The sequence below is a fragment of the Andrographis paniculata genome, unplaced genomic scaffold (genome assembly GCF_009805555.1).
Source record: "Andrographis paniculata isolate CXL003 unplaced genomic scaffold, ASM980555v1 Contig11END, whole genome shotgun sequence".
NCBI classification, from domain to species: Eukaryota; Viridiplantae; Streptophyta; class Magnoliopsida; order Lamiales; family Acanthaceae; genus Andrographis; species Andrographis paniculata.
The window spans coordinates 6219-74977 of NW_026137391.1; the positions used below are offsets into that span (position 1 = coordinate 6219).

At 40.5% G+C, this 68759-nt stretch overlaps 10 protein-coding genes across 24 annotated transcripts in view; 3 read left to right on the forward strand and 7 right to left on the reverse strand.

The window, feature by feature from the left end:
* Positions 1–1457: 1457 nt before the first annotated feature.
* LOC127250052 (uncharacterized) lies at positions 1458–2839 on the forward strand (the record flags this gene model as incomplete). The annotated part of the gene is given in 1 exon segment (XM_051273198.1): positions 1458–2839. A coding segment is annotated over 1 exon segment (1382 nt), but the record flags the coding sequence as incomplete, so codon positions are not given.
* A 5068-nt stretch (positions 2840–7907) lies between these two features.
* LOC127247930 (uncharacterized) lies at positions 7908–10137 on the forward strand. Its single transcript, XM_051270027.1, has 3 exons — positions 7908–9060; positions 9217–9514; positions 9687–10137. The coding sequence occupies exons 1-3, from the start codon at positions 7908–7910 to the stop codon at positions 10135–10137; spliced, it is 1902 nt and encodes a 633-aa protein (XP_051125984.1).
* Positions 10138–15629: 5492 nt separating this feature from the next.
* Positions 15630–16719, reverse strand: LOC127247481 (1-Cys peroxiredoxin PER1). The gene is made up of 2 exons (XM_051269329.1): positions 16214–16719; positions 15630–16073 (listed from the first exon to the last, which is right to left on the reverse strand). Exons 1-2 carry the CDS (start codon positions 16628–16630, stop codon positions 15810–15812), a joined length of 681 nt encoding a protein of 226 aa, XP_051125286.1. The 5' UTR covers positions 16631–16719; the 3' UTR covers positions 15630–15809.
* A 1064-nt stretch (positions 16720–17783) lies between these two features.
* Positions 17784–23614, reverse strand: LOC127249053 (probable inactive DNA (cytosine-5)-methyltransferase DRM3). Of its 6 annotated transcripts, none has more exons than XM_051271655.1 (11): positions 23443–23614; positions 23154–23208; positions 22948–23070; positions 22679–22775; positions 22465–22511; positions 21733–21822; positions 21547–21646; positions 20777–20889; positions 19947–20049; positions 19433–19503; positions 17784–19336 (listed from the first exon to the last, which is right to left on the reverse strand). In XM_051271655.1, exons 2-11 carry the CDS (start codon positions 23154–23156, stop codon positions 17975–17977), a joined length of 2109 nt encoding a protein of 702 aa, XP_051127612.1. In that variant the 5' UTR covers positions 23157–23208; positions 23443–23614; the 3' UTR covers positions 17784–17974. The 6 variants fall into 6 exon arrangements, with proteins under 6 accessions (XP_051127612.1, XP_051127616.1, XP_051127602.1 ...); XM_051271659.1 differs by having other exon boundaries at positions 23154–23214; XM_051271645.1 differs by having other exon boundaries at positions 23427–23614.
* A 3147-nt stretch (positions 23615–26761) lies between these two features.
* LOC127250243 (uncharacterized) lies at positions 26762–28192 on the reverse strand. 3 transcript variants are annotated; one of them, XM_051273417.1, is made up of 2 exons: positions 27870–27990; positions 26762–27644 (listed from the first exon to the last, which is right to left on the reverse strand). In XM_051273417.1, exon 2 carries the CDS (start codon positions 27593–27595, stop codon positions 27206–27208), a length of 390 nt encoding a protein of 129 aa, XP_051129374.1. In that variant the 5' UTR covers positions 27596–27644; positions 27870–27990; the 3' UTR covers positions 26762–27205. The 3 variants fall into 3 exon arrangements, 2 of the variants coding, with proteins under 2 accessions (XP_051129374.1, XP_051129383.1); XM_051273426.1 differs by having other exon boundaries at positions 27866–27990; XR_007838594.1 differs by lacking the exon at positions 27870–27990 and adding an exon at positions 27997–28192 and having other exon boundaries at positions 27598–27644.
* Positions 28193–32725: 4533 nt separating this feature from the next.
* On the forward strand, positions 32726–36721 carry LOC127248872 (diphthamide biosynthesis protein 3-like). Of its 6 annotated transcripts, XR_007838183.1 has the most exons (4): positions 32728–33122; positions 35986–36047; positions 36142–36473; positions 36598–36721. XR_007838183.1 is itself a non-coding variant. In XM_051271435.1 (2 exons), the coding sequence occupies exon 1, from the start codon at positions 32876–32878 to the stop codon at positions 33110–33112; it is 237 nt and encodes a 78-aa protein (XP_051127392.1). In that variant the 5' UTR covers positions 32726–32875; the 3' UTR covers positions 33113–33122; positions 36142–36598. The 6 variants fall into 6 exon arrangements, 4 of the variants coding, with proteins under 4 accessions (XP_051127392.1, XP_051127405.1, XP_051127397.1 ...); XR_007838182.1 differs by having other exon boundaries at positions 36142–36598; XM_051271435.1 differs by lacking the exon at positions 35986–36047 and having other exon boundaries at positions 32726–33122; positions 36142–36598.
* A 76-nt stretch (positions 36722–36797) lies between these two features.
* LOC127248866 (uncharacterized) lies at positions 36798–43239 on the reverse strand. Its single transcript, XM_051271415.1, has 16 exons — positions 42889–43239; positions 42117–42311; positions 41451–41525; positions 41192–41359; positions 40874–41037; positions 40506–40721; positions 39416–39542; positions 39079–39267; positions 38772–38858; positions 38483–38643; positions 38220–38339; positions 37733–37958; positions 37558–37617; positions 37310–37483; positions 37123–37232; positions 36798–37034 (listed from the first exon to the last, which is right to left on the reverse strand). The coding sequence occupies exons 1-16, from the start codon at positions 43069–43071 to the stop codon at positions 36869–36871; spliced, it is 2421 nt and encodes an 806-aa protein (XP_051127372.1). The 5' UTR covers positions 43072–43239; the 3' UTR covers positions 36798–36868.
* Positions 43240–48208: 4969 nt separating this feature from the next.
* LOC127247769 (GDSL esterase/lipase At4g16230-like) lies at positions 48209–51119 on the reverse strand. The gene is made up of 4 exons (XM_051269782.1): positions 50196–51119; positions 49873–50003; positions 49468–49719; positions 48209–49243 (listed from the first exon to the last, which is right to left on the reverse strand). The coding sequence occupies exons 1-4, from the start codon at positions 50443–50445 to the stop codon at positions 48695–48697; spliced, it is 1182 nt and encodes a 393-aa protein (XP_051125739.1). The 5' UTR covers positions 50446–51119; the 3' UTR covers positions 48209–48694.
* A 1180-nt stretch (positions 51120–52299) lies between these two features.
* On the reverse strand, positions 52300–58185 carry LOC127248715 (uncharacterized). The gene is made up of 13 exons (XM_051271211.1): positions 57255–58185; positions 56536–56941; positions 55795–56461; positions 55555–55595; positions 55210–55278; positions 54561–54661; positions 54318–54396; positions 54085–54183; positions 53911–53979; positions 53748–53797; positions 53565–53646; positions 53320–53414; positions 52300–53075 (listed from the first exon to the last, which is right to left on the reverse strand). The coding sequence occupies exons 1-13, from the start codon at positions 57767–57769 to the stop codon at positions 52955–52957; spliced, it is 2394 nt and encodes a 797-aa protein (XP_051127168.1). The 5' UTR covers positions 57770–58185; the 3' UTR covers positions 52300–52954.
* A 6712-nt stretch (positions 58186–64897) lies between these two features.
* LOC127249542 (ATP-citrate synthase beta chain protein 2-like) overlaps positions 64898–68759 on the reverse strand; it is an 11361-nt gene continuing 7499 nt past the window's right edge. For 2 of the 3 annotated variants that reach the window (XM_051272397.1, XM_051272406.1), the window contains exon 9: positions 67515–68759. This exon is cut by the window's right edge and continues 3641 nt beyond it. Coding sequence is in view for 1 of the 3 variants with exons in the window: in XM_051272415.1 (XP_051128372.1) it covers positions 65213–65288; positions 65457–65741; positions 65869–65939; positions 66087–66163; positions 66359–66464; positions 66597–66724; positions 66850–66982; positions 67058–67186; positions 67330–67485 (1161 nt within the window). In the remaining 2 variants the exon portion in view is untranslated. Of the gene's footprint in view, positions 65289–65456; positions 65742–65868; positions 65940–66086; positions 66164–66358; positions 66465–66596; positions 66725–66849; positions 66983–67057; positions 67187–67329; positions 67486–67514 lie in introns of those variants that run through there. The other variant, XM_051272415.1, reaches the window with a different exon arrangement.

Genomic DNA, 68759 nt, shown 5'->3' on the forward strand with positions numbered 1-68759 from the left:
CCGACGAGAAGAATAAATGCTCGATCGTCTCAGACTCCCGACAGCACTGGCAGCAAGAGACAATAGGGAGGCCCATCTTCCGTAAGGCCTCATCGACGGGTATCCGACGGCGAAATAAACGCCATAGGAAAACCGACATTGTAGGAGTAAGAAGCGGCGACCACAAGCTGCAAGAGAGCCAGCTCCGTGCTCCAGCAGTTCGGCTCATCTCCCATGCTGAGGATGTAGAGAAAGTACCTGTGGTCGAGGCCTTCCAGATCGGCTGATCCGCAATCTGGAGATCAGAAGGAATCGCCGAGACCTGCTGAACAAGGGTTTCAGGGAGATAAGCTCGGAGGCGCGGCAAGTCCCACGTCCCGTTAACCCACATTTCTTTCACCCGTATCGGCGGAGAGCGGTCCTGGCGGTCAGCGCATAGCGGACGATCTCCACACCAATTATCATACCAGAAGAAGCAGTCCCTACGCCCCAAATTCCAAGTGATCTGAGTCTGTGCCTCGTCTCGAACCTGGCAGAGGCGCTTCCAAACCGGGCTGTCGTAGCTCCTGCAGGGTGCAAATCCTGGAAAGGAATTCCGAAAATATTTCTGTTGAAGCGCGCGAGCCCAAAGGGAGGACACGCGCTGGGCAACCGCCGACGAGAAGAATAAATGCTCGATCGTCTCAGACTCCCGACAGCACTGGCAGCAAGAGACAATAGGGAGGCCCATCTTCCGTAAGGCCTCATCGACGGGTATCCGACGGCGAAATAAACGCCATAGGAAAACCGACATTGTAGGAGTAAGAAGCGGCGACCACAAGCTGCAAGAGAGCCAGCTCCGTGCTCCAGCAGTTCGGCTCATCTCCCATGCTGAGGATGTAGAGAAAGTACCTGTGGTCGAGGCCTTCCAGATCGGCTGATCCGCAATCTGGAGATCAGAAGGAATCGCCGAGACCTGCTGAACAAGGGTTTCAGAGAGATAAGCTCGGAGGCGCGGCAAGTCCCACGTCCCGTTAACCCACATTTCTTTCACCCGTATCGGCGGAGAGCGGTCCTGGCGGTCAGCGCATAGCGGACGATCTCCACACCAATTATCATACCAGAAGAAGCAGTCCCTACGCCCCAAATTCCAAGTGATCTGAGTCTGTGCCTCGTCTCGAACCTGGCAGAGGCGCTTCCAAACCGGGTTGTCGTAGCTCCTGCAGGGTGCAAATCCTGGAAAGGAATTCCGAAAATATTTCTGTTGAAGCGCGCGAGCCCAAAGGGAGGAGCCATCTCTGAGTCGCCACCACAGTTTAAACGAGAAGGCCCGAACCGTATCGGCCAGGCGTCGAATGCCAAGCCCACCCTCCTCCTGTGGCCGTGCAATATCCGCCCAGGAGATCCAATGGCGGCGTCGGTGCCCGTGATAAGAACCCCAGAAAAAACGAGCAAAAAGTTGCTCCCAGATGAACTGTGTTGATTATGAACTGTGTTAATCTGCAAGCAGCACCGTATCCGCATTCTTATTCTTCTGGAGCCTATGGTTTTTGCGGATGTTGCTTTCTTTTGCCGGCGTTTTGGCTTCTCCCAGATGCTTACCAACGCGGTCAATTCTATCTGGATTCTTGCTGATGACTCCTATAAACTGGAGCCTATTTCGGAGATCGATCAGTGTCTTCATGTGCAGGTTTCGTCTCCGCAGCACCGCCGGCCCTTTTTCCTATCTGGGATCTATGCGCGATGTTCTGTCACCAAGCGCCGTGCCCTCTGGTCTTTCCTACAGGACACAGCGGCCTCGTCATTGGGGTCTCCTTGGCTTATCGGTGGCGACTTTAATGCCATCGCCGACATATCTGAACGGAAGGGCCCAGGTCGCCCTAAGTTGCGATCTATTCAGGATTTCTCAGCGGCTATCCTTGATGCGAATCTTATTGATGCCGGTTTTGAAGGCTCCCCCCATACATGGACAAATCGACGAGTTTGGGAGCGCCTGGACCGCATTCTCTACAACACTGCCTGGGAGGATTTCGCTGAGACGACTCGTGTCAGACACCTCCCGCGGATGCATTCGGACCACGCCCCGCTCTTGGTCCGATTCTCGCATGAAAGACACCGCCTTGCCTCTGCATTCCGGTTTCAGAACATGTGGACCAGACACCACACTTTTCAGGACCACGTCCGCCAGAGTTGGGTTGTCCCGACGGGCACCACCGGTCTCCTCAACCTGCGACTGAAACTTGGACGACTCAAACAGGCCCTGAAGTGGTGGAACAAACAGGTATTTGGAAATGTTTTTCAGGTATTGGCAGCAGCAGAAAAAGACGCAGAGGAGTGTGAAGCGGATTTCGATCGGGATCCCTCTGACGCCAACCTCCTCCGCCGTCAGCGTAGCGCTGCGGCTTTGACGCATGCGATTGCTCTTGAGGAGGCTTACTGGAAACAGAAAGCAGCCTGTCGGTGGGCGGTCGAGGGAGAACGGAACTCCCGTATGTTCCATTCCATGGTGAAGGAACGACGCCGGCGGGCGACAATCTTCTCGATGGCTGACGGTGCTCGTACCCTCACTGATCACTCAGATATTAAGCAGTCAGCCATTACCTATTTCTCTGGGATGTTAGGACAGCCTGATGATGCCGACACATCGGAAATGGATGCCTTAGCAGACCCACCGCCCCAGGTTCCACCAGCCGAGTGCACTCGGTTGCTTGCACCGCCTACACTTGCGGAGATTCGTGCTGTGGTCTTCTCGATTGATCAAGATAGTGCGGCTGGTCCCGATGGCTTCTCTGCCGCCTTCTACCAGCAATGTTGGGAGATCATCCGGGAGGATGTTTTCGATGCTGTACTGGATTTCTTTTCGGGAGCCCCCCTCCTGTAGTTTTATACAGCGACGACTCTTGTTCTTATCCCCAAGAAGGAGGGGCCACAGGCATGGGCTGATTATCGACCTATCAGCCTCTGTAATGTCAGCAGTAAGATCTTCACAAAGCTACTCACCACGCGCCTTAGCCCTCTACTGCCGCAGCTTCTATCGCCGCATCAGAGCGGCTTTGTCAAAGGCCGCGCGATTGCGGACAATATTCTGTTAGCGTCGGAGATGGTCCATGATCTTAATCTGAGAGGAGGCTCGCACAATTTATTGCTGAAATTGGACCTTAACAAGGCGTACGATCGGGTGTCATGGCGGTTCTTACGGCACGCCCTTTCCAGGTTCGGTTTCCCGGCTCACTTCATCACTTTGATTATGAACTGTGTTGAGCATGCGTGGTATTCGATCCTTGTGAATGGGGACCTGGGTGGCTTCTTCCCCTCCTCGCGAGGCCTTAGGCAGGGAGACCCTTTGTCCCCGACCCTTTTTGTCTTGGCTGCAGATCTCTTATCACGCGGCTTGGAGCGCCTCTACAGCTGTTTTCCGGATCTGTACTATCGGTGTCGTGGTCGGTTCCGGCTGACGCACCTTGCTTATGCGGATGATGTCCTCATATTCGCTAATACCTGTGGCAATCGCATCAGCCTTCTGACCGACTTTCTGACGACTTACGCACGGATTACTGGCCAGAAGGTGAACTGTCAGAAAAGCCAGCTTGTTTTCAGCCGCCAGTGCCCGGAGAATGTTCAACGACAGCTCCAATCGGTGACTGGTTTTGGCGCAGCTGAACTCCCTCTTACATATCTTGGCGCGCCCCTCTATGTGGGCAATCGGCGCAATATTCTTTATGAGGAACTCCTTGGAAAACTCCGTCGTTATCTGCAGCGCTGGGATCGCTCGGTTCTATCTCACGGGGGTCGATTACAGTTAATCAGGAGCACTTTGTTCTCGCTCCCCCTATATCTGCTGCAGGTACTTTGCCCCCCCCAGGCGGTACTTCACTCTGTGGAGCAACTTTTTGCTCGTTTTTTCTGGGGTTCTTATCACGGGCACCGACGCCGCCATTGGATCTCCTGGGCGGATATTGCACGGCCACAGGAAGAAGGTGGACTTGGCATTCGACGCCTGGCCGATACGGTTCGGGCCTTCTCGTTTAAACTGTGGTGGCGACTCAGAGATGGCTCCTCCCTTTGGGCTCGCGCGCTTCAACAGAAATATTTTCGGAATTCATTTCCAGGATTTGCACCCTGCAGGAGCTACGACAGCCCGGTTTGGAAGCGCCTCTGCCAGGTTCGAGACGAGGCACAGACTCAGATCACTTGGAATTTGGGACGTGGGGACTGCTTCTTCTGGTATGATAATTGGTGTGGAGATCGTCCGCTCTGCGCTGACCGCCAGGACCGCCCTCCGCCGATACGGGTGAAAGAGATGTGGGTTAACGGGACATGGGACTTGCCGCGTCTCCGAGCTTATCTCCCTGAAACCCTTGTTCAGCAGGTCTCGGCGATTCCTTCTGATCTCCAGATTGCGGATCAGCCGATCTGGAAGGCCTCGACCACAGGTACTTTCTCTACATCCTCAGCATGGGAGATGAGCCGAACTGCTGGAGCACGGAGCTGGCTCTCTTGCAGCTTGTGGTCGCCGCTTCTTACTCCTACAATGTCGGTTTTCCTATGGCGTTTATTTCGCCGTCGGATACCCGTCGATGAGGCCTTACGGAAGATGGGCCTCCCTATTGTCTCTTGCTGCCAGTGCTGTCGGGAGTCTGAGACGATCGAGCATTTATTCTTCTCGTCGGCGGTTGCCCAGCGCGTGTGGCGCCATCTTGCTGATCTATTTCATACCCAAATCCCGCGGACACATGTGCCCCACCTGATGGTTTCCGCTTGGCGTCTGTCCTCCCCACATGCGCGGAGTATCCGTACTTATATACCGCTCCTGGCCTTCTGGTTTCTTTGGACGGCAAGGAATGACGCCAAACACCGAGGTATCCAGATTTCATCTGACCGGATTATTTGGCGTATTCACTGTCATTTGCAGGTCTTAGGCCGTGCTGGCCTCCTTCAGCGTCAGCACTGGCCTGGGGAGGTGCACCTAGCCTCTAGTCTCGGTCTTCGCCTCCCACCTCCGGTTCTTCGGCCGCCGGTCATGGTACGCTGGGAAGCCCCGTCTCCAAGCTGGTTCAAACTCAACACTGATGGGGCATCGCTCGGGAATCCAGGCGCCGCTGGAGCCGCGGGCGTCATTCGGGATGCCACCGGCGCCGCAATTGTGGCATTCCAAGTTCCCCTTTTGAATACGACGAACACTTTGGCCGAACTGCAGGCGATTCGATCTGGAGTGGACCTGGCGGTTGCCCGCGGCCTCCTCCCTCTCTGGATCGAGACGGACTCAGCCAGCAGTATCTCTCTCATCTCCTCCTCGACGGGACACTGGACTCTCCAGCCTTGTCTCCACCACCTGCGCCTACAGCTTCGCAGCATCGAGTGGAGGATCTCTCATATTTTCCGCGAGGGCAATAAAGTGGCGGACAACTTGGCGAATACCTCTGTTGCCCTTCCTCATTTGCGGATCCTTGAGCCGGCGGACATCCCAGCGAGGACCCGTGGCCTCATCCATGCTGACGCGGCGGGCCTCCCGTGCTTTCGCTTCCGTTAGCTTTTAGTTGCTTACAATCTTTATTTACATTTACAGCACTTGTACCGAACTTTGCAGAACTACGTATGGCTTGATCCCGTTGGGGTACGTAGGCAGCTCTTTGAGCCCAGCCAAAAAAAAAAAAAAAAAAAAAAAAAAAAAAAAACCCTAAACCCTAAACCCTAAACCCTAAACCCAACATTTGAATCATCGACATGTTGTGATTCGCCTAACTACGGAGGCAGACTATACGCGTTTATGGATCAGAGGGACTTGGTTTATCAAGGGATTTCCGATGAGACTTCTTAAATGGACTCCGGATTTCAAAACTACTGAGGAACCTCCGTTTGCCCCGGTGTGGGTAACATTTCCTCTACTTCCTCTCCACATGTTCCATAAAGATATGCTTGTTTACGCAGACCTTCTTCGCAGCCGGTACCAGCATCCGTATCAGCTGCGCAGGATCCTCCTGCTGCGCCTTCTGATCGCCATGACTCGGTGCATGGCCCTTCTGAGATCTCTGCAGCCCCTGCCTCTGGTGATATCATGGAATCTCGGCCCCCCACTGCTCGACGCTGTCGTCGGCGCCGCAATCGAAATAGGGGTACGCCTTCTACTGGTATTACTAATGATTCTGGCTCCTTGCAGGCTCCTTCTCAGCTCCTCCGACGGGACCCCCAGCCTTCTACCCGGCGACCTTCCGATGACATCCCGGAGTTGAATGGCTCCAGACGTCTTCGCTCTGGTGTGCGGGTGACCTTTGGGGAGACACAGGTGGCCCCAAATCCATCACAGACGCCCGAGAAGTCACTGCAGCTCACACCGGCGCATCTCAGCGGCCCTGCGGAGGCTCATCGCCCCCACGCTCCTCCTCGGGTGACCTTTGCCCACTCACGAGGGGATGCCTCTGCGATGCTGCTTACTTCTGGTGTTCGAGTTACCTTTAGGGAATTTCTGGTGCCTTCGGAAACCTCTCCGGCCCGCCCTCTAGCTGGACAGACTACAGCTGAGCCCCCGATTGACAGCCCTGCCTCCCCGCTGGACGACTGTCGGCTCAGTCCCACTCCAGCGACTCCTGCCACCGCCCCAGCCCTTGGCCTCCTTTCGCAGCCCCCATTGGACGCTCAGGTACCCTCGCCGCCTTTGCCACCGCTTGCTGATGATATGCAGGTACCTCCGGAGCCTGTGCCGCTTCCTCCTGCTCAGTCTTTGGCAATTTGGGGACTCCCCTCTGGTCATGGCCTGGATAAAGGGAAGGCAGTGCTGCTCTCTGACCCCCCTGCATCACCTATCTGCGATCGACGTGATCTTTCAGTGGACACTTGCCTATCGGCCACTGGCTCTCCTTCCTCGGACACCCAGCCGGAAGAGGACTCTGCACTACAAGCCACTTTCGCCGAAGACTCGGATGGTGACTCGCCCCATATTAAGGATGGCCAACCGCCCCTCATCGACTCACTGTCTCTTTCCCCGAGAGGTACCACTGATCTTCATTCTGGTGAGCTACCTGCTGATGCAACTACCGGGACAGAGCTCCTCCCTGAATTTGGTCCGAACCAACCCCTCCTGCGGACTTCATCGGAACCGCTCCCTAATGTCGCTTTGTCGACGGAGTCGCATCCGAGCAGGGGGTGTGCGTTTTGAACCAGGCTGCTGAACCTCCGTCTCTCAGCGGATCTTTGGAGACAGTGTCGGATGACCGGCCACAGGCTCTGCCGCCGACCTTCTCTAGACCGATTACCCGCAGCATCTCTCGTCAGCAAGTAAGTTCCTCTCGTCGCCCTTCTGCTAGTTCTCGATGACAGACACCTATATTCTGGTCTGGAATGTGCGAGGAATTGGTAACCCCAGGGCTCAACGGGAGGTACATTGGCTTTGTAAACAACACCGTATCCGCCTTCTCATCATCCTTGAACCTATGGTTCTGGCGGACACTACTTTCTTCTGCCGGCGGTTTGGTTTCTCCCAGATGCTAACCAACACGGCTAATTCCATCTGGATTCTTGCTGATGATTCTTATACACTGGCGCCTATTTCGGAGATCGATCAGTGTCTTCATGTGCAGGTATCATCTCCACAGATTCGCCGGCCTTTCCTTTTATCTGGCATATATGCGAGGTGCTCTATCACCCAGCGCCGCGATCTTTGGTCCTTCTTACATGACACCGCGGTTTCGTCATTGGGATCCCCCTGGCTGATTGGCGGTGACTTTAATGCCATCGCCGATATATCTGAACGGAAGGGCCCAGGTCGGCCTAAATTGCGCTCCATTTAGGATTTCTCGACCGCAATCCTCGATGCGAACCTCATTGATGCTGGTTTTGAGGGCCCCCCGCACACATGGACCAATCGACGGGTTTGGGAGCGCCTTGATCGCATTCTCTACAGCTCTGCCTGGGAGGATTTTGCGGAGACAACTCGAGTCAGGCACTTACCGCGGATGCATTCGGACCACGCCCCGCTCTTGGTCCGGTTCTCGCATGAACGACACCGCCTTGCCTCTGCATTCCGGTTTCAGAACATGTGGACTAGACACCACACTTTTCAGGACCACGTCCGCCAGAGTTGGGTTGTCCCGACGGGCACCACCGGTCTCCTCAACCTGCGATTGAAACTCGGACGCCTCAAGCAGGCTCTGAAGTGGTGGAACAAACAGGTATTTCGTAATGTTTTTCAGGTGCCAGCGGCAGCAGAAAAAGACGCCGAGGAGTGCGAAGCGGACTTCGATCGGGATCCCTCTGATGCCAACCTCCTCCGTCGTCAGCGTAGTGCTGCGGCTTTGACGCATGCGATTGCACTGGAGGAGGCTTTCTGGAAACAAAAAGCCGCCTGTCGGTGGGCGGTTGAGGGAGAACGGAATTCCCGTATGTTCCACTCCATGGTGAAGGAACGACGCCGGCGGGCGACAATCTTCTCGATGGCAGATGGTGCTCGTACCCTCACTGATCACTCTGATATTAAGCAGTCAGTCATTACCTATTTCTCTGGGATGTTGGGACAGCCTGATGATGCCGACACCTCGGGAATGGATGCCTTGGCGGACCCACCGCCCCAGGTTCCGCCGGCCGAGTGCACTCGGTTGCTTGAGCCGCCTACACTTGCGGAGATTCGTGCTGTGGTCTTCTCGATTGATCAGGATAGTGTGGCTGGCCCCGATGGCTTCTCTGCCGCTTTCTACCAGAAATGTTGGGAGATTATTCGGGAGGATGTGTTTGCTGCTGTCCTGGAATTCTTTTCGGGAGCTCCCCTCCTGAAGTTCTATACAGCGACGACTCTTGTGCTTATCCCCAAGAAGGAGGGGCCACTTGCATGGGCTGATTATCGGCCTATCAGCCTCTGTAATGTCAGTAGTAAGATCTTCACAAAGCTTCTTACCACGCGCCTTAGCCCTCTACTGCCGCAGCTCCTGTCACCGCACCAGAGCGGCTTTGTCAAAGGCCGCGCGATTGCGGACAATATCCTGTTAGCATCGGAAATGGTCCATGATCTTAATCTGAGAGGGGACTCGCACAATTTATTGCTGAAATTGGACCTTAACAAGGCATATGATCGGGTGTCATGGCGGTTCTTGCGGCACGCCCTTTCCAGGTTCGGTTTCCCGGCTCATTTCATCACCTTGATTATGAACTGTGTTGAGCATGCTTGGTACTCGATCCTTGTGAATGGGGATTTGGGTGGCTTCTTCCCCTCCTCGCGAGGCCTTAGGCAGGGAGACCCCTTGTCCCCGACCCTTTTTGTCTTGGCTGCAGATCTCTTATCACGAGGCTTGGAGCGCCTCTACAGCCGTTTTCCGGATCTGTACTATCGGTGTCGTGGTCGGTTCCGGCTGATGCACCTAGCCTACGCGGATGATGTCCTCATATTCGCTAATACATGTGGCAATCGCATTAGCCTTCTGACGGACTTTCTGACGACTTACGCACGGATTACTGGTCAGAAGGTGAATTGTCAGAAGAGTCAGCTTGTTTTCAGCCGCCAGTGCCCGGAGAGTGTACAACGGCTGCTCCAATCGGTGACTGGTTTTGGCGCGGCTGAACATCCCCTCACGTATCTTGGCGCGCCCCTCTATGTGGGCAATCGGCGCAATATTCTTTACGAGGAACTCCTTGGAAAGCTCCGTCGCTATCTGCAGCGTTGGGATCGATCGGTTCTATCTCACGGGGGTCGATTACAGTTGATCAGGAGCACCTTGTTCTCGCTCCCCCTCTATCTCCTGCAGGTACTTTGCCCTCCCCAGACGGTACTTCACTCCGTGGAGCAGCTATTTGCTCGTTTTTTCTGGGGCTCTTATCACGGGCACCGTCGCCGCCATTGGATCTCCTGGGTGGATATTGCACGGCCTCAGGAGGAGGGTGGACTTGGCATTCGCCGCCTTGCCGATATGGTCCGGGCTTTCTCTTTTAAACTGTGGTGGCGACTCAGAGATGGCTCCTCCCTTTGGGCTCGCGCGCTTCAACAGAAATATTTTCGTAATTCCTTTCCAGGACTTGCACCCTGCCGAAGCTACGACAGCGCGGTTTGGAAACGCCTCTGCCAGGTTCGAGACGAGGCACAGACTCAGATCACTTGGAATTTGGGGCGTGGGGACTGCTTCTTTTGGTATGATACTTGGTGTGGAGATCGTCCTCTATGCACTGACCGCCAGGACCGCCCTCCGCCGATACGGGTGAAAGAGATGTGGGTAAACGGGACGTGGGACTTGACGCGCCTTCAAGCTTATCTTCCGGAAACCCTTGTTCAGCAGGTCTCGGCGATTCCTTCTGATCCCCAGATTGCGGATCAGCCGATTTGGAAGGCCTCGACCACAGGTACTTTCTCTACAACTTCAGCATGGGAGATGAGCCGAACAGTTGGAGCACGGAGTTGGCTCTCTTGCAGCTTGTGGTCGCCGTTTCTTACTCCTACAGTGTCAGTATTCCTATGGCGTTTATTTCGCCGTAGGATACCCGTCGATGAGGCCTTACGGAAGATGGGCCTCCCTATTGTCTCTTGCTGCCAGTGTTGTCGGGAGTCTGAGACGATCGAGCACTTATTCTTCTCGTCGGCGGTTGCCGAGCGCGTGTGGCGCCATCTCGCCGACCTATTTCGCATCCAACTTCCGCGGACACATGCGCCCCACCTCATGGTCTCTGCTTGGCGTCTGTCCTCCCCTCATGCGCGGAGTATCCGTACTTATATCCCACTTCTGGCCTTTTGGTTTCTTTGGACGGCACGGAATGACGCCAAACACCGAGGTATCCAGATTTCATCTGACCGGATTATTTGGCGTATTCACTCTCATTTGCAGGTCTTAGGCCGTGCTGGCCTCCTTCAGCGTCAACACTGGCCTGGGGAGGTGCACTTAGCCTCTTGTCTCGGCCTTCGCCTCCCACCTCCGGTTCTTCGGCCGCCGGTCATAGTGCGTTGGGAAGCTCCGTCTCCAGAATGGTTCAAACTCAATACCGATGGGGCATCGCTCGGGAATCCAGGCGCCGCTGGAGCCGCGGGCGTCATTCGGGATGCCACCGGCGCTCCACTTGTGGCATTCCAAGTTCCCCTCTTGGATACGACAAACACTTTGGCTGAATTGCAAGCGATTCGATCCGGCGTGGACCTGGCGGTAGCACGCGGCCTCCTCCCTCTCTGGATCGAGACGGACTCGGCCAGCAGTATCTCTCTCATCTCCTCCTCGACGGGACACTGGACTCTCCAGCCTTGTCTCCACCACCTGCGCCTACAGCTTCGCAGCATCGAGTGGAGGATCTCTCATATTTACCGCGAGGGCAATAAAGTGGCGGACAACTTGGCGAACACCTCTGTTGCCCTTCCTCACACGCGGATTCTTGAGCCGGCGGACATCCCTGCGAGGACTCGTGGCCTCATCCATGCTGACGCGGCGGGCCTCCCGTGCTTTCGCTTCCGTTAGCTTTTATTTCTTATATTCTCTATTTTACGTTTCCAGCACTTGTACCGAACTTTGCAAAACTACGTATGGCTTGATCCCGTTTGGGTACGTAGGCAGCTCTTTGAGCCCAGCCAAAAAAAAAAAACCCTAAACCCTAAACCCTAAACCCTAAACCCGAAACCCGAAACCCGAAACCCGAAACCCAAAACCCGAAACCCGAAACCCGAAACCCTAAACCTAAACCCCAAACCCCAAACCCCAAACCCCAAACCCCAAACCCTAAACCCTAAGTCACCGCACTACTTCCATTGTCTTCATCAGCCAAAAAAAATCCTAACCTGGTTACCCTCACCGCCGGAGATGTCGGTAATACCACCGATCAAAATTTGTCCAAAATTGCATCGTCGGAAAACTGCTTCTCCGACCGGGTTTAGTTTTTTTTTTCATTAGCATAGAAATTTTATTGAAATCAGACGGTGTAGAAATCAAACAGGAAAAACAAATTTGATCTCAGACCCACATCATCTGCTGTTACTAAACCTTAAAACGACAACTGTGGCATCTCCTCCTCCCCATGTCTACACAGCAAAAACAAAGCAGAGGTAAAACGTTAAAATCACCAGAAATGGCAATTTTGATCGAGAAAATGGCGAAGTGATGGAACAGCAATAGCAAGGTCGGGGTTAGGGTTTCCGAAGGCTGGGAAGTCGGTGAATGGTTTAGGGTTTAGCTTTTACGGTTTTTTTGGTAAAAAATTATATAGCAATGGTTGCACCCAAAGTGGGCTGCCTACGTACCCAAAATGGATCATGCCATACGTAGTTCTTCTAATATATGTTATAAAGTCCAAGTCAAACAAAACAAGCCAGATAAGCCTAGGTAGTCTAACTATCAAAGGCCAAAGGCAATATGCCTAAGGCATAAACACCAACCAAATAATACTAAGTCTATCAAATCTAAGTAATATTAACACTAAGTGTCCTAAAAAATAAGTACATGGGTGAAGACTACTACCTAAAACGGAAATTTGGGAGACCATCTGCATCCGTTCAAATGAGACTTTCAATCGACAACTAGATATCTATTGGGAGAAATATCAGCTCAATCAAAAGAAAAACCGACAAATTCGCTAAGGCATCCGTGACACGATTCTCTTCCCTATATATATGTGATATCTACCAAGTTGCATCTCTAAACCCTAAACCCGGCCGGAGGGGCAATTTTCCGGTGATGCAGTTTAGGATGAATTTTGATCGGGATTATTTTCGGCACTTCCGGCGGTGATATAGCGGTGCGAGTAACCGGGTTGAGGGGTTTTGAGGCTGATGAAGACAATGGCGGTAGTGGGTGGCCGGAAAATGGCTAGATCAACAAATAACTTAATCGCAGTTTTGATCGAAAAATAGCGAAATGGTGGAACAGCAGTGGCAAGATCGGCGTTAAGGTTTTCGGTGGCTGGGAAGTCGGTGGATGGTTTAGGTTTTAGGGTTTAGGGTATTTTTGGTAAAAACTATATAACAATGGTTGCACCCAAAGTGGGCTGCCTACGTACCCAAACGAGATCAAGTCATACGTAGTTCTGCTAATACAGGTTTTACAATCCAAGTCAAACAAAACAGACCAAACAAGCCTAGGAAGTGAAAGTATTAAAGGCCAAAGGCAACATCCCTAAGGCATCAACACCAACCAAGCAATACTAAGTCTATCAAGTCTAAATAATGTCAACACTAAATATCCCAAAAAACAAGTAAAAGAGTGAAGCCTGCTACCTAAAATGGAAGGTTGGGAGACCATCTGCATCCGCTCGAAGAAGACTTTTCATCGACTTAGGGATATTTGTCTTGAGAAGTGTCCGTTCAATTGAAAGACAATGGCGGTAGTGTGGTGGCCGAAAAATGGTTGGACCAACGGGTAGCTTAATTACGATTTTGATCATAAAATGGCGAAATGGTGAAACAGCAGTGGCGAGGTCGGGGTTAGGGTTTCCAGTGGCTTGGAAGTCGGTGAATGGTTTAGGTTTAGTGTTTAGGATTTTTTTTTTAGTAAACGCTATATGGCAATGGCTGCACCCAAAGTGGGTTGCCTACGTACCCAAATAGGATCAAGCCATACGTAGTTCTGCTGATACAGGCTATACAGTCAAAGTCAAACAAAACAGACCAGACAAGCCTAGGTAGTCTAAGTATCAAAGCTCAAAGGCAACATGCCTAAGGCATCAACACCAACCAAACAATACTAAGCCTATCAAGTCTAAGTAATATTAACACTAAATGTCTCAAAAAAACAAGTAAAAGGGTGAAGCTTGCTACAAGAAACGGAAAGTCATGAGACCATCTGCATCCGCTCGAATGAGAATTTTGATCGACGAAGGGATATCTGTCGAGAGAAGTGTCTGCTCAATCGAAAGAAAAACTTCCAGAGCACTAAGGCATCCGCAACACGATTCCCTTCCCTATATATATGAGAAATCTGTCAAATCGTACCTCTAAACCCTAAACCCGGCCAGAGGGGCAATTTTATGCAATTTTGGACGAATTTTGATTGGGGGTATTATCGACGCCTCCGACGGTGATACGACGGTGCGAGTAACCAGGTTGACGGTTTTTTGGGCTGATGAAGACGATAGCGGTAGTGCGGTGGCCGGAAAATGACTGGATCAATAGGTAGCTTAATGGCAATTTTGATCAGAAAATGGTGAAGTGGTGGAAAAACAGTGGCGAGGTCGGAGTTAGGGTTTTCGATGGTTGAAAACTCGGTGGATGGTTTATAGTTTAGAATTTTTTTGGTAAAAACTATTTAACAATGGCTGCACCTAAAGTGGGCTGCCTACGTACCCAAACAGGATCAAGCCATACGTAGTTCTGCTGATACAGGCTTTACAGTCCAAGTCAAATAAAACAGACCAGACAAGCCTAGGTAGTCTAAATATCAAAGGTCAAAGGCAACATGCCTAAGGGTGTGTTTGTTTGGAGGATTGGGAAGGATTTACACTATTCATACAAAATTGCCCCCCAAAATATCAAATCAAACACTTATTTTTCATTTTTCATATTATACTAAAAATTAATTTTACATTCAAAATATCACATCAATATTTATTTATATCACATCATACTACTATTTCAATTCAAATATTTTATTATTCAAATCCTAACTCAAAATTCAAACCTCCAAACAAACACACCCTAAGATATCAACACCAACAAAGCAATACTAAGCCTATCAAGTCTAAGAAATATCAACACTAAGTGTTCCAAAAAACAAGTAAGATGGTGAAGTCCGCTACCTGAAACGGAAAGTCGGGAGACCATCTGTATCTGCTCGAATGAGACTTTTGATCGACGAAAAAATATATGTCGGGAGAAGTATCCACTCAATTGAAAAACAATAGTGGTAGTGCGGTGGCCGAAAAATGGTTGGATAACAGATAGCTTAATTGCAGTTTTTATTAGAAAATGACGAAGTGGTGGAACAGCAGTGATGAGGTCGGCGAGGTCGGGCTTAGGGTTTCCTACTGCTGGAAACTCGATGGATGCTTTAGGGTTTCCGACACTTCTTTTCGTATATGAAAATAGTTAAAATATAAAAATATTTATACTTCTTTTTCTTTTCGTATACGGAAATATGAGATGTAGCATAGCCTCGTCGCATGCAGAAATATGAGATGCTCCAAGTGTCATCTTCAAACATAGCATAGCCTCCTGCTATAGCAAGTCCCTAACCCTAAGGTGCCGAGGCTATCACATAGCATAGCCACCTGCTATAGCAAGTCTCAAAAGTGCCGAGGCTATCACAATGTAGGCAATATTTAAATTCGAACTCAAGGCAATATTTAAATTCGAACTCAAGGTGGAGTTCGAACCGATTGGAATTGAGACCGAGGCGAGAATCAAAATTCGGTGGAGTTCGAACCGGTTGGGATTGAGACCGAGGCGAGAATCAAAACTCGGTGAAGTTCGAACCGGTTGGGATTGAGATCGGAGTTCGAACCGGTTAAGACCGGGGCGAGAATCAAAATTCGTTTGATTTTTCAAAAGAAAGTACTGAAAGTACCTTCAAATTATGTTGTTTATATTAGTTATTATATTAAAATATAATATAGAAAAATAAAATTCTTCTATTAATAATTTTTTTTCATTAATATCTTTATTCGGGCCATTCCTCTCTTGTTCCAATATATTTTACAATATAATTATTAAAAAATGGTAATAATAAACATAAATTAAGTATTGGCTCCAGGGTACCAGTATTGGTTCCCAATGGACTCTCCAATAAATATATTGGAAATGGCTCTCTATAAAAGATATATTGCACTTAGGATAAAGATATTAGACAAAATTAAAATGGACGTACAAAGTACAAATAAAGCGGCGTCGATCTTTAAAAAAAAAAAAAGAGAAATAAATAGACAGACTGACTCCTGCTACTCCTTTAGGATATCCAGAGCTACTACTGCTGCTAAGTTGCAGATTGGGGATTGGTGAATCGAAGGTAATTCTTGGTAGAGGGTAGAGGCGTGGTGTGGTACCCCTGGGAAAACATCTGTTGGGCTTCCTGAGCAGAGACACTAGACGATATCACCACCGGCTCTCCAGATTTCCAATTGGCGGGCGTCGCAATCTTGTGCTTGGCCTTGGCCGCCAGCTGCAGGGACTCCACCGCCCTCACCACTTCATCCATGTTGCGCCCCGTACTCGCCGGGTACAGGAAACTCAACTTTATCTGCCATAATTAATTAACGTGTATGTATATAACCTCGATCGACCGATCAAACACATATATTTTTTATATGAAAACACTAATTAATTAATTAACTAGGCACATATATATCTATCTATCTATCTATCCATCTTTATATATACCTTCTTGTCCGGACCAATTATGTGCAGAGCCCGAGAGGGAAGCGGTTGACCGGACGATGGGTCCTTCTCATCGGGGTCAACCATGTTGAGCTGCTTGATGACCTTGCGGTCCGGATCAGCAGCGATGGGGTAGGTGACCTTGCATGCTGCGTAGGCCTCGATGTCCTTGATCCAGTCCCGGTGGGATTGGACGTCATCACAGGACAGCCCCAGCAGCTTGACTCCCATCTCGGCGAACTTGGGGGCGTACGCCGCCATCGCCCCCATCTCCGTGGTGCAGACGGGGGTGAAATCTGCCGGGTGAGAGAAGATGATGGTGTAGCTATCGCCCACGTAATCGTGGAGCCTGATCACTCCATTCAACGTCGTTTCAACTTCGAGGTCGGGGAGCGTGTCGCCAATGGTCAGTCCCGGCATATTTTAATCAATTAATTTATTATCGATGGATGGATGGATGAGCGTGTCGCCACTTCACCGATGCGATACGGTGCGATGGATATGTAAAATACATAATAGCTAGCGACGCGAGGCGAGGCGTATATGTATGTGTATTTGCGTGTGGGTGCGTTTAAAAGATTGAAAGAGAGGGAAACACGTGGTCGCTGTCGTGGCAACTTTCAGAAACTTTGCATGGCACCACCCGACACCCGTATGTCCCCACCTGCTTCCACGTATTCCCTTGCTTTTTTTCGTTATTTTTTATTTTTTATTTTTTATTTTTTTTGGAACTTAAATAGTACTATAGTTAGATAGTCATTTTTGGATTAGTTTTATTTATTTATTATTTAGTATGTAAAAATGTATTTATATTTTAAATATTAGATATGTAATCCAGAGCAGACTCTATATTTGAAGTTTGGTGTACTAAATGGAGTTGAAATGCTCTCATTCATCCCATATTTGGTGTAAATGTCATTTTTGGAGTTGTGACTTTTTTTAAAAAATAATAATAATAATTAAATTTTTGAGCGTTTTCTAGTATTTTACTATTTTTTTTAATTTTTTTTATAAATATATTAAATTAAATATCTATTTTTAACTTTTTAATATATTTTTATTTATTTTAAAACAATAGTCTCAGTAATTGCTGTTAAACTGTTGATCCAAAAAATATATAAATAAGGTCATATTTTCTTTTAAAAGACATTGCAAAAGAGTTATCAAAAGGATAAATTCACTAATAAAACAAATTCTAAAATTCTATTTGGTCTCAGAAATATTTGACAGAAGTTTTTCTTATTTATAAATATCATTGAAGTCTTGTTGTAAATTATAAAGTTAATAATTTGATTTAAATAAACAAGTATGTCTACATATATTTTTTTTTAATTTTGTAATATACATATATGTTTCACTTATTCGCTTACTTCTTACATCTGAGCACACATAAACATCTCTGCTCATTCCCTCAGTTGATATACTTCCACCCGTACTCCTATTATCATAATCAGTCACCGTTGATATACCACCACTCTTACTCCTATTATCATAATAGTGACCATCGATTTCAAGAATAGCCAAATTGTAATAACTTAAATGCAAATAGCCATAGTTGTAACCATAGTGATCATTGAAATGGAATCCAAATACATCCTCGGTGTCGATTAAGTTCCAAGAAACAATCGTCATTAAAGATTTGTTTTCTTACATACCAAAAGCATGTTGCCGAAATGGCTAAATGTGGCAGTGAAACTATATAGTACTACATTTACCAGTTACAGAACTGAAGAAATTCAGAGTCGCATCAAAGAAACGGACAACTCATCCATTACTCTCCATTCTTGACCTCACACGCTGCAGAACTCGGACACACTCAACAAACGTTGAAAAATCTAAGCTCCCATCACCTGAACATGGGCTCTGACAAATCATTATATCAAAACCACCAAACTTTTTAAGCAGATTCTCTAGTGTGTTGCCAGATAATTTGAAAACACTCTCAATCTGAATCAGCTCTCCACTCTGCTGGCTCTTCCCCCACCACTGTTTCACGATCCTGCGCTTCGTTTCACTCGGCTCCACAGACACCACAGCCTTCAGCCGAATGCCCAGCCGCTGTAGAGCAACTTCAGCTCCACCTATTCCACTGAAGAAAGACAGCACAGTTACACCTCCAGGGAACAATGGCCTTAGGACAGAGAGGCTGTACCCCAAGGTATCGGTTTGAAAAGAGAACTTGAGTGCTTCGAGTCTTTCTGGCAAGCCCATCGCCGCAACCCGAGTGTGGTGCAACGGATAGCCCAGGATACGCTCAAGATGCTCAGGATCCACTGGAGCCAACTTAATATTTCCTACCCAGACAAGATTCTTTGCCTCACACTGCCTGAGAATTTCTCTCTGCTCCTCCGGAGATGGTATCCCCTTGCAATCAGCCAGCATTCTCCCCAGCCTCTCACATACATGCGATATCCCACTTGTGTCACAATTGATGTAACTTAGCTGCTTCCTATTATCCCATGACGGCCACCATTTTCTGGTATGTGGCAGAGCTTCTTCAATAGTCATTGGACCCTTTGGGAGAACATGAAACCTATCCTCAGCAGGGAGATTGTGCACATAGCCCTCATTCCTGCTCAAGGCTGAGTAAAATTTTGTATTCACAAACTCTGGCTGAACAGAATACAAATATTTAGATATCTTGATCCAAGAATCATGAGCCAAATTTGTGATGTTTCCAAAAACGAAATAAGGGGGTTTAGTCGCCACACTTGTCATACTCCTGCTAGGGTTCAGTTTGAACACTGGGGGCTTTATGTCATCTTCAAGATTTCCCAGAAGGCTAACCTGCCTCTGCAAGGCTGCCGTTTGATTCCTTTTTGAGATCAGATGTCCACTTCTTGATTCCAGTCGACTTCGGCCAACAGAGTTGCATGCATCTTCCACAAATTCTTCCTTTGGCTTCTTCCAATTTCTTGGTTCATCTTTCAATTCTTCTCTGGGCCTCTTGCCTTTCAAATTTGCAGGAAAATCAGAAGTCCCCACTTGAGGTGCTACGTCTGAACTGTACTCAGTTTTTAAAATGAAGGAGTCAAATGGTTGATGAGCTACACTGTTTCCCATATCTCTTTTCAAAGACTGATACTTTCTCTGGACAGTGATATTGCTTAAAGATGTTGAGGAGCACTGCAGGACACCAGTGAGATCATAACTACGTGTACATAACATTATTGTGATATATGCAAGAGCCATTAGAAATTTATTCACAATAAGGAAACAGACCTGATCTGCTATAGGATAAGCTTCACCAGCAACAATCGACTCAGCAAGTTCTGACAGAAGTGCTTCTGAACCTGGAGTGCAACCCCAGGAAAATAAGGTCTAATTGATTAACTAGAAGCCAACTTGGTGGAGTGGGTTTTAATCCGAATGGAAATCACAAGTTTAGCAAAAAGGTAGCACAAGCGAATTACAAGACACTCCCACCAATAAACATGATTTTTACAAAATCTTACCTAGTAGTAGATGAGCAAAGACCAAAAAGTTTCTTATAATGCAGACAATAAAAATATCCATTCTTTATTGCCAGTTTTCACCCTAGTACCAACTCAATAAATAGACTTTTTACCCAAAATAAGAAAAAAAACATCTTGTTAAACCGTGCAACTCTCGACACAAGAATTACAGAGATCAGCTAAAGATTCTAGCGAAGAGTACAAAAGCAGCTCATGGCTTCTCTTGCACCAAGTGAAATTAGAAAATAAATTATTTTAAGACATATGGACAAGCAGCGCACCACATTTCTCAAAAGCTGCTGAGATTTCAATTTCGCTGAAGCCCATTTCAAGCAATTGAAGTGTCTTATCCATAATGCAAAACAAGGTCTCATTGTTGCAAACCTGAAAAAAGTTGCAATTGATTTAAGTATGACAGAAACTAAAATAATAGGCAGAGTAGAAACTTGTAAAATGTTTGTCCACATTTTACTTCATATATCCTCAAGCCTGGGTTAAGTGCACCTCTATCAACCCTAGGAAGCTTCCAGTTGCTAAAATACTAGCACACCAACATAATTCAAACATGGTTTTTAAAGATAACATCAAAGCATAGTCTTCCAGAGACCAAAAATCAAATATCTAGTGCCCACAATGAGGAATCAAAGCACCAGAAAGGTATGTGTTGGACCTGAAAAGATGTCAATATCACTAGAATATTTGAAAACACATACTCATTTCCAATAAAAACACAGCAAGATTAGACAATTTATCAATAAGAAAGAAGAAAACCGTATCCTATTAGAAATAAATAAATAAATAAAACATAAGAATGTCCTATATGATTCCACTTCTCAATCATGAAAGGACATCGTCAATGAAAATGCTCTTCACTGATTGTACATTAATCAATAATGTGTGCACTAGGCTTACAAACCGCACCAAAGTTGAGCACAGGCAATAATTTTACACATCAAATCATTCTCTTTCAGAATATAGAAGATTGAAAAATACAATCATTCTATATATATATATATATATATATATATATCAGGGACCATGCAAGCAAACCATCACATCATCACAAGTCATCGTATGAATATATTTATAACAAAAGGAAGTCACCAAAGACCTTTACACTTTCCGCATTTTCAAGAAGCGGATTGTTTGCATCTTTTTCATACTTTTTAGCCATTCGTGCAGCAAAAATAAAGTCCATCAATTGACCAATAGAAGCACATTTACCTATAGTTGAACATCAGGATTGCATCAGACTATAACAATTTCAAGAAGTAACACACTAATAAATGAAAGGGCGTACTGCTGAAAAAAAATAAAAAAAATCCTTTAAAAGAAATTAGTAAAAGAAGAAACTATGCATAAAATATTTAAACAAGCTATTTTCCATGTAAATAGACTTGTATAAATATTAAAAACAAAACAGAATATAGCACATTAAGTAGTAACCCAGGAAAAGAGCAACAAAAAGTATAAAATGCTTCTTCAAAGCAAATTATAATTTTGGATATAGATATAAGAACTTCTATGAGATTAATTCAATAGCAATAGGCACATCTTTTCAAATATTTCTCATTAAGGGCAAAAAACACATCTCATTTGGACATGCTGAAACACTACTCCATTTTAAAGTTCAAATTGAATTGCTTCATAGGAAAGTCGTTTAATATTCGATTAAATATGCCCTCTCACTAGAATTTGTTTCTGTTCCATACATGGGTTGTTAACATCTAGTTATGTTTATTCAGTCTTATTCTAGTACCATGTTGAACATCTTATCCAAAAGCAATAACTGAAGCATTTAATCATCAATCAAAACTCCAAAAACAAGAACAATGCTTCAGATTATGTAGCTAAAATCCAGAGTTAAAATCTCGCACAAACCAAGTCTATTCATTGCAAACCCAACTTCATGGAAAGAAAAATTCATCTTCAGCAGTGTTTCCATTTTCTCGTCGGTTAATCCTCTGCAAACCTCAAATTCCTGTAAGAGTCATTATTGCACCAAAGTCAGAGCATCACTTTACAAGGTATAACTAGAAGGTGTTCTTATACAAACATATAAAGTACCTCTTTTACACGAAGATTTCCAGCTAAATCATCATTACCTTCATTGAAAAAACCTGCATCAAAATTTTCTACCTTTGGTTGTTGCAGACCCTGTCCAGGTGAAGAAGTGCAGCATTATTTTGTAATAATAATACTAAATTTATTTAAATTCCATTGGTTGGGATGGAAACTAAGAACAGCTGTCATAAAGAACATTTCATCATTTGCAAAATATTAATGCCATCACATTCAGCAATAAGTGTTTATGCAAAAATATTCAAGTATAAGAGTATAGATGTACAAGAGAATTACAAAGGATTATAGTGAAAAATAGATTATCGTAATAGGATCATTCAACGAAAGAAGGATATAAGATAAAGGAAAACTAGGATGACAATGTATTTGAACAAACCAACAACAACCGTATGACGGATGCAAGTAAACCCTATTATGACAATGTAATAGCAAAAGTCAACAGCTAGGTATCAATATAAAGTTTTCACCATCGCGGGAATGCCATCACATCCCACCATAAAAACTTATGCAAATGTATTCAAGTATGAATTTATAGGTGTACAAGAAGGTTAGCGACAGAAGTTCATAAGAAAATACTTGCATATGATCATCCTACGAAAGATGCAAGCAACCAAATTAAGATGGTAATGTAATTGAAAAGGCTAACAAGAAGAAGAACTTTGAGTATAGGAATGAAAACCACATTATTAAAATGACTAAGATAAAATATCCACTTACTGAATATTTAAACAGAAACTCCAGTAATAACTCAGCATTTCCGTCACCTATGATGAAAGATGAAACATATATTACTTGTGTTTGTTGGATGAAAACAGTGATCACATATTACAGTACAAAAGATGTGAGTGATTTAAAAACATACTGAACTTGCCAGAGTTACATTTACAGTGACAAAGTCTTAAGATAGTCAACAAGAATGAGTTAAACTAACCAATTTCCTCAATTGCTTTGTCAACAAGAGATGATGAGAATCCCATTCCTATGAATGATGATCTCAAGCTGATTCCTGATGAGCTTGCCACATTGTCCTGTAGTATAGCTCAAAGAGACAACAAACATATCAGAAGTTAAAATTATCTAAATTTTAACCAATGCTTTTCATTAACGTTTAATAATCTGATAGTGAACCTAAATTAACGTTTTTACTAGCCCTAGAAATTTGCAGCATTGATCTCAGGTAGATAATAAAGGAAGTAATACCTCCCCAGGCCTCAAGTGTGTATTCGTCACGGGTATATCAAAATTGAAGCTCTCTTCTTTGGGTCCGAGATCATTTTCTACCGCGAAAGAATCCTCGTCATCCGAAATTTCTACTACCTCACGCTACAGATGAAGGGTTTTTTAGCCCATTTCCAAAGAAGAAATTACAGTAAAAAAAAATTTTAAAAAAAATCGGGAATGCCTACCATTTGAGATGCACCTTCAAACAAAAAGATATCACTCTTGCTTCTAGCGAAACTCCTGAAACTTAAGAAGAGGAGCAAGTTAAACGAGAAAGGTGTGACCATGTGAATCGCATGAAAACAACTTTATCCAAAAGGATATCGGTTAAGTTTCTCGTGTTAAATAAAACTGGACACTAGAATCGCGAGAGAATTTTCCGAAGAATAATGTGTATGCAAATTACATAACCAAGCAAAAATTCAGAATGAAAATATAAAAACGAATAGAAGTGAGACCATGAGCAGAACGAACAGTGAATGATCAAGGACGAGAACACACAAATCAGGACAGCTGATTATGGGAGAGTATCGGCGACAGCAACCCTCGGCGACCAGCGGAGGTATTTTAGGGGTGGGTGCTCGTGACCGGGTAGTTCGGGTCCTAACCGAGTCGATTGGGGTCGGTTAAATTGGTTTGGTGTATTTTAAAATGTGTACTTTTAGAGCCGTAGCTATAGGCGTTCCACCAAAGTACTCACGATTATTAGAGGCGAACACGGTTTCAATCGAATTCGAATTAAAAAATTGGATTACCCAAAAATATTTGTCCAACTCAAAAGAGTCACCTTGCACTGCTGTTTGACCTACGCCACCCAATCCACTAATCAAATTCTAATACCACTACTGAGAATGGGTTGAGCAGCATTTGTTTTTGACTTATTCCAAAAAGTCTAGTGAAATTCATATCAAACTAATTAAATTTTTTTCACATCTTCCATTCCATGTGGAATTTGCAAACAGTCGAATCGAATATAATCAGAGATACAATATTATTTTGTATCATGATTAGAATTCATTATTTTGATCTTTAATATCTTGCTATCTAGATGAATTCCAGTTTAATCTGATTTCATATTGTTTCTTTATTTGTATCTCTTTTGTTAAAATAATATTCAAAGTCTATAATTAGACCAATGGAATTATGTCTGCGAATAAAATAGTGCTTATGAATTAATCTCATTTTTTTGGAATTTTCATTTTTTTTTATTGCTTAATAACTTTATCCTTAAATTAAAAAGGAGTTGATTTTTTAGAGAAATAACACTTAGATATTTTATTACGGAAAAAAAAAAAAAAAAATCGATAGTACATTACATATTTTGATTTTATTTCGTTCCTATTCTACTTTCTTGGGGATATTATTGAAAAGTAATTCCTTCGTTCTTGATAGTTATTTACTTAATCAGCAGATAGGAACATACTCTGGATTGAAATCTTGAAAAGTATCTTACTGATTCTTTTTAATTTTTTATGCATTTTAATCTGACAGCAAAGTTAGTATTTTTTTGCATATTCACAATAGAAATTATATGCATGTTTTGGTTTGTAAATTTCATTACATATCAATTTATGAAACCCGCATAGATTAGATTTAAAAAATGTCAAACAATATGTCATTTATTGAATTCTAAAAATGCTTTCACACAAATAGAAAAATGCTTAGTTGTGTATTTAAGCTCATCAAATGTCATTTTGCATACATAATATGAAGTGTTTCCATATGCACACGTAATTTTAATTAATAGTAATTTGGATATTTTAATTCAAAGATTGCTAATATATATTGATGAAATTTTTACACATCAAACGAGATTTTAATAGTTTTACTACTCTGTAAATCCAGTAAAACTATGAAAATAATTAGGTCAACACATGTTCATAAATTATTATCCATAATTGACTAAAGAAACAATAATTTGATAAATTTGTTTTAAAAATGAGAGTTTTGTTTTATGTTTACAATTTTTAAAATAATATAATTTATATTATAAAAATATATAGTATATCAATTCTAATCATTATTAAAATTTTTGGGTCGGGTACGAAAGATGAATATTTTATAAAACTCGTAATTCATCGTGAACCCGACCGAAACTTAAAATTCATTATAAGAAATTATCAATTTTGTAACGAATTCACTTTTTCGGTTACTAATGATATTAGAGACGGAATTAGAGATGAAATTACGTTAGCTACGTGAACTTTAGGAACGGAATTCCGTTACAAATATACTATTTTTTTTTTGTAGTGACTCACAACTCACCTCAAAACATATATTTTAAATCCGAATTCACCCATTAAAAACAAATCCGAGACTAACTTGTCTCATTTGTCATCTCTAGTTTTATATGACTATAATATTTAATGTACCTTGACGACAGATAGAAATCTGAAGGGCTATAAAGTCAAAAAAATTGAATTAATTAAGCAAGCAACCGGTAGAAAGACGATCAGACCACTGGACTGATCAAGCTGATTCAACATCAATGAAAGACGTCGACATATTAATTTAGGGTGTGTTCGTTTATTGAATTTCCCCAAAATTATATTAGTCATTAAATTATTATTTTTTTCAAAAATATTAAATTAATTTTTTATTTTTATTTTTTATATTATATTAAAAATTAATTTTATATTCAAAATATTATATCAAATACTATTTATATCACATTATTCAACTATTACAATTCAAAATCTAAATCCTGGAACAAACACACCCTTGATTAGCGGCGTTGTTTATTTCATTTCATTTCATTCAACAGGCCATAACAAAGATCGAGATATTTGTTTTGTAATTCACCTTTTTTTGTGTGTGTGAATTCTCTCGTCACAATGTATTGTTGTTTTGGAATTTAGAAATGCACATGTGAAAAGAAAAGATGGGTCGAAAAGTAAGTGGTGTTAATTTAATTAAACTCAACGAATAAGTAGTAGTAATAAGAAGAATTAATTAAGACAAGAAGAAAACATGTCTGGTAAGTAATGTATGACTTGATGGTATAGTGATAAACTTGCTAAAATACAGCGGAATTTCGAAACAATGTATTCTTTAAATTACTTGAACTTTTAAAAAAATTTATTGTCATATTTTTTTCCTCTTACTATTCCCTATATTTTCTCGTTTAAAAATCAATCTATTTAACTTTATTTGAAGCACCGGATATGATAACTGTAACTTTTGTTTATTATGTTGTACGCTGCTACGTATGTTATTCAAATGAATGACAATTTGATATCTGAAACTCTTTCGTTATCCCTGAGTTCGTCGCCTTTATCTTCTTCGACGCACCTGTCGCTTTTGAACAAGGAAGAGCATAGAGAAAACGATGACGAAGACTTGGAAGGCAAACAGTACGTGTTTCCCGGCCGGCGGGATGAAACTCTAATCTCGAAGGGCGAATCGTCGGAGAAACGAACAGCGAGGATGGAACGACGGAGAAGAGGAGGTTGTGGCCTGGCATCAATGTTGCCTTGGAAACTTCCGGCCAGTGAAGAGAAAACGCAACGTCAGGGTAATGGGAGAAGAGTTGACTGATCAAAGAGATGCACCGGGTAGATTGTGCGAGGACCTTTGTGCAATTTACTTCAAACGGCAAATTTTGTTTTGATTTAAGAAAATAAAATAATAACTAAAGACACGTGTCCGTATCTTATTGGAGGGACAGGAGTAGAGAGATATTCATGGGGCCGAGGATCCCATGCCGACAGGTGCTCATAAACTTTGCATCATATATATCATATCCTAGGATTTTGAAACTGTTACAGTATAATCCAAAATTAATTAATTAAAGCCTGATGCGTGTGTATATTGAACCCATCACTTAATTCACGAACATAAGTCTAAACTTACATATATGCATATGATAATGTTACTATATATCTAGAATGAATATCTATCTAAACAACGTACAACGTAACCCTAGCTCCATTTCATTTCGATTATTCTCTAAAAAAAATAATTCATTCAAGCCACGGATGCACAAGTACATAGTTATTTAAAACCAGGCAACAGACAGATGGAGGAGAGATGGAAATGGAAATGGAAATGGCGTGCGCCTACACAAGAACTTGGCCAATTGGTCATCACCACACACACAAACGTTATGAAACCGATCGACACCACTCTATGCACGTACGCAATATATATAGATATATATATATGTGTAGGTAGCAAGCTAGTAGCTTATAGTACTATTTATACACACACACACACACACACATATATATATATATGATTATGGGTGGTGGTTGTGAGGCGGAGGTGCAGCAGCGAGAAGATGAGCATATGCAGCATGATCATTCAGGGCGGAGGAGGAGGAGGAGGAGGAGGAGGAGGAGGAGGAGGAGGAGGAGGAGGAGTGGCAATGATTACCGCTGCACACGTTTGGCCCTCCTGGAACTGCTCTCTTGGGTTCATTATTATTGTACCCTGCATTAATTATGCCTATGCCACCCGACGACGACGAGGATCCCCCTGCTGCTGCTGCTGCCCTACTTATCATCATACCGTTACAGTAGTACCCTGCAGCAGCGTCTTCTTGCACCACTAGTAGCTCTATCATCATCGTCGTCATCATCAGAATAACCACCACCCCGCCACTTGTCCTCTTCTTCATCTGCGTCATCCTTAATTGTCCTGGCTAGCTTCGTTGCTTGCTTGTCTCCTCGATCGATCTGCCAATACATACATACATACATACATATATATATTATTAACCTGCTGCAATTTAATTAGTTAATTAATTAAGAAACCATGCACTGCAGATCGATCATTGAATTAATTAATACACAACCCCTAGCTACCTCATCATCAAACTCATCTGCATATAATAACTAACTAACGAACTAGTATTCACATATATTCATAATTAAAACCTAGCTAGCTAGCTACCTACCTACCTGAAGCTGGCTACATACATCATGACGACGACCATGAATCCATCGTGTGACTAATTAAGTGATTGATAGATAGATAGATAGATAATTAATATTATATCGACATCGTCGTCAAATTAAGAAGTTTCACCTTATATGTATTATGAGTTAGGACAGGACTGACGACTCACTGACTGACTTCCAACTCCAACTCCAATTGCAAGAGAATGAGTTCCAGTCGCAGATATATATACATATATATATATATATATATAGAGAGAGAGAGAGAGAGAGAGAGAGAGATGGAACTGGTGGATGATCGAGTGCCTGCTCGGTATGTAGCTCCATCCAGCCAGCCACTTCTGTACTTACAAATTAACGGTTCATAATTATTTATCTGTCTATATAAAATTCATTCTTTAATTAATTAATTAATTGGTTGATTGATTGATTGGTTGTTTGTTTGTTTTGTTGCAAAATATACGCTGAAGCTACCCATTATAATATAATGCTGTCTAAAGTCCTAACCTAACCTAATAACATTATAATAAGAGCTATTATTACTTGACTTAAAATTCCTTCATTGATACGGCTGGACTTGGACACGGGTCTCCGGCAGGCAGGCAGGCATGCACCTTTTCTGGGTTATTTAATTAATTAAGGATTTCGTCCATGTTTATATACAATAACACATACAATTAATTATGTATTAATTAATTAATATTCCGTGGTCCATACATATATGTAATGAGTGCTCGCTCTCCCAAGATTGTATTACAGCCCTTCTTTTTGGCTCTCCTCATCATGATGATCTCAATTAATTAATATTTATATATATTAATTAGTGGCTGGTGGTAGGTTCCTGTGTTGCATGACAGATTGACAGCACTCCCCTCCGGTTCTGGTTATATATAGAGCTACCTCCTCCCCCGCCTATCTTTGTCTTTGATTGGACGAACACAACTAAGTTGTTTGTTTCTTTATTTATTTAAAGAAACTACAACGGCTTGATCGATCCCATCGCTCAGCCGAACTGATATATATATATCTCTATATATGGCGGTTATTAGTGTTCCGACGTATATAATTAGTCCCACATAATATTGACAATACATGTAATATATATTAATAGTACATAATGTATAAATCGATCCACAAAATTTATATAAATATAATATAAAAATACAATACATAAATTAAAAATATAATAATAATTCACAATTTTACATATTATATAATACGTGCTAGAATTAAATTTATCACATAAAATATATTAAGGCGTCACGTATAAATTTCTTTTTTTTTTAAAGGAAAAAAAAAAAAAAACATAACAAACATATATACCATTTATTATATATAGTGTTACTATATGTTGTATATTATATTTCTATTTGTTTAGTAATCCAATTCAAGTATCTAACCATTCATATATATATATAGTTCAATTGTTTAATTCTACTATTGATTCGTTATTTAATTAATTTATTGGAGGGAGTGTGTAATTATTGCAAAGTAGAAAGCAGAAGCGGGAGTGGGAGAGTGCGGACATGTACAAAGACGATGGAACACAAGGAATCTTACTTTCGTCCTTACTGATTTAATTAATTTGTAATGTGTGTTATCATTCCGCAGTCCCATTTCTAAATTATTCCGCAAATTCAATCCATGCGTCCAACCAAAAGCCGTTGAAATTAAATATTAGACAAATTTATTTTTAAGAAAGAAAAAAAAAACGATCGAATAAATAATACTAAAAGAATATAAGAACTGAGCCATGAAAGAATACATTAATTATGAATGAGTATTATTATTCTTTTAATCATATTCCATAAAATAAAATTAATGACCTGGATGGAAAAAATATAGATATATAAATAAATACTACAAATCATAGAAGAATAACTTGATTGACTCTAAGAAAAAATAAGCAAATATAACTCAAAACTCCTATATAGAACTCTTCAAATTTACAATTAAAGAGTTCTCGAAAACTCCTAAATAACACTCCCTCCTTTGCACATATTTTGCTATAATTTCTAATTTGAGATGTCACAAAAATTTTGGAACTTTCCTTTATTTATATTAATTTTCTTCATTACTGATTTTTCTAAATATAATTTTATAATAATATATTTTATTTTTTTAAAAAAGGATAAATTGGTTTTTAAAGAACACTACTAAAATGATGTCACGGAAAAACACATGTTAAAACTAAATATAACAAGAATTATGAAATGGAGGGATTATCTAATTAAGCTAAGGTTTATTTTTTGAAAATCTGTACTGAGCTTATAATAATTTGGTGTAATGCTGGAAAGAAAAATTAAGACCGTATATGTGAAGTTCTTTTAAAATAGATGATAAATGATTCAAACTAGTCTAATATGAGCAGCTGATTTGTGTTGGATCAATTCAATTTCAAGCCTAGATATTGAGTGTCGTCCTTGAAGTAATTAACTATTATGGGCAACTTCTTAAGTGGGGGGATTATTTAATTAGGGAAATTAATCAAAACTGGCTTTGCTACATGAGCGGCCGGCCAGATTCCCAAAGTATAGTAATTGCGGAATTCTAGGGAAAGGAACACTAACCTAAATAATTAGTTGATTAAATTTATAAGGTGAAGGTCTGAAGGTCAACAACGTACGATGCAAGCATATATAATAATAACAACAACATTAGAGGCAGAGGAGTGAAGAGCAGTAATAATAGCTGATTTAGCCAGATCGATCCTACTTAATTCCCACGCCACTTCAGTAGAGTAGAGTTGAGTTGAGTTGAGTTGAGGATATATATATAAGGAAAGCCACAAAAACACAGCCTGCGCAGACCGAACGCGCAAGCAGTCACAGCTTGATGAATTAATTAGCTGGTTCGAGGCGATGATTGAACGCCTTACTGGGCTGGGCTGGGCTAGGCTGGGCTGAAGGAAGAGCACGTTGCAGGTTTGATCCAACAGTCGACTGCATGCCTGGGCCCACTTCAGCTATATTTCTATCCATATATACACTAGAATTCTCGGGCCGCAATGTAAGACATATATATCTTGACATTACTAACTTAGTTATTAAGATTATATATATATATATATTTACGAGTTATAATGAGAGTATCAATTATAATTTGGGGCGCGGCGCTAGGTCCATCATAGCCAAGGCCTGGATGGTCACGGGATGGATACTGATACTGATTCTGATTTGGATTCTGTTGGGTTCTAGTAGCGAAGGGCTGGATGGGATGGATTATCGGAATTTTATTGGAATTTGACAAGCCAGTGAGGATTATATTGAGCCCTTCCCGCCGACGTGTCAACCGAAGCCAGCGTGTCGAAGGATGTTTTCTACTATGGGGGTAGAATTTTTTACAGTGGCTTTCTGAAAAAATCCTTCGTCAATTCCCTCATCACCGAACTTCATTCCAATTCCCTCATCAGCAAACCTTCTCCCGAAAACCCTAGGATGGTGGAGGCAGGCCGGCAGTCGCTATGCTTTAGAGAAGAAGAGGAAGGAGGACGTCGGCGGTGATGAAATTGGATTTGGGGAAGAAGAGGAAGGAGAGCTTCGGCGATTGGATTTGGAGAAGAAAAAAAGAAAAGCGTCGGCGGCGATTGAAATTGGATTCGGGGAAGAAGAGGAAGGAGAACAACTGGATTTGTGGAAGAAGAGAAGGGAGAGCGGATGAAACTGGATTTGGAGAAGAAAAGGAATGAGCCAATGCTGGATTTGGGAGAAGAGAGAGGAGAAGAGAGAGAAGAAGTGAGCCAGGCGCTGGGCGCTGGGATTGCCCCTCACCTGCACCACACCCCCATCGATTCTTAGTCGAAATTTTAATTCGAAAAGAAGATCATTTTTAACGACAGAGTAGAGAGAAAGCTTGGAGGACAGGAGATGGGCTTTTCTATTATTGAGTCATTATTCGTGCTCATAGCCATACAACATATCGAAAACAACAAGACAAAAAAAGAAAGAACGGTAAGACTAGGTTAGTTTAGTTTCCAGGTCTAAGAGGATTCGTTTCATTGCCTTTAATGGCCCTATTCTTTATTACTCTCTTGTGGATTCTTACTTTCTATATTTGACATTTTATTATTCACAAAAACTTATAGAAAAAATAAATTAATTAATCCCATAACATACAAAACATGAATGTAATCTAATATGCATTTATTTTTTATTATTCTATACATTTCTTTTAAGCATTTCCCACTTACTAATACACATTTATTATAAATATCAAAATATATCTAAGAATTGACTATGATTACTTAAAATAATTCAAGGAATACATCCAAAATATAATCCATGAACCAAAACAATTCTAAGAATTCACCGAGAATATCAAAGAGACAACAATATATTATAATATTATAAATCAATATCAAGAAATCCATAGTTAATCAAACTTTTTTTTTTTTTTTTTTTTGTGCTCGAATAGACAATTTTTTTGTTATTTCATGATTCAACCAAACACAAATACAATCCGAAAATATGAATTGACATTCCTACCGGAACCTGAGACTTTGATTTTAGCTTCACTCAAAGTGCGAATAACCCGAGGTAACCAAAGCTCAAAGTGAAGATCGGCACATTACTATAAGCTTCGATAGCCAACGAATTGGTAAAAAAAGACTTCGAAATTCTCACTAGAACTCTCTCGAAACTTTCGAGCTAAGGAATGGACAAAATATTGTATTATCGATAAATTCGTTGAATTAAACATTGAACGACTAGAATTTTCAACCATTACTATTCAATTTGAAATTTTATAATTAAAATTTTTGAAAAATAATATTTAAACATCTTAATAGAAACGATATAGATATTTAACATAGAATCTTTTATAACAAAATGAGATATCAATGCATTATATATTTGACATTAATGTAAACAGATACACTTATATCATAAATTCCCAGGCAACCTTCTTTAGACTTTTACGTTTCACGATTTGATTTCGCGCTGAAATTAGGGTTTTGAATCATATCAACCGCACCGCCGCCTGAGGACGAGGACGAGGAGGTCGCAGTAGCGATGTCATACGATGATGTGGAAATCGAGGATATGGAGTGGAGCGAGGAGCTCCAGGCTTACACTTACCCGTGCCCCTGCGGCGATCTCTTCCAGATCACGAAGGAGGATCTGCGAATTGGCGAGGAAATTGCGCGCTGCCCTAGTTGCTCGCTTTACATAACCGTAATTTACAACATGGAAGATTTTCAGGACAAGTCCCACAAAAAAGTCGAGCCGCAGCCGGTCGGCGTCGCTTGAGAATTCTCAGGTCGGATACGATTTTCACAGATGAATCATTTTTGCACCGTGTTATTTTTTTGAGGAGTTTGGTTTTGGTTTATAATATGGTTTACAATTTGTACAATTGACTATATATTTATCTATTGATATGATTTTATATGGTTTCAAATGCCACAATTTTTTAATCCAGTTCACTCATTAATCAATACGAATTCTACTGGAGCATATAGTTCTAGAGACAATACTTTTTAAATTGGAGCTGAGAAGCGTGAGATTTGGTCCCCTGTTGAATCGATTGATTTCAAGTTTGTTGTTTATTAACAGTTATTGATTAGCTTTTCTTTTCTTTTTTATAACCTGTAATAAACAATTGTGACTTTCCTCTCAGGCAGCCTTTAAATGGTGAACGCCATCAGCTATATTTGTCAAATTTACTTTGTTCTATAGCTTCCCCGTTTGTGATTTAATAATGGCTGCAATATCTCACTTGATACAATTCATGCAAACTAATTGTGTGTGGTTGATATTGTTGCGAATTCATTTCCGCTATTGTTTGGTTCAACTTTTTCAATCCTTTTTCCAGTTAATATGTGTAATTAAAATCTTAGTAGCAGTTTCTACAAGGCCAACTTTCATGGTTGCTCTCACAAATAATAGTAAGAACGAAATTAGGGCAAGAGAAGTCCACCTATTAAATTTTTTGTTTGATATCCAAGGCAACTTAATTATCATCCGGGTCAATTTTATTGTACTGTAAATCTGTAGTTATATATAGGAGAATACCTGTACTGTGAGTTTGTGATCTCACTGTAAATGTTATAGGAGAAGAATGTCATCTTGGGTGATTTTCATATCTATAGTTTGAGGTAGGGCTAGAAAACAAATCAGGTAGGGTTCGGGTTCGGGTCTACTATAAACGTGTTAGAAAACCTTTGATCTGAACCTGACCCATTTAATTAAACGGATTGATATATGCAACCTTAACCTGACCTTCTATTAATCGAGTCAACTTGAATCTGACATGAATCTGACCTGTATAACCTGTTTAAATCTAAAATTTTTAAATTTTAATTTAAAATTTCAATTTCTACTAACAAAATTTTCAAATGCATAATATATATACATATTAAAGCAAAAAATATTTATTCATATCATTAAAACCGATTTCAAGAGTCGAATTAACAAACACTATATAATAATACACAATACAATCCTTTGTTTAATTCTAATTTTGTAGAATTTTTAGCTTAAATTTTATTTTATTTTATTTTATTTTTATAAAGTTGGCTATGAATATTTTAATTGAATTGGTAAAATTTAAAAAATATATTTAAATTTAAAATAATATTAATTGAACAGGTTAGACGAGTTATTTTCAGATTGAAATTTTGGACCTATTTAATTAAATGGGTTAAACGGGTTTGACCCAATTATTAATTGGATCAAAAATTTCAACCCAAATCCAATTATTTCGGATCGGGTTATCAGGTCAGGTCAATTTTTACCGGCCCTAGTTTGAGGTAGTCAATTCAACTTATATTCGTATGTTTGTGCCCCAAACAGCAATTTGTGTTAACAAAATAATGCTTGCTTTCTTTGATCAATAAAGTGTTTGTTGACATAATTATTTATTTAGCCCAAATTATAAACTTTCCCTAAATCTTATATTGTAAATTTAGTTTGGTACTGTGGTTCAAGTCCTGTAGTGCATCCCCTGGGTGTGTGTGTTATTCGGTAATAGTATTTTCTTAGATTATTCAATATCACTACTAGAGTGGTGGCAACTTCAGTGATATTTTTATGCTTTTGCATCTTTTACTTTCGGATGAAGATGTTCAAATGCTTCTCCTCTTTGAGTGCTGTTGTATTACTTCATATACTAGGCATATTGAATTTCATTGATCTTATATAAAGTAGAGTATATTCTTAAATTTATATTCTTTTATATTTTGTGTTTTTGTTTTGATATATTTAAAGGGAATGGTTGTTTGACATGATGTTTTGTATGAAAAATAAGTATGAATATAATGTTTTTGAAGATAAAATAAAATATTGAATAGTACAGAAAAAAAAATTGAAAATATAAATAACAAGAAAATTTGATGTTTTTGTGTTTTTGGTTTTGCTTTTCTTTTTTTTATTAAAAAAAAAATTTGGTTTGAAATTTTTTAGATGAAAATAAGAGTTGGATGTGGTGAATTGTATCGAAAATGGATATATCATGTAATGATTTTTTTGAAAAAAAAAAGAATAGTAAGAAATTGATTTGAAGATACAAAAGAACTATGCTATCATATTTCTTCTGCTTCTGTTTCTTCTTTATAATAAAAAAATTATTATTATTATTATTATTATTATTATTATTTTCCAAATTTCAGGTTGCAGGCTATTGATCAAATTTTCTAATAAATTGTAGCTTTGGTCTTATTTTAGGTCGAAAAATGCATGTTGTTTAATTGCTGCCACTATACTTATTAGCCACCAGTCTATATGGTGAAAAATTATCCTGATGTATTGTGTCTTCCGTGGACCTTATTAATTGAACTATATATATGAAATTATGTACGGGGATAATGTGATTTAAATGGAGATGGTGATGATTATGAGATTTGAATTTTATTATTATTGTTATTATTATTATTATTGTTATGATCATTTCTTTTAAATGCCTCTTTGGTCGTGGATACGAGTTTGATTGTATCATGTAATATGCGCACGGTTGTCAGTACGTGCATATATGTGAACCACTGAGGCAGAGAGAGGAGTCGAGTCGAGTCGCTTTGCCTTATATGTCTGCCACATCTTAACTCTTCATTTTATTTATTTATTTATCTGTGATTTTGGGGTGGGGATTTAATAATCATCTGATGATGCAATGCCTTGGAATGCAGTAATCTAATCCTTGAGACCTGATTGTCCAATTTGATGCAACCAACCATGTTTTGCAGAGGAGGTGAAGGGTCTATCCCCAACTTCCACTCCTAAGTTTAGTTTCTTGTTTGGTGGAAGGTGTGGAGTGATGGTTTGGTGGTTTGTTTTTGTTGTAGTTAATGAGAATGTATGAGCTGAGCGGAGCAAGACATGAAAGAAAATCAACCGGGGGGTTGTGGAAGCTTTCTGTACTTGTGTCCGTCCAGATGAGAGAGGCCATAGCCATAGCCATAGCCATAGCCATAGCCATAGCCGTACCACCAACACCAACACCACAAGGAAGCTGAGCTGAGACTGAGACTGAGACTGCAATCTTCATCATCTGTACACTCACTGGTCACTGGAGTCTGCCCTGTCAGTCCATCCTGCATCCATCACTTGCTCGCTCTGTTTTGCCCAGATAAAATTGGAGTTCTTCCATTCTTCATGTCATCAGTCACTCAATCGGGTTCGTGTGCCCTGCATATTTCATTTCGTACAGATAGATAGATAGATCGTCCATATGTAATGTATAAAGCAACAGCTTTTTTTTTTCTATTTTTTTGGTCAATGATTTAAGGCATATTCTCCAGACCCAGACCCATCATCATCATTGAAGAAACGCCATCCGAAACCTCTTACAACCCAACAACATGATTATCATCAACAAGGCTAGGGCAGGGCAGCGCTGACAAATTCCAACTGTAGAAAACAACATTGCCCTTGTTGGGCCCCACTTCATTCCAACAACACTAATGGAACAAGGCTATGTAGGAGCAAGAGGTCCGACATGTAAAGAAAGTTCCAGGCGGGGGTGGGGGGAGTGTTTGTATTCCTCAAGCTGCTAATGAGCTAAACAAAGTATTAGTGCGCAGGAGATGCAAAAAAGATCACTACAAAATATACAAAAAATCCAGCTAATAGAATTCCGGCATATATGTAGTTTTGGGAAGTGTGTGTCGGGAATTTGTATTCTATGCTACAACATCTCATCTTCTCCCTCTCATTGTTCAACACGTGCTCCACGTACCTGCATGTTATTAACAACCAACATTCCATGATACATACAAATCAGGGTTTGAGACAGAAAACAGTCAAGAGGGAGCAAGAATTCGTACTGGTGAGTAAATATTGAGCTTTGGAAGATGTCCGAGCTATTCAAATACGCTTCCTGCAGGCGATGATCATATAATAAAGCAGATAGATCCACCAGCTGCTCCTCAAGGCTCTGCAGGCAAAGGTGTACCATTATTAACTAACCAACCAACACAACATCTAAGGCACTCTACAGTAGCACCAACTCACATCCAAATACTTCTCCAAACGCTCGACTAGCTCATGTGGAAATGGTTCCGGCAGATTGGTTTTCTTCTTGTAGAACTTCTCCAACCAAAGCTCAGTGCTCGTCTTATTCTTTTTACCTCTCACTGGTTCGCCCAGTGGAGTCTTCAGGTGTTCTGCAGCAAATGCTTGAACAGCCTGGCGATGATGTTAAACACTAGGCAATAAAAAATTCTTGAACCTAAAATTCAGATGAATAGTAATGATATCACCTCTGATGCATCTCGGATTCGGCGGAGGGCAGAATCAACACGAGCATATATCGTGTTCCTCTGCAAAATAGGTAGAAGAGCAAGGTTCAGTCACAACACGATTATGTAAGAAATTTGTTGAGCCTAATACAGGACACAAGTTTTGGAACCCAATGAAGAATCACGGCAGATTTACCAGTGCTACATCCCGAAGCATTTGACTGATTTGAGAAGTATTAGAAAATGGTCCAAATGGATGACAACCAGCTGCCAACAGCCAATTCACAACAGGCCTCTCATGAACAAGCGAAGCCTTTTCATATGGTGCACTCAATCCACCCACAACAAAAGCTAGCCCAGCCAATATATGCCGCTGAGCTTGTGATGGCACGGCAAACCTTCTCTCTAACTCAGAAACATAACTGTTGGAAAAGAACAGCAAAGTTAAACCACTCCAAAGACAATAAAAATACAAAGAATTATCTTGAAATGATAATCACAACTATATGGAACAAAAGAATGCCCGAAGGAAACAACAAAAGGCATGCAGAATGAACAGTGTGCTAAAAACATGTTTATAAATGGCATGCTTTTGCATGTTCCATACAAATCTAGTTAAACTACTAAAAAACAATTGAGAATGAACATGGACAACTAAAGCATGGCTGACAACATATTTTTACCTTAAAGGTATCTTCTCACTTTGATGTTCAAGCACGATAACTACATCATTACTTGTCCATACCAGACTATCATCTTCCATCATGAGATGTTCATCTACATCAGCAAGTGATAGAACAAAGCTGCAGTAAGGAAGATTATCAGCAGCCCTTTATATATATGAGCACATTATATGTATGTATATATATTATCAAATGATCCTAGAGTGGTGCCTTCAACTCTTTAGGTAAGTATAATGAAAATACAAAAAGATGAATTTCCTTACATTGGAACAACCCTAGTTCCATAAGTTCGAAACAAGTCGCCTTCCTTCTTCTTTTCTAATTTCATTTTCTTACCCTTTTGATGCCTTAAACCATAGGAAGCCCAGAGAGGTTTGTGCTTTAGGATAGAATCACTGCTTCCATCAGTGTCATCCATCCAGGTCTGTGAGAAACCAAAATTCTGGAATAACATATAAAGAAAAGGAGAAAGCAAGCAACAGACAGAGACAGGTGACAGAACAATAGAAGAGGTGGGAAGGAACGAGATCAAAATAGAAGTAAGAAAAAAACCTGGCGAAGGAAATATTTACTAGAAAGATTTGGATCAGACATCTCTAGTAAACCTGCTGCAAGCACATCAGCAGATCGTTCCATTTCCTGTATTTGATGATCAGGATTGTATATAAGGATTGTATATATCTCAAGAATTTTTGGTTTAAGTAAATAATAAACGGTAACAAGCTTGCAACTTGCCATTAAGTAAGATTACACTGAACATCGGATCTTAGGGGGTAAGATTTTTAAACTCAGTGTTCTTTTATAATCATAATTGAAGACCAAATTGACTAAAACTTCCAGAGAAAACGGAACAACTCACCTCCTTAAGAATAGCACCATCCAAATATGTCTTGGTATGAACATGAAAACGTCCATCCTTTTTGGTTTCTTGAAGGGAATGGCCCCTCATAGCTTTCGAGACAGCTATGGACAACTTTTCATGGTGGTGTAATGCATGTGCACCACCGACAATTACAACTTCCTGCCCCTCATGAATCATCTTTTTAACCTGAAGATAATGAAGCAATCACAAGAAGTATGTAAACGTGTAGTACTTGTCCAGTGTCAATAAATAAAACAAACCAAAAGGAAGTCAATTATCTTCAATTCTACTTGACCTGTCCAAAATACAATATAATCAAGCTAGGATATACTACCTCAGCTTCAATCGCTTGAACATCAATACTGTAATTGTGGCCTCTCGCCATGATATTGTACCTATTATGATTCTGAAGGACAATAATAGGCACAAGTAATCTAGTAGTCATATCAACAGTTTCATACCTGGTTCAAGAAAATGAAAAAAAAAAATATATGTTATGACAGGAGAAAAAAAAAAAAGGGAGTGGGGGCGGGGGCGGGGGCGGGGGAGAAGGCAATTCATACTCATGTAGAAGCACCTAAAACACAAAAGCAAAGTAAATTCAAGTTTAATAAAGACAAATTGAATACAACTAGGAACTCAGACATGATCAAATGAAATGAAAAATTGACATCATGAAGAAATTTAACAAGGTTTCCTTCATTCATCATGGATACATTAAGTACTTTAATGAGGTATATATTCCAACATTGGCAATATTATGAGTGGCTTTCACACAACATTTTTCCAAGTTTACAGAAGTATGAGTTATGTTGGAAAACTATCATCTGAACTAAACTTTTTTATAAACACTACCAGTCTACACTATCACATGCTCATTAAAACCATATGAATATGTATTTGTTTGTAGTTAAGGATTCTGGATTTCAAACAAACCACCAAAATGAAATGTTCAACCTGGAGGTCATTACATATCAGCTTATGCCACATCACTAATTATAAAATATAATCAGAGTGAAAATTGTAATTATAAGTTTACCAACTTAGCTGATCATTTCTAAATACAACTTTCTCCTCAAGACCAAACATGGGGCAAGAAAAACAGTTACATCATTGAATATTAGTAAATTCATTGAAGAAAAATGTGAATAGTTGGAGAGACAAAACTTAAGGCGTAACATGAAGGGGTCCTACAAAGGTGACTGGGAAAGCAACAAAGGCATAGGCGGTTCCTGTAATTGATACACAATAACTCAAAAGCACTTTTCACCACAATAAATTATTGAATACATTTTAGGGACTGATATACTGCATTGGCAACATGATGAGCAATTTACAAGGGAAACAAAACTCAGATGTCCAACATAAAGCTATAGAAGCCACGTTATGTGTCATCTTTTCTATCGTGCACAATAAGAGCTTACCTCACATCTGGGGCTATAACATGCTCAACCGTGGTAGCAATAACAGCAGCAAGTTGACCAATAAAAATGTCATGGGCCAACTTCTCACCACCAGAACCTGATCTAGGAAATAACACATTTTGCAATCGAGGTAGTGTTTTGGGATTGACACTTCCTTCTTCAGTTTCAATTTTCCCATAAGTACAGGGACCAGCAGAGAGATCAATAACCACGAATCTGGTTTTTCCATTTATGAAATTACGAATTAGGGGGCGAAATGATAGAGAAGAATAATATATCACAATTTAAAATAACAAAAACTAACAAAACAATCAATCAACAGATTTGAGACTCATTTATTTTTGGCATTAAAACCTGTACCATTGTACCTGCCAGATCCAAGCCAAACTTGAGAGGCGCCTCCTCGATTATACCTATAACGATATACATAATCTCCCTCTTGTTTCTTCATATCCTCTTCATTTAGAGAAGCAATTCTGCCATACATTAGACTGTCAAGATCAACTTCCTTGTTTCTAGGATCTATCCGCACCTGTAAAGAAGCAGAGAGAAGAGGTATTCAGTAATCAAGATTCAAATTCTAGCCCCGCTATCCGTAGTTCTTGATTGTTAAATTAACTTCCAGAAGGAGACAAACTTCTGGGCTTAAACATTTGGAGAAGTCATCAAAGACTCATACAACTGACCTTATCAAAGTTAACCATGAAAATGGCAGTAGGCTTGGGTCTGTCTGCTTCTTCAGCACGGTAACCCTCATGATTTATGTCAAACAGATAAGAATAAAGCTTCTCAAATTCTGATTCAACTGCAGTTGCTTCAACTTCAAATAAAGGAACTTCCCTTCCAAAATCAGACTGTAAGTAATAAAAGTCAACCAAAATTTCTTATAAACTCCAGAAAAATGACAATCACCAGGAAGAGCAAAACTCTATTAATAGGTGTCACCTCTCTAGTAGTGCCAGCTGAAGTCATGGCTGCTTTTACTGTTCTCTCCAATGCTATCAATTCAGGCTGTCCAGCCTGCAGGGAGAAAACATAATGATCAAGACCACAATTTCCAATGGTATGGATCCATCAACAAAATTTCTCCTGAACAGGTTAAACCACTTCATATTGGTGCTTCTACCTTCGTCTACTGTTAGCCAAGTTTTTCTTGTCATAATTCTTATGTTGTTTATATGCATAACATCCAAGCATTGATATATATATGTATATATGTATATATATTTGTATAGTAGAAAGATTGAAAGGTCCCTAAGTCCATTGGTGGGCCATCAATCAAATAACAGTAGGAATCTGCAGTTCTGCACTTCCTAAGCATATCCCACCTTCCAATGAAAACAGCAGAAGCTACGTCAAAGAGACTAGTTGGTTTCACAGAAAATTTAAAATGCTTGTTGACAACCTGAATAATTAAAATATTAGCACATCATACAAGCACATCTGGAGGGGGCAGGAGAGACAGACGTTTACACCCAATGACTCATTCATGAGTTCCATTTTTTATTTTATAATGTCATACACAGCAATCACATAATAGAAAAAACGCATTGCAATATTGGTTATAAAACAACAGAAAAAACCAACAAGAGCTAAATATAGGAATATTACCGGGAACACATTAAATACAACATGATGCTCAATATCAAGTGGCTGGCCAGTTTCTAAGCATGATGGCCTGTGAGATGGAAAGCTAACTCTCAAGAAATCCTCTAACTTTTGAGAATCTACGCTAAACCTGTAGCCTCCATCGCCGTTGAAGCCTATAAGTACCACATTAACTTCAAGTGGTACTTGAAATGGGACCTGCAAAAGAAAGAACGCTGCAAGTAAGAAATAAAACAATATAACTTTCCATCTACAATTGAGATAAAAATTATATTGATAGAGAGGCAGAAAGGAATCTCTTCAAACTCTTTTATTTTTGTCCCCCAAGCAACTGAAAACTTCTTATCTTTGTAATTCTCTTTTCTTTTCAACTACTTCCTCCCAAACTAGCTAGAAGTAGACGCAGAGAAAAGAAGAGAACTTAACATAGAATTACAATTGAAATAAGTATACGCACAGCCAGAATCACAGCATAAAAGATGAACAAAAAGAACCATCTCAGATCAAAGACGCCCCGTGCATAATTTCAACAATCAAATATTCAGAATTCTTAATGCGTTCAAAACTAATTTGGGAAAAACTAAGAGAGGCAGAACGATAGGGAAGAGATGGTCAATGAATAGGAGCGAGAAACAGCACAAGTGCGCAAAGAAAAACAAACTTGGATATAAACATTTATATTACAACATAAAAACACTGGTGAACTTGAATAAGGAACTTTTGTTTCTCATATTTTAGAGCTGGAAAATACAGAATGAATGTGAAGTTTACTTACCTCAGCGCGAGAGTGGAGCATTTGACGAACATCAGATCGAACAGAATCTTTGACGTCCTGGAATGCCCCATGGTGCCACGCCGGATGCCCGGGATCTCTCCGATACGCCTGCGGCGCAGGTTCTACACGTACCACGTAGAACAAAAGTCCCAGGAAGCAGTAGCTGATTTCAATCCGTTTCATACTCGAGAGAGATCCAACCAAATCAAAAGGAAATGTCGCGTGATTTGTTGTTGTAATCTTCGTTCGGCCTCTTGGTGGCTGATGAATCCAGCGGAGGCGATGTCACCTCTCGCGCGCTCTCGTTTGGTCTGAGAAGAAGTCAGTCAATCCACCCACCCACAGCAATGCAGGGAAAGAGTCAGCGTGAAATTCCGGAAATACCCCTGCCGCCGCCAAGCTATTGGACAGGAACAGAACAGGCCTTCCCGATCTCGGCCCATGTAATACATTGGGTTTTTATTATTTAGACCATCTCCAACTTTCCACTCCATTTTTACAATAGTAATTTTACATTAAATTCATACACATATAATTTATAAATTATTTAAAAATTATATATATAAAAATTAACATTTATAATTAATAACTATTACAAATAAAATAATTTTAAATAAATAATTAAATGTTATCAAGACAAATATGATCATAATAATTAAACAAAGATAACGTAATATTATTATTTCATAACAATTTATTACAAAAACATACATTACAAAATAGTTCAAATAAAATACGACATATTTATTCAATGGATTTACTATATTGCTCCATATATGCTCTATTAAATCATTACGGAGTGCGAAATGAGCATCTTTGTCTCTAATTTATCTATGTCGGGCAAGAAATAGTTGAAGTTGGATAGTTTCATCGGTTGCCATTTCCACGGATGGGGGTGGTGTTTCTAAAACTTCTCTGATAGGTGCACTGAGATCTTGTTCATCTTCTATTATCATATTATGTATAATAATGCAAGCAATGATAATATCATGGAAAATATTTTTTTGCCAAAATCGAACAGCTCCAGCAATTATATACCAACGTGATTGTAGAACTCCGAAAGCACGCTCAACATCTTTTCTACAAGACTCTTGTTTCTGTGCAAAAAGTCTTTTTTTTGGACCTCGTGGATCACGAATAGTTTGCACAAGAGTAGTCCACTTAGGATAAATACCATCAGCTAGATAATACCCCATATTGTATTCTTTCCCTTGAAGGGTATAATGTGCAGGAGGAGCAATACCTAGAGCAAGATTTGAAAACAAGTGCGATGATTCTAAAACATTAATGTCATTATTGGCACCTGGCATACCAAAATATGCATAACAAATCCAAAGATTATAATCAGCCACAGCTTCGAGAATAATAGTTGGTGATCCACTACGACCTGCATATTGACCTGCGAAAGCCGTAGGACAATTTTTCCACTTCCAATGCATACAATCTAAACTGCCCAACATACCTGGAAAACCACGAGATTCTCTAATATGAAGCAACCTTGCAATATCATTAGCATTAGGATGTCGAAGATATTCAGTTGAAAAAATTTCAACGACGGCACAACAAAATCTCTTAACACTTTCAATTGTTGTTGATTCACCAATTTTAATGTACTCATCAGTTGAATCTGCAGGTACACCACATGCTAACACCCGAAAAACAACAGTTACCTTTTGTAAGGTTGACAAGCCAAGTCTACCAAGACCATCTCTCCGTTGTTGAAAATACGGATCATGATCTTTAACCGCATCAACAATACGAAGAAACAGACTTCGAGACATTCGAAATCGTCGACGAAACATTTGTTCATTATATAAAGGATTATTTGAAAAATAATCATTATATAAATTACGATCTGAACTTTCACGATCACGATTAATTACTCGATGATCTGGGATAGAGCCTCGATAGGTTGATTGAGATGGATTGAGTAACTGTTCCAAATAAGTATTGTTTTGCATGAATATGGAGATTACTGCTTCATCCTCTTGAAATGACTCCATGAAAATTCTACTCACTTCTTCATCATCTGACGATGAAGAGTTACTCATGCTGAAGAAATAATATTGTTTTGTTAAGTGAATATAAGTTTGATGAATAAACCTTCGTTGAATGTCAATTAATTTATAGAATGAAAATTTTAGATAAAATATAAATATATGAGAAATATTTGGATAATATAGATATCCATCCAACGGATGAAATGAATATGAAATCCAAATGAACGATCATGATAGCTCGGATATGGATAAATGGATTTTTATAATTTATAATATATAATAATTGATTGGATAATATAGATCCATTTATAATTGATTGGATAACAATTATTATATAGTAATCGATTCCTTCCTTCTGTGAAAACCCTTTTGCCACCAGTATCGCCTTGAACCTAGCAGGTTCAACACCAGGAATTCCCTCCTTTCTTTTAAAGACCCACTTGCATCCCACTGGCTTCACCCCTTTTGGTAGTGCAACAAGATCCCAAGTCTTGTTCTTTTCAAGAGACTGCATCTCTTCATTCATTGCCATAATCCAGGTTTCTGCATCTTTACTCGCCACAGCTTCTTTATATGTCTTTGGCTCATCAGAGCCAAGATCATCACCAACCGCTAGTGCATAAGCAACAGAATCCATGTCATACATATTGACACATCCTGCAAACCTAGCTGATTTCTGAATATTTCTCTTTCCCTTTCTTGCTGCTATGGAATCTTCAACCCCAGTACCAGCGTCATCAGCTTTCCCCTCAACCGGTTTCCCTTGAGGTTTTGACTGATCTGGTTGATCGGATTGATCAATAGTATTATCCTGCTGCTCTTCCTCTAACACAACTCTGTCAGGAGTCTCAAACTCCAGTCTCTGGTTAGCACCACAATCTTTTGTACCTGCAATACTTTCACAACCTCTACTTTGATCAAGCATAGCAGATTCATCAAAGGTTACATCTCTGCTAATAAGAAATTTACCAGGATTTTTACCTTCTGTACACCACAATCGATAACCTTTTACTCCTGTTGCATACCCTAGAAATATGCATTTTACCGCCCTCGGCTCCAGCTTACTATCATTCACATGAGCGTATGCAGGGCATCCAAATATTCTTAGATTAGAGTAATCAGAGGGTTTACCGGACCATACCTCTTGAGGAGTCTTTAAGTCAATTGCAGTTGATGGAGATCTATTAACCAGATAGCTAGCAGTGTTTACTGCTTCAGCCCAGAATTGCTTAGACAAGCCAACAAATATGCGCATACACCTAGCACGCGCCATGAGGGTTTGGTTCATTCGCTCTGTAACTCCATTTTGCTGTGGTGTGTGTCGTACATTGCGGTGCCTCACTATACCTTCTTTCTTGCAGAAATCATCAAATGGAGCGTTGCAGAACTCCAACCCATTATCAGTTCTTAGAGTCTTTGTTTACCCGTCCGTTTTTCAACCATGGTCTTCCACTCCTTGAACTTCCCAAACACCTCATCTTTAGTTTTCAGAAAGTACAACCAGACTTTTCTCGAATAATCATCTATGAAAGTGACAAAGTAAGAACACCCGCCCTGCAATTTCACCGGAGAGGGACCCCATAGATCTGAATGAACATACTCCAGAATTTGTTTTGAAGTGTGATGACCGGTACTAAACCTCACCCTGCGTTGCTTCCCTTTTACACAAGCCTCACATAATTGAATTTTACCTATCACATCCCCACCAAATAAACCCTGCTTGCTCAACACAGACAACCCTAGCTCACTCATGTAACCTAATCGCCGGTGCCACAAATTTGTCCTGTCATCATGTTTATCCAAGGACTGGGATACCGCCGCCGTTCCCATCACTGAACTGCCTTGTAGAAAATAAATTCCATGCTGCAGTTTTCCCTTCATCATTACCAGCGCACCTTTCAGGACTTTCACCCACTCACCTTCACCATGATATTTTAAACCATTCTTGGCTAAGGTGCCAAGAGAAATCAAATTCTTTCTGAGTTCAGGAACATACCAACAGTCAAATTTTCTGACAGTACCGTCATGCAATTTTATCTGCACTACCCCGCTCCCTTTTATGGCTAGAATCCCATCATCACCTAACTTCACCGTTCCATTCCACTCCTTAAAAGAAGTGAGTAGATCACGAGAGAACGTCATATGGTGAGAAGCACCGGTATCCATAATCCAGGAATCAACAGTACTAGCACTACACTCTGTCAGAACTTCACCAAAGTCCCCATCATCAGAACTGTCTTGTACCACAGCAGCACTGCTGCCACTGTTACTAGAATCAACTTTTGTATTTCCCTTCTTTTGTGGACAATCCCTTTTAATGTGCCCTTTCTCCTTGCAAAGATAACACTTAACTTTGCTAGAGGATTTTGATTTTGAACGCGACCTCCCATTCCCGTTACCCCTCTCCTGTGGTCTTCCCCTACCTGCAAACAGACCTGAACCAGAACCCTCTTCCAGAGAAACCTTTCTTTTCAATTCTTTGGACACAAGGGCATCTTTCACATCATTAACAGAAATTGTAGTTCTACCATATAACATAGTATCTACAAAATTCTCATATGAACCAGGTAGTGAACACAATAAAATTAGGGCTTGATCTTCATCATCTACTTTAACCTCAACTCCTTGAAGATCAAGAATGATACGGTTAAAGGTATCAAGATGATCATTTACCTGAGTACTTTCGGACATCCGGAGGGTGTAAAGACGTTGCTTCTGATATAGCCTGTTCGTGAGAGAGTTGTTTTGGTACTTCTCACACAGTTTATTCCATAACCCAAAAGCCGTTGCCTGATCTACAACCTCCCGTAACACCTCATCAGTAACTGACAGCCAGATCGCGGAATGAGCCCTTGCCAAAATCTCCTTATTTACCTCCTCCTTCGTGTCTTTAGAAAACTTGTCTTCTCTCTCCAACGCAGCCGCACATCCTTGTTGAACCAGGAGTGCCCTCATCTTGACCTTCCAGAGCGTTAAGTCATTCGACCCATTAAACTTCTCGAGATCAAACTTATACGAGGACATCTTCAATCAATGAGATATGGCTCTGATACCACTTGTTATGAGAAAACGAGAAAGAAAGCAAATAAAGAACACAGAGGTTTTACGTGGTTCGGTGACGGTGTGTCAACCTACGTCCACGGACAGGAACCGGAGAGATTTTATTATATTGATTCAGAGATTTACAATGTGTCATCCGACTAAGAACCGTAGTTTTCTATTTATAAGCACCCCAAAACACCCTAAACCGTCCGTAAGCCTATTTGTTATCAATTAGGATAAGCCCAAAAGAAACCCTGCCAATTGAAACAGTCATTTCGCTTTGATTTAGGGTCGGATAAACCGCTAAATCCAAGTCACGTTTCAAGAGAGAGGATCAAGAGAGAGGATGAGATTAATCAGATGTAGTAGTAATTATTTGTTGGTTGATGGATGTCGCGAAGAAAATAGTTGTACTGTATGTTAAAAGGATTATTAATATTTGATTGATGAATTAATTAATTAAATGTAACAGCTGGTCTTTCAATTGGTACGAGGAGGAGTATTTATTTGAGTGCAGTTTGTTTATAGCATTAGCGGGGAAGGGGGAGGGGTGTATCATCGGGACTGGTCGTTAAAATGTAAACAAATGGAGAAATTTATAGATAGTGGTGAGTGGTGGGGGTGGTGAGGTGTGTAATAGTGGTATTTAGTAGTAATAGGTGTGGGTGTGTGTACTGTACAGTACAGTACAGAGTATTAATTAATTAAGGCAACGATGACGTGGATGAGGGCGTGGGCGTCCCAATATCAATTAATGAATAAATTCATTCATTCGTTAAGCGGCGAATGTTGACGGGGAAGATGTAGGGATGGTGGCCGTCGAAGAGGCGGGAGGCTATGATCGCATTGGCGGCCTCGGTGGGGTGAAAGGGGTCCCAGAACACGTACTTGGATCGGTCCGGGCACACCTTCGACGCCGGCCCGCACGGGATCAGACTATTGATATGATCGATCAGCCCCAGTCCCGGTCCCGGCCCTCCTGCTGGGGCTGCGGGGACGCCACTTAATAATAGCAACTGGCAGCACGGCGCCGCCGCATTCTGGAACCCGTAGGAGGAGTAGTTGCGTATGATGTCCTCCACGATGCGGTACACATCTGCGTACACAAATTGGGATCCTGGCAGCTCCGTGCCCAGCTGCTGGACCAGCCCCCTCAGCTGCCCGTTGTACAGTTGCGCTACTTGGTTGGGGAAAGCAGCGCACCCCGGCCCTGCCCCGGCCCCTGCGCTGTTGATCTCCCTCTGGAACGGGATGCACCCGATTGGCCCTACATTCGCCACTACGATCCTTCTCCCGCCCATCCTGTAAAGCCTCTGTGCAAGAAACAAAAAAACATGAACACCACCCCCACCAAACCAATCAGTTGCTTGCTACCTTACCTAACTAGCTCATTCATCTCCAGACACATTACTCTTATTGTTGTTATTAGTAGGAGTATTTTATGTATCATCGCCAATCGCCATGCATGCATGCATATATGCATTCATGTTTAGTAAGTCAGATCAGTAAGTATGTATGTGTGTGTGTGTGTGTGTACCGTTAGCTGAGTTCTGAATCTTGAAATCATGGCAGCCACAAAGGACTCTGGCGGGACCTGCTTCTGTGCAACTCTATCAACACAAGGAGCCGGTGTGAGGTAATTATTGATAAAGTCATTGGAGCCGATGGTCACCGAAAAGAGAGCACTATGGAACAGCTTCGCGGCTGCTGCATCCCCGATTGTTGAGATAATCTGCTGTCTGGTGTTTGCAAAGTTGTCCATCTGGGCATCCAGGTTGATCCTCCCACCCTGAATCAATGCATGCCATGCCATGCCCCCCCCCCCCCCCCCCCCCCCAAGGGAAATGGAAATGGAAGTGAAAAACACAATTAAGGGATGGATATACATATCTGTGTATGTGTAGTGTGTAGAAGAATTAAGGACAAGGGAGGAAGAGCTTACAAAGATTTTCCCAGTGTGATTTAAGATCCCACCTCCACCAGAAGCATAGTTCACACCTTGAAGAATTGCTGGTCCTGCTGTAGTGGGTGCCAGGTATGGAGGGGTAAACCCACTTAAACCTATTTCCTGCCCTGTCTCATGCCAAATTGAATTTGAATGTTAACTGCTTATAAGCTTAGGGTTAGGGGAGGATGTTATACTTATATGTGGCAGGCAGCAAAGCAATAGCAATAGCATTGCAATCCACAAAGAAATGAAGTAGTAAGTAAGTAAGTAGTGTAGTGTAGTGTAGTAGGGAGGAGACTGAGGAGTTGGATACTTGCCTATGATGTCAACTATGGTTCTTCCATTGGTGTATCTGCCTGTAGGCCCACCAAAGTCAATCCCATTGGGTACAAAATCTGCTTTCGAAAGAGACAGGATGTAGTTGTTGTTGCCTGAATCAACCAAAGAATCTCCAAACACAAAATTGGCTACTGGTGTGTGTGCGGTGCTGCTGGTGCACAATCTAATAAATGAATCGAAGGCCAACACAATCAAGCAATGGCAATGCAATGGCCTGTAGTGTCCCATGATCGAGATTGATCGGTTGGCAGTGGATGAGGCCGCTGATTACTTGTCTTGATTTTATTCAACTGATGTATATAACAAAACTAGAAGAGATGGTGCTGGTGGCCTGGGTGCCTAAGACTTAAGAGACCTGCTCAAAAGCAAGCAAGCAAACAGCTTGAATATTTCTGTGGTGTAAACAGACCAAAAGATATTTATGGGTAGAGAGAGGGGGAGAGACAAGTAGAGAAGAACTCCTTAAGATGGAGTTGCTGTTGTTTCTTTTATAACCTTAATAAGTTAGAGTGCATCTGCCTTGAGAGAGAGAGAGGTGGTGGAAAAGGATAAATGAGTGGTGAGCAGAATCAGGTTGAACCCGTGATGAAGAATTACAAACCAATTCAACCGAGATTGATGATTGATTGGCTGGTTATATTCGCACTAGCGATCTAATCAGCTCTCTCACTCTCACTCTCACTCTCTCTCCCCCCAAACAGTAAATTAGAATTGGGTTGTATGCAGGAATATGAATATGATCACTTTCACTCTAGTGTGTGTGTTTTTTGTTGCATTCTATAAATGGCAAGTTGAGGAGTTGGTTGAGATTTGAGTGAAGGGAAGGGAAGGGAAGGGAAGGGTGCGCAGAGAATGGTCCAATAGGAGGAGATGGACTGCTGCTGCCGAGCCGAGTTGTATATGAAATAATAATAACATAATAGAAGTAGAGGAATTCCTCTTAGTCCTCACTGGACAGGGAAAGGGATTGAGTAAATGTCTTCAACTGCCACTGCCAACAACTTTACGAATTCAGAAACAAGACGGGACGAAGATGATTATGATTATGATGGAATGGTATGTATGTGTGTGTGTGTGTGTGTGTGGAATTCAATGATGCAGCAGCAGCCACTTCAAAAGTTGAACAAAGCTCGCTCGTGCCATTTATTGCATTGCATTGCATTCCTGCCCGCCCTCTGGTTTTTATGTTGCTAGCTGGTCTGGTGGCTCTTTTATGGCTTGCTCGCTACAAATGGGAAATTGGACCCCCAAATAAGTTAAAAGAAGATTGTATCGTATCGTACCGTGATACATGCATATAGATAGATAGATAGTGGGGGCAGGGCAGGACAGCAATCAACCAGAACCTGCAGGAAGGAAGGGATGGGCTTAATTACACTGAATACATACTTCTTTATATTATTATTATTATTATTATTATTATTATTATATTGATGCAATAATGCCCACCCTGCTCACAATTTACCTTAACCTTACGTTACCCTGCCCTGCCTGCCTTGACGACGAAGACTAGTTCCATGTTTGGAGCCTTGAGTGACTGCTTGGTACTTTCCTTCCCATTTACTGCTCTTTTGAGTAAGTTGGAGTGGAGTTGATGTGATTGTGAATAGATGCCAATGTCAACCTATAATAGCAGACGCAGCACAGCACTGAGCTCCAGCTTCAGATTCAGATTCCGATTCCTACGTAATCATTTATCGAGTCTCATGATGATCTTCGATAATGGGTGTTTTGAGGGAGAGACAGAATTCACCAACTCCTTTCTAGGGAAAGTTGGCATGCGAATGCGACACAAATTTGTTTATGTGTGTGTGTCTCAGCACAGCACCAGTGCAATGCAATGCAATGCCCATGAGGCATGATCACTCCGCTCCATTCCACTCTATCCATCATCATCTTGCCAATTGTCATCATGAAAATGCGTGTGTGTGACCAGTCTCGTCTAAGCACTACAAATGAGTGACTGCAAGTGACACTGATACAATTATGATGATGATGATGAAGAAGCAGCAGCAGCAGCCGGTGGTATCCCTTTAGATTTCTTTGCCAAATTAATTTAAGGCCAAATGGAGGGTGACGATGAGTATCACTCATATTCATATTCATATTCGCATTCATAGCTTGCCAATGCTGGCTGGCACCCTGCAGCAGAGTCAATTATCACCCTGTCCAGGTGCTCGCCTTGTATGATATGATTTCACAGGCATAGCATATACTAGTATAATGCAAGCAAGCATCATCAATATTTGTGTGTGAACACAACACAACAAAACAGACTGTACGTAAAGAAAAGAATGTGTAGTGTAGTGTAGGGTTCCTTCCCCCCAACAACAAAGAATGACGGCTAACTCCTCCTCCTCCTCCTCCTCCTCCTCCTCCTCCGTGCACCACTCACTATCTCTAGACAGACAACAGGCAGGCCATCAAGGGTACTTACTCACTTACCCCTTACACCTTCATTCACATAAACAATTGTAGCCAGCCGGGTTGCTGTCCTGTGTGTGTTAGTTACTGACAAAGAATCTAATCTCTCTTCTTCTTCTGCTGCTGCTGATGACGATTATGTTTTGATCTTCTGCTGGCTCTCTCCATCTCTCTCTCTCTGTCTCTCTTTTGCTCCCCTTCACAAAAATAGCATTCCCACCTTCTGCTGCCATCGCATATCACGCAACAAACGACACAAACAGCAGTAGGCGGGCACAATGTTCACTCAACTTGCTCCCTGCTGGAATCCAATCTAAACTTCCTTCTCGCCGCCACTGACACCACGTCCAGCATGATATTGAACTGCACACTGTCTCTGCATATCTTTTAGCTTCTCCACTATTTCTTGGAACGAAGGACGACATTGTGGTTCGCTGGATAGGAAAACAAAAACACGCCAATTCACAAAATCAACTGACCACTCTGCACTTGTTCAAGGGTTACCGCTACTTTATCAAACAGGAACCTAACCTAGCCTAGCCTAACGGGCATGTACTATATAAAGATGGGATGATGATGAGTTTTGTTCTTTCTTTGATGAGTATAAATATGATGGAAGCAGCGGCAGCAATCATTAAAACCAGGGAAGCATAGATCTTGTAAATTCTAAACACAAACCTATGCCAGCAACACTCTATGATAGACACCCACTGCGGATCAACACCATCCGGTATCTCCAGCCGCTGGTTCATGAAGCCCACCGCGCCGATCACCTACAGGAAAGAATGAATTGGTCATGCGCATCAAACACATCCTTTGTTTATTACAAACAAACTCTTTGCCTACTTCAGGCCTCCAAAGAATGTAGTGCAGTTACACCACATTATGCTTGGTCACAATAAAATGAAATACAATAACAATACCTGCATTGAATTAAGGTTGTCCCAAGGAATCTTATGAGTAACAAGCTCCCATAGTATCACTCCGAAGCTATATATATCAGCCCTGATTATCTCAAACAAAAGAGAATATTTAGGATAGATTAGTCCATGAATAAACATAAATAGTTCAAACCAGATTCAACTTCAAAATGGGCTTGGCCATACTTCTCGTCAGAAGGTTCATTACGAAGAACTTCTGGCGCCATCCACTGAGGCTGCATTGCAATATAAGTCAATACTCAAGTCAGATCTTATCGAGACATGTTAAGTCCAATCAGCAGGAATGCAGTGCATGCATAAAACCAGAGATTTAGCAGGCAGTACACACCGTTCCTTTGCCTGTCTTTGTCGTCAAATATGTTTCACGTTTAAGACGTGACAGACCAAAGTCACCAACCTGGTGAAAGAGCATATTTTCTTTTAGCAATCAGCCATGGAAAATGTCATCTGCACAAAAAGCAAAATAAGGCGAATAACCCATAGAGTGGTGTCTTCAACTGACCTTGACAGTCCAGTTCTTGTCAACAAGAAGATTAGAAGATTTCAAATCACGATGAACTATAGGCGGGTTGCAATGATGAAGGTAATTCATTCCCCGTGCCTGCAATGAAATTACCGAAGTGCATGAATCCAGCAGAGAAGGAGTGCAAGGAAATGTGGCACAACACCATCTTGAAACAATAACTGTAATTGTGGTGGTTGGTTCTAAATTTTCGTAACTCAGATGACACTTACAACATCCAGAGCCATGTGAATACGGCGTCTCCAATCTAATTTTGCTGTATTCCTCTGCAACAGCCGGAACAGACTCCCACTGCATCAAATGAAAGCATGGAAATTGAGTGACACTCAATTGTAAAATTCAGAATAGGAAGGGGAAGGCACAGATAGTTGTAGAACACATGCTTTTCATTTAGAGCACAGAGCTCTCATGATAAAGCGCCAAGGGGGAGGCAGAAAGCACAAGACATTACATACCGTGGAAGAAACTCTGTAACAATACAAAGGCGTTGGGGAGAAGTAACTGCACCCATGAACAGAAGAATATTCGGATGACGAAGTCTTTTCATAAGTGACACCTGCAAAACCAGGAAAAACAAAAAGGAGTAGGTGCAATGAGGTCGACTAAAGACAATTGCTCAGATTTTACTTGGTCTCATGAAGAAGAAAAATAATACTAATAATAATAGAAGGATGATTAGATTCCACATATCCAAGCTTTACATTAACTATAGACAACACCTTTAATTTTAAAACTTTCTTAACATACTCTTCAGAGGGTGGTATATAACATTTTTTCTTTTATCAGCTATATCACTGGAAAACATAACCATCTAAATTAATATTGACGAAAACTGACTCATAGTATAACAAGTATTACAGTAATAAACCTGGTCTACTAATAATATATATTAATTAATTAAAGTTCCCGTAATATATGAACTTAATAGAATTAATATATTAATGCTCGGATTTATGAGTGGAGTGTGTGTATTTAAACACAATGCCGATGTACCTATTATGTTTGCATGAACATCTTAGGAATAGTGCTCATATAAATCGCTATTAATCTGCTCCAATCACTAGTACTTTACTCCAAACAATTACAATGGGAACTTGCACTGACCTCCTGTCGGAAGGCAAATATGACATCATCAGAATAATCTTGTTTGGAAAATACCTTGACGGCAACATCCTGCATAATATAGAGATTCCATAGTATCATATCAGACTTTAGTATATGAAGAGCAAGCAAGTGATCGAATAGATATAGGTAAAGCCATGGAGAAGGTTTGGGAAAAATAAAAATGAAGTTAAAAGATGGTACGTCCTACAATTGTAAATGCATAATTAATGAGGATTAAAAATAACTCAACCAACTGAATGAGAACTCTAGAACACTATGTAGTAACTTTCTTGTAACAAGCAGCGGCAGACAATAAATCTCGAAAGGAAGAGATAAAGTACATACTGATCCATACCACAGAGCATGATATACAGTTCCACAAGAACCTGCATGTAAATGCAACAGCATCAATGTAAGAGATAACAAAACATAAAAGGCAGCCATGCCACTGTAAACGTTAACAAAAACCTCACATATCTAACCTGACAGTACCTAGGGATCTCGAGAATATTATAGAGAAGAAAATGTGCAAGGACAGATAATTAACACACTATTATCACCATCAGTGCCACAAATCACACCCACCTTGCCCAATTTGTTCCCCAATAGTCAAGTCCTCCCACAAGATTTCGTAATCCAAGCAGTCAGTGTCCATATCAACTTTATTTACAGCACTACTGCTAGTACTTCCACAACTGCTGGCACTGCTAGTGCTGTTGACATTGACTGAAGAGGACCAAGAACCTGGTGCATCATTATTAGATGTTCGATTGGCTTCAGAAACTTGATACTCTGTCTTTCCTGTGGCACTCTTTCGCTGAACAAACTCATTTTCTTGGTCATTATATAACCATGGCCAGCCAAATCGGGAAGACTTTGGCTCTGCTAAGTCACATTCGCTTCCTTTCCATGGCCATGACAAACCTTTCTTACTAATCCAAGCCTCCGCCCTCGAGGTAAGGATCCTAGAAATACCAGCTTTTCCTTCACTCTCATCACCAGAATCTCTGGATAGTTTTCGGGGTGAACCATCGTCCTGGTTAGCAGGAGAGAACACCCCACAGGGAGGAGGTTGGGCATCTCCTCTTGGAGTACTAGCTCCACTTGAGGCAGCATCCTCCCTGTTATCAGACATGGCAGCATCCGAAAATCCATGATCAGAATGGTGACTATCCCCACTTCCGCCCTCGCGATCGGAGAGGTTATCTCCGTGCCTCATTTTTGACTTGACTTTATTGCTCACTTTTGAAGCCTATTAAAAAGAAATCGATGAAGTTACCAAATGTTGCTGCACATGAAAGATTTTAATCAAACCAGAGTACGTACCAAATTCGATATTTTGGAGGCAATAGCTACTTGCAGAGGTTGCTGAGGATCAAGTCCTAGTTTGGCGTTAGCAATGCTTCTTGGCCTGCTAGGACGTGGATCATTGTCCGGCTCGGGCACTAGAGCTTTTTCGCCGAGAAAAGGCCTGGAATCACTTGACACGCATATAATTCCAACCAAAGTGCCATCATCATCGTAGAAAGGGGTGTTGGTTGCAACGGCTAAAAACTTCTCCCCATTCTTATTTTTAACCGGAATTTGCCCAGTCCAACTCTCCCCCATGATCACACGATGTATGATGTTATTAGCCACACTATAGTCCTGCGAATCAATTAGCAGCTGGATCGCATCACGTTCCAGAGCCTCTGCAGCAGAATACCCATAAAGATGCTCGGCGCTTCTATTCCTGCACCAGAAAACCACGATTATATTTGGCATAATTTATCACAGAAGAAAAAAAAAAAAAAAAATTACCACAAGAATCAAACCCTTCAATAACACCATATAGGAACTTAGTTTATTAAAGATTAAATGCTGCAACCGATACAGCCCCCCAATAATAAATACAGATTTTCTAAATCAGATGAGAGAGACTGACAGACAGAGACTACGAGGAGGAAGAGCGACTTAGCAGCTAAAGAAAAGAATACCGGAACAAGAATCAAGACTGTTTAAATATAAATTGAAAAATGGAGTGCAGATCACCTAACTAAACTAACCAGTAAAATATCCGACAATTCAGATCGAATATATGCACTGCCTGCCCCATTGACTGCAGTATATTCAAATACTGCTTGTCCGTGAGATTCACCGCCGCAGGGCCCCCGCCGCCGCCGCCGCTACATGCATCCCTGTTGCGACTCTCCCTCTGCAACGGAGACGAATGCCGGAATGAAGCGGAGCCCATTCTCCAGGAGGCGAGAGAGCTGCCATCTCCGGCGGCAGCGGCCCTCCGCCGGGGAGCCCTCTGGGGGGAAATTGATTGAGACCTCTGCCTGCGTTGACGATCAGCAGCCATAATTTCGGTAGCGGATAGAGTGATGAGCTTAGACATCTCTTGCTTCAAGTGGGCGTGCCCCAGCTCAAGGTCGTGGATCTTCTTGAGCAGCTCCTCGGTGGGCGGCGGGGAGGCGGAGGAGGGTTGGGGGTCTGATCCCCCGCCCCCGGTATTATTGTGATGACTATTATTAGTAGTAGCAGTATTATTATTCTTCTTCTTCTTCTCCGACTCCATATAGGGAAAGGGGAAGGAAATTTCTAGAAACCCTTCCTTGTGTAACTGACAACCAACGAATAACGAAACTGTGCAAAAATAGCAAGAAGAAGACTTTGCTTGGCTTGGCTTGGCTTGGCTTGGCGGTGCCCTCCTTCCTTTCCTTTCCTTTCCTTGCTCCCTCCCTCCCTCCCTCAGCTGGACTGAATCGACAATCGACAATCACCAATCAGCAGCAGCAGCAGCAGCAGCAATCCAAGAAAGAAGGCACGCCAAACAACAAGGAGGCGGAGGAGTCAATCAGAAAACAAACTGAGAGAGAGAGAGAGAGAGAGAGAGAGAGAGAGAGAAATATTTTGGGCCATTGAAATTTGGATGGATGGATGATCTTGATTTCATCTATGACAAAGACAAAGATCACAAACAATCCAGCTGGGGGGGGGGGGGGGTGGGTGTTTTCCGAAGCCAAGGCAAGGGTACTTTTTAGTCGTATAAATCATTATTATTATTTGTTATCCTCCCTCCCTTCCTTTCTTGTGGACTACGCATTTATTTAATTTAATATCCAAAAAAGAAGACAAAAAAGGCGTGCAAGTGCAAGTGCAACCTCCTCTCCCTCCCCCTCTCTCCCTCTCTCTTCATTCATATATGTATATATTATAATATATATCTATGTATTTCACCCGCCCCTCTTTTCGCCCATTCAACACGATGACTGTTATTATTGTTTTTTTGTATGGATGTGGGTGGTGATGTGAGATGAGGAGACAAACTTATCAATTGCGGTAAGACCGAGCAGAGGATACATACGTGGTGTGTGTATATATATATAAATATATATATATTATGTATACATATGATTAAGTGGTAATTGCCAATTAAGCAAGCCATATATATATATATATAAGCAGAGCAGAGCAGAGAATACATGTGTGTGTATATATATATATATATGATATGATATGGCGCCATTAATGATGATCATCATCACGACTACGAGCCCTCCCTCCCCTTGATCTGGCTGGCATGGCCGCAGTACCTTCTACTCTACCCCTTCCTTTTTCTTTCTCTCTTCCTTTCTTTCTTTTGCAGTTTACTACTACTACTACTACTACTACTACTTCTCTCTCTCTCTCTCTCTCTCTCTCTCTCTCTCTCTCTCTGTCTCTCTCTCTAACAAACACCAACACCACCGCAACACATATATGTATCATGATGATAATAATGGTTAAACTTTCTCGTGTCGTCGTGTATATATGTTTTTGTTGCATTGCATGTGTAAGTAATTACTTCTTCTACGTGCTGCTGCTGCTGCTGCTAATAATAATAATAATAGCATTAACATTTCCCCCATCCCATCCCATCCCGTGCACTTCTTTCCCATTTTGCTTTCAGTGAATTGAATGAGTTATTCTTTTTATTATTTCTGCATTCAGAGAGATCTGTTTTGATGAATTTTCAAATTTCTATGGATAATCATATCAATTGTCTTCCATTCCTTATTTTGAGTTGAACGCCACCCAATATAATAATACTAGTAGTATATCAATAACATTATTACTATTATTATTATTTTATTTTGAATATTACTTTTTTGTATGAAATAATAGAATCGTGTTGAAAAAGAAACAATTGGACAAACAAATTATATATATTTATTTCTGTTAATTATATTATCTGCTTATTTGATTATTAAATTAAACTAAACTAGATTAGATTAGTCATTAGATTAGTGTGCTGGTCTGGTTTGGTTTGGTGGCACACCACGCGCACTGTACTGAATGACTACAAAGCAAGGTGAAGTGATTAGTCATTAGATTAGTGTGCTGGTCTGGTCGGGTTTGGTGGCACACCACGCGCACTGTACTGAATGACTACAAAGCAAGGTGAAGTGAGAATACACATGTCACAGCGGGTTAATGGGGCGGATTAACCCACAATCTTCGTAAATAAACGTGTTATTTGTGGGCCAACTCGCGGCAAGGACGGATCAAAATTTCATTAGCCCAACTCAACTCACCTGCGGGTGGGCGAACTAAGCGGGCTAGCCCACAGGTTTTTTAAAAATATTAAAAGAATATTAATATTATAAATATTTTCGTAATTAATATTTAAAAATAGCTAAAAATAGTTTTAAATACAATTTAAATAATAAATATTTTAAAATAAATAACAAATATTAAAATTCTCAATTCTAAATATTATTTATTGGTGTATTTAAAAAAATTAATAATAGGAAATACTTCATTTTAAAAATAAATCATAATTAATTTTATGAATTTGTAAAATTATAAAATAATAAAATAGAAGACGAATAAAACAAATGATGAAAAATCGAAATAAATAACAATGTCATAAATAACATAGCTAGAGAAGAAAAATAACGTGTAGACAATATTGATAATTTATTTAAACTAATGATAATATAAGTTTTATTTATTCGTCTTAACTTATTTATAATGGTATATTTGTAATTTATAAAAAATTAAAATATATTTTTATATTAATATTTGATTAGTTTTGTTATAATTTTTTAATATGACAATAAAAAATGGTAAAAAAATATATTTAGTTAGACGAATGAGTACTAATTTTTATATTTACTTGACCCGCGGACTAACTCGCCCCACTGCGGACTAACCCGCCCTCAACCCGCGGCCCATGCAAGTTGGTCCATTTAGGTCCGCAAGTTAAAGAATTTAAAAAATTACAACACAATCCTCTTTAAAAGTAAGGCGAGGCTGGTTGGCTGAACCCATTTTGACGGCTCTAGTGAGAAGAGGTGGGGTGCTCCGTGCTGAATCAAACACCACCGCCACCGCCGCCGCCGCCGCCACCACCACCGCAATAATAATAATAATAATAATAATAATAATAAATGCAAAATCAACGACGAACTAGTAAATTGTTAGACACTATTCCAACAACTACTACTACTTAGTCGCTTCTCCTCCACACTTTACTTTGTTTTTTTCTAAAAAAAAATTTATATTTTATTCTTTCCACTCTCCTCAATAAGAGAATAATCCCATTCCGATACGAAAACATATGTCGTCTATATATGTGGGTGTGGCGGCATATATTTCCACTTATTATTATTATTATTATTATTATTATTATTATCCCACCCCACCCCACCCCACGTTCTTATCACTCAGTTTCTCTAGTACTCGCACGCACGAAGTAGCAGTGGTAGTGGCAGTGGTAGTGGTGGTAGTACATTACAAAAGTACATACTAGCTGGTATTCATTCATACATACATCATTTTATGTATGTATTCATTGCTTTCCCCTTTGATTGACAAATAATACTCCAATAACATTAACATTAATGGAGGCTGCGTAGAGACGAATGGAGATGCTCTGAATTAGTCGTTCACAGCTACCCTCATTCCCACTCTCACTCCATATATGTCAGTGTTACCGTAGTTTGAATTGAATGATAACCAAAGCTCTCTTCTTTTTTTCTTTTTTTTTTTCCAGAGGATTTAAAATAATTAAAATTTTAATTCGTACCAAATATTGTTTTAGACATTTGATAAATTAAAAAAACTTAAAAAATAAATAAATTACAGGTATTAAAATCAAAATTACTCTTTAAAAAACTTTGTATTAAAATGTTAAATCTAAATTTACAATGAATACAAGATATCATATTTATAGAAATTAAATTATGTTTTACTAATCAATCCAAAGAAATATGAGAGGACGCATAATTCCTACAAGAATAATCTAAAAAACTTAATTTATTTAATTTTTCTAATTATATCCAAATTTAGGATTTTATAGAAATATTCAAATTAAATCATCTTTGTAATTTTGTAACAAATTCCTAATACTATTAGTTTGTTAACAAAATTTAAGATATTATTTAATAATCAAAATTTTAAATTTAAATATCGGTAATATAATATTAGATTCGGCCGTCTAAATTTACCACTATTAATATGGAATTGTCATCTTTCCCTGAATTTATCCTACATGCTTGTATTGGATCATATCTCACATGCTGCCCGAATTACATTTGATAGATATGTCACAGTCAACACTATAAAAAAATAATTTGTAATAAAAATTAAGGACGGAATTTATTTCCATCACTATTAGCAACGTAAATAAGAACAAAATTAGAGAAAGCATCATTTATTACTTAACGATAACAATTCATCGGGATAAAAAGAAAGAAATTTATTCTCAACGCTTGGATAATTTCAAGAATAATCACATGACCATCATTGAGCAGCTCAAGATTATCAATGCTCGTCTAGACAAGCGCGACAATGATGGAGACTTAGGTGCGCCACCGGTTTGTTGATGTTTATATTTTTCGGACAGTTAAGATTTGATGATGTTATGACTTAATTATATATGTTGAATTGTGTGTGATGTTAGAATGCTTTATGTTTCTATGATTGTAATTTTTTTTTATATTGTAGGTGTTTACAATGAATTCTTAGTTAATTCAGTATGATTATTCGATTGTAGTTTGAAAGTTAGTTTCGTATTTGTGTACTTATTGAGATATGCATTAGTAAATCGTGCAACAAAGAATTAGGGACAAAATTTGCGATGAATCTTGTCCGTCGCAAAATCTCAATAATTAGTCGTAAATATTTGTCATTTTTTCATCGCTAAATTAGTGACATGTTGTTTCTGTTGCTAATTTTGGGACCAAATTTTTTGTTTGAATTAGTAACGGACAATTTCATCTCTAATTTCGTCGCTAATTTAAGATTTCTAATTTCATTAACGGAAATATGAATTTAGGAACAAAAAAATTTTGTTACAAAAAATTTATTTTCTTATAGTGCAATTTAAAAAACTTGACTTACCACTCTACCTACTTAACTTTAAAAATTAGACGTACCCTTATTCCTGTCATATTTAAAAAATTATGACATGATATGTGATATACATGTGCATCTTGAATATTGTTCAACATGCACGTCAAACCAGAAGCTTGATGTATAATTTTCAAATCGTCTGGTACCATTCGGATGTCTTTGTCGAATCTATCAATCTTTGGTCCAACTACGTTGAAATTTCTTCTATTTTTGTCATATTTATCAACTTAAAGTTGAAGCGTCGGGGTTTGAACTCATGACTTTATGGTCACAAATTCTCTCTAAACCAACCACCAGATCATTCCTTACGGGACGAGTGTCGCCTCTTAATAAGATGTATCGTGTGTGTGTATATATATATATATATAAATATCATATTCAAGACCGCATCCCTTCCCTTCCCTTCCCATCCCATCCCATCCCTTCCCAGCGGTGATCAATGGACGGATGGATCGGACAAACAACAAACCAACATTAGCCTAGCTAGCTCTCTCTCTATACCTCTTCTCGTTGATCAGTTGTTCAATGGACTTGTGATGTGTTGTGTTTCTCTACACACACTATATATACATATTGAATTGGCGTATATTCTTAATTAATTGTTATCATTGTCAAGAATTGAAGAACAATGAAGCATTAAAAACTGAAGGCTACAAAATGAATTGGAACCGAAGTGAGGAAAAAGGTGAGAAAGAAAATGAAGGCTAAGTAATTGGGTTGTTTCATGGACTTCTTTTGTATTATGTTTTTTTTTATTTGTAGCCCATTATCTATTAGTTTAAGCCCAAATTACAATAGTTTGTTAGAAATTATATTATGTTTGTTATATATGTTAGAATATAAGTATACAGTGATGTACAGTAAATCAATTCTTTGGTGAAATACAAAAAGATCATCTTCACAACTTCTCTTCCATCATTTATATAAATTCAAGTGTTAGAATTTAATATTGATAATATACCTATGTTAGTGGACAATAATTAATTATTATAAGGTAAAAGAGGACGAACACATGGAGAATAGAATTGGTAGAATAGATTAATTAAATGATGAAAGTGAATAATTAATTTATTTATGCTTGTGACATGCTATGCTATGACGCATTTCATGTAGTTAGCTAATCGGTAGGTTGGTTGCACCAGGGAAGAGAGAATAGTCGCAACGTCCGTCCGAGCTGCGGCTGCCTGCCTGCCTGCCCGCCGACCACAACCTCCAGGCTCCATCTCTATCTATCCATCTCTATCTGTCTAGGACTATATCCTCCCTCCATCAATAATACCAGTAGATTTGTATGTTTCTTCACAGTTATTAGACGGTTACATTATATAAATATCATTTTATTAATTACTATTCATATATACTTATGATAATACACGCGCACGGCATCACGAGGTGGCACCCTCCGCTCTTTATTTTATTTCCATGATTTACACGTACGCTTCTAATATCACGTCCGCACACCATTCATAATAATAACAACAACAACAATTACTTATAGCTCATAGCGCACATTTGAGTAGCGACTGCGGGTTTACATGTCATTCAAAAAAATAACAACAATAATAATAATAATAATAATAATAATAATAATAATAATAATAATAACCACACTAATATACTACACCACATTCTTATACCTAAATTAATTCTTTACTATAAAATACCAATTAACATTATAATAATACCCTCCTCCTCCGGTATCAACTAATACACTTCATTTTGGATTTTTGGAATAGCAGCATATATATATATAGAGAGAGCATGTTCGATAAATAATCTGAATTGAAAGAAAATATGAAGAAATCAAATTTCGCATGGTATACACAATCTTGGATATACTTTGAGTCGTGTCGATTCGTTTTTCTTATACGATATTTCGGCCCTATTAACGTCTCGGGTTGTACGAATCGTACGACGATAAAACAAAGCAACACTTGAATTTTATACGAAAAATCGAGCAAGTAAAAGGTTGAAAAATTATTTGTGCACACAAATTAGTTCTGCAGACAAGAATCTTGCATAATTTTTTGTTCTGTCAAAAGATAAGTTTTGTATAATAAATATTAAAGTGTCTATTCAGAGAAAAAATGCACCTTTCAGTTTAAATGTCAAAAGTTGTTAATTGAAAAATTACAACTTTTAATATCGTATAGGCATTTTCGAGGGCGTACCTCGCCCGACCCTTCCCAAGAATAGCTCGATACGACATTTCTTATCTTCGAATAAATCTAATAATAACAAAATAACCAACGTAACATTAGACGAAACTTATTAAATTGCTTAGACGAAACTAATACTTCTTCCCTACTTTCAAAATATGGTCATATGTTTTTATGACAGAAAAAAAATATACGAGTATAAATTGGAAGACAAATAAAATTCTAGTAATAGATCTAAAGACAATGGCGCGGCAGCGCATACACACATCTGATCTGATCCTCCTCCTCGCACGCAACAGCGATGTAACTGAAAACTAACTACTAACTATTCTTTCCTGTCGACCCAACAATTTATATACATATAATAACCTGATGATGATTGATGATTGATGATGATGAACAGCACAACACAGCACTTGCCTGCATCTTCGGTCTCACGCAGTTCGACTCACATTCTTCATTCACTTGGTGTACAGAACGTCTTCCCAAGGGTGCCGGTACAGCGGCTGCTTCAGTCTCTTCTGGTCGAACGTGTGCCTGCACCGGACATCTATTAGTTAATCAATCAATTCATTGGCGACAACACCAACCATATATCAACACTTGATTGGTGATCCGCAATTAAGCTGAATCAATATTCAGTATTAACTGAGCACATGATGCATATGAATCAATCACTTCACACATGCATGCATGCACACTCACCCGATGAGACCTATGGAACGCGCCAACACAAACAGGCCATTCAGGTACCCAATCCCAACGATCTCGTCGATTTCCTGCTTGCTGAACATGCCGCTGCCCGCCAGCAGGTCCAAGAACAGCGACCCAATGGCGCCGTCAACATTCAGGACGAGGTTGTTCGCCTTTGACAGGGTGTAGCTCTCCACCTCCACAGCATATTCCATGTACTTCACCGATGGGAAACTCGACCGTGCAAACCGCTGAAGCAGCTCCACCCTCTTGTCTCTGTTGTCCCCCCTCTTGATTCTTAATGTTCAAATACCAAAATTACCGGTACCACCAAATGAATCAATCCAACTCATATAATAATACAATCATCATCATCATCACAATCATAAAATCATGAATGCAGTGCACATTCATTCTCCCTTACCTGTGCCCAATACCGGGGACACGAATGCCCTTCTTTTTCATGCCTTCAACAAATTCATACGGTGTCAGGCCCTGACAAGAAGCACCAATTACCACATCACAGCCAGATTATTATGGCATGAGAAATAAAAATATGAAGTATGCTTCAAATCCACAAAATGGAGAAGAAGAAGAGAAAGAGAGTGATAATATAATAATTATAATGAAATCACTGCTCACCCTATCATAAGCATCCTTGAAGTATCTAGCAGCATCATCGATAGCCCCACCAAATCGAGGACCAATGGTCAATAGACCTGTTTTTATTTATTCACCAACAAATTGAGAGTATCAGGTAACCCCCCTTTTTTCTTTTCCTCCCACAGCTCTCTCTCTCTCTCTCTCTCTCTCTCTCTCTCTCTCTCTCTCTCTCTCGCTCTTTTTAAAGTGTTTGTTCGTTTATGTTTTTTAGTTCAGATCACAGTTTTGAGTCTGCAGCTGCAGCTGCTTACCCGAAACAAGACTAGAGACGAGATCTTTTCCAGCCCTAGCTGTCACAATGGTGTTGTGAGCACCAGAAACACAAGGACCATGGTCCGCGCACAGCATGATGCAGATCTGAAAGTGAGTGAATGACAGACAGACAGACACAGGTATAAGTACTGTAGTAGTGCAAGCAAGGGTTCATATTCAAATTACGAGGGTGGGGATAAACGAACAGGAAAAAACAAAAAAAAAAAAAAAACTGACCTCAATAAAACGAGTGCAGTATTGAGGAAGGCTTCGTTTGAACCACAGCAGAGAAATGACATCACCAACACCTAATCCCCGTTCAAAAATGGAAGACATTGGCACCCCGGCATAAGTTGGCTCTTCACCTGCCATGTAGTAACAAAAAAAAAAAAAAGGAGTTTAAAAAGGTCTGCACGCTGTAAGTACACTAGCACCAACCAACATATAATAATAATAATAATAAGAAGAAGAAGAAGAAGAAGAATCATACCCCTGTCGTCAGAGATTGTGGAAATTATATGTGTTGGAGCCCGAACTTTTCCACTCTTGATTGCAGCACTCAGATCCTCTGGTATTTGAGGGGGTGTCACTTCTTTCACTGGAGTAGTTTTGCCAGCCTCCACCTAAGGAACAAGCATTGATGAGGAGAAGATGAGCACATTTGGAAGCAAGTTAGTTGGTTGGTTAAATAGAGCTACCAATTTGGCAAATGTCTCTTCGATTGCTCCTTCAAATGCTTCATAAGAAGTGGGAACCACAGCTCCAGCTTCTCGGAGCGCCTCATTCTTGGCCTGAGCCGATTCCATTTCCCCACCACTCTTGGCCCCCTTTCAATATGCATGCAAACAAACATATCTGATTTATAAATCAAATCAAATCAAGAATCCCTAGAGACTAATTAAAACAAATAAAGCCAATAAAACATGTATATATATATATATATATATATGAGGTCCGTCGTAGTGCTCACTGCATGACCAAATTGCACTTCTGACTTGAAGAGCCGAGCGCACGTCCCACTAACCCAAGCAACAACAGGCTTGTTGATCTTCCCTTGTTTTAGGGCCTCAACTAGGGAATACTCATCACGTCCACCGAGTTCCCCAAGAACCACCATCATTTTTACCTGTTGGCATTCACAATCACAATCACAACCAGCATTGTACGTGCGTTCTTCATTTTCCAGAACCAAAAGTCAGGAGCAGTATCCACATGAGTACCAAGTTCATCACTGAGCCACAAGTTTTTCTTACAAAGTGATTAACAAGCTAGAAAATAATTCATTGATGATGTTAACAGTAGCTTCTTGTCATCCAGATTTCACGCAAGCAGGTGAATTTATAAACATTTTCTTGTCATCTGATGCCACTAGAACTTAAGAGAACCAAAAGACTAAACTTTATTGATAACCAAGGAAGATTTCTTCCCGCCCAAGCCGAAGCCGTGAAACTGAAGAAAAATCAGAATGCTAATAATGTTTAAAAATAATACTTAAATACTAGGGCAAAACGACTATGGGTCTAGGCCCGACCAACCTAACAATTTATTTAAAACAATCAAGTAATAAAATAAAGAACTAGGGTAATTAATAATAAACTCAGGCTTCAGGCCATTGCCACAATTAGCCCAAAGCGCACTTGCTCTTTCCTCCCTCGTCGTGAATAAACTTTTGGCTGCGCCAACCACATATCAATTGCATCTCTCTTAAGAACTGCCTTGTCCTCAGGCATGTCCTCGGGCAGGAAGTTGGCAACTGGGCACAAAACTGTTCCTTGTCGATTCAAGTTGCATCATCCAGATGAAGACCGCGCCACTGAATCAAGACTTCAGGAACAATACTTCCGGCATGTTTGATCAGTCAAGACGAGAAAATTCCAAGACGAACTGTCACGGGGTGGAGAGTGTGTATTGACTACCGAAAGCTAAATGAAGCAACTCGGAAAGATCATTTCCCTCTCCCATTCGTAGACCAGATGTTGGAAAGGCTAGCAGGACGTCTGTCCAAAACAGCTTCAGGATCATAAACAGGCAGCTGCTCGACCTCTAGGCTGTCGGGTAAATGAGGCTCGACTGGGTGATCGCCTATCACTCGACGAAGTTGAGATACATGAAACACAGGATGGATACGACTAGTGGCTGAAAAATCCAGCTTATATACGACCTTTCCTACGCAGTGAAGGACGCGGAATGGTCCATAAAATTTGGGTATGAGCTTGTGATGGGTGCCCTGGCACAAGCTGCTTTGGCGATAGGGTCTGACCTTCAAGAATACCAAGTCATCAACCTGGAAGGTGAGCTCACGGCGATGGGCATTAGCTGTACGCACCATGCGATGTTGAGCACGCTCCAAGTGGTGTTTCAACTGTCGCAAAACTGCCTCGCGGCCGCCAAGTAACTTTG

Excerpts from the sequence above, each read along its gene's own strand:
- LOC127247930 (XM_051270027.1), top strand. The coding sequence starts at position 7,908 with ATGCATTCGGACCACGCCCCGCTCTTGGTCCGGTTCTCGCATGAACGA. Across the intron at positions 9,061-9,216 it reads GCACGCCCTTTCCAGGTTCG|ATCTCTTATCACGAGGCTTG; the intron begins GTTTCCCGGCTC and ends TCTTGGCTGCAG. Across the intron at positions 9,515-9,686 it reads GCGGCTGAACATCCCCTCAC|GTACTTTGCCCTCCCCAGAC; the intron begins GTATCTTGGCGC and ends TATCTCCTGCAG.
- LOC127247481 (XM_051269329.1), bottom strand. The coding sequence starts at position 16,630 with ATGCCGGGACTGACCATTGGCGACACGCTCCCCGACCTCGAAGTTGAA. Across the intron at positions 16,074-16,213 it reads TAATTGGTCCGGACAAGAAG|ATAAAGTTGAGTTTCCTGTA; the intron begins GTATATATAAAG and ends TAATTATGGCAG.
- LOC127249053 (XM_051271655.1), bottom strand. Across the intron at positions 22,776-22,947 it reads CACACTTGAGGCCTGGGGAG|GACAATGTGGCAAGCTCATC; the intron begins GTATTACTTCCT and ends GCTATACTACAG. Across the intron at positions 21,823-22,464 it reads AGTTTCTGTTTAAATATTCA|GGTCTGCAACAACCAAAGGT; the intron begins GTAAGTGGATAT and ends TCACCTGGACAG.
- LOC127250243 (XM_051273417.1), bottom strand. The coding sequence starts at position 27,595 with ATGACGCAGATGAAGAAGAGGACAAGTGGCGGGGTGGTGGTTATTCTG.
- LOC127248872 (XM_051271435.1), top strand. The coding sequence starts at position 32,876 with ATGTCATACGATGATGTGGAAATCGAGGATATGGAGTGGAGCGAGGAG.
- LOC127248866 (XM_051271415.1), bottom strand. The coding sequence starts at position 43,071 with ATGAAACGGATTGAAATCAGCTACTGCTTCCTGGGACTTTTGTTCTAC. Across the intron at positions 39,543-40,505 it reads GTTATAGCCCCAGATGTGAG|GTATGAAACTGTTGATATGA; the intron begins GTAAGCTCTTAT and ends TTCTTGAACCAG. Across the intron at positions 38,859-39,078 it reads ATGGTGCTATTCTTAAGGAG|GAAATGGAACGATCTGCTGA; the intron begins GTGAGTTGTTCC and ends CATCAAATACAG.
- LOC127247769 (XM_051269782.1), bottom strand. The coding sequence starts at position 50,445 with ATGGGACACTACAGGCCATTGCATTGCCATTGCTTGATTGTGTTGGCC. Across the intron at positions 50,004-50,195 it reads AACCATAGTTGACATCATAG|GGCAGGAAATAGGTTTAAGT; the intron begins GCAAGTATCCAA and ends GGCATGAGACAG. Across the intron at positions 49,244-49,467 it reads GATTCAGAACTCAGCTAACG|AGGCTTTACAGGATGGGCGG; the intron begins GTACACACACAC and ends TTTCTTGCACAG.
- LOC127248715 (XM_051271211.1), bottom strand. The coding sequence starts at position 57,769 with ATGGAGTCGGAGAAGAAGAAGAAGAATAATAATACTGCTACTACTAAT. Across the intron at positions 54,184-54,317 it reads TTCACATGGCTCTGGATGTT|GCACGGGGAATGAATTACCT; the intron begins GTAAGTGTCATC and ends ATTTCATTGCAG. Across the intron at positions 53,798-53,910 it reads CAAAGACAGGCAAAGGAACG|CCTCAGTGGATGGCGCCAGA; the intron begins GTGTGTACTGCC and ends ATTGCAATGCAG.